Source organism: Camellia sinensis, chromosome 5, assembly GCF_055761805.1.
Source record: "Camellia sinensis isolate YWXY chromosome 5, ASM5576180v1, whole genome shotgun sequence".
Lineage (NCBI taxonomy): Eukaryota > Viridiplantae > Streptophyta > Magnoliopsida > Ericales > Theaceae > Camellia > Camellia sinensis.
In genome coordinates this window covers 30,987,795-31,059,883 of record NC_138965.1, presented here as the reverse complement: position 1 = coordinate 31,059,883, position 72,089 = coordinate 30,987,795, and the positions used below count along the sequence as shown (strand labels likewise).

General features: G+C 34.4%; 3 protein-coding genes and 2 long non-coding RNA genes across 6 annotated transcripts; 3 read left to right on the top strand and 2 right to left on the bottom strand.

The window, feature by feature from the left end:
• The first annotated feature begins 3,110 nt into the window (after positions 1-3,110).
• LOC114263681 (uncharacterized) lies at positions 3,111-7,122 on the top strand. The gene is made up of 5 exons (XM_082868509.1): positions 3,111-3,214; positions 3,311-3,416; positions 6,594-6,664; positions 6,774-6,847; positions 6,949-7,122. The coding sequence occupies exons 1-5, from the start codon at positions 3,191-3,193 to the stop codon at positions 6,986-6,988; spliced, it is 315 nt and encodes a 104-aa protein (XP_082724635.1). The 5' UTR covers positions 3,111-3,190; the 3' UTR covers positions 6,989-7,122.
• A 35,007-nt stretch (positions 7,123-42,129) lies between these two features.
• On the bottom strand, positions 42,130-42,885 carry LOC145790067 (uncharacterized). Its single transcript, XR_014328709.1, has 3 exons — positions 42,861-42,885; positions 42,451-42,763; positions 42,130-42,185 (listed from the first exon to the last, which is right to left on the bottom strand). It is a non-coding gene; the product is annotated as an uncharacterized LOC145790067 (long non-coding RNA).
• A 600-nt stretch (positions 42,886-43,485) lies between these two features.
• LOC114279462 (3beta-hydroxysteroid-dehydrogenase/decarboxylase) lies at positions 43,486-51,342 on the top strand. The gene is given in 15 exon segments (XM_082868508.1): positions 43,486-43,618; positions 44,667-44,802; positions 44,805-44,915; positions 45,511-45,600; positions 45,729-45,862; positions 46,526-46,696; positions 47,180-47,258; positions 47,261-47,301; positions 47,591-47,670; positions 48,492-48,690; positions 49,194-49,299; positions 49,454-49,628; positions 49,877-50,033; positions 50,407-50,473; positions 50,768-51,342. Coding segments are annotated over 14 exon segments (1,674 nt in total). The 5' UTR covers positions 43,486-43,618; positions 44,667-44,684; the 3' UTR covers positions 50,914-51,342.
• Positions 51,343-52,536: 1,194 nt separating this feature from the next.
• LOC145791300 (G-type lectin S-receptor-like serine/threonine-protein kinase SD3-1) lies at positions 52,537-62,094 on the bottom strand. Its single transcript, XM_082871649.1, has 4 exons — positions 61,936-62,094; positions 59,363-60,861; positions 56,961-56,968; positions 52,537-53,527 (listed from the first exon to the last, which is right to left on the bottom strand). The coding sequence occupies exons 1-4, from the start codon at positions 62,092-62,094 to the stop codon at positions 52,788-52,790; spliced, it is 2,406 nt and encodes an 801-aa protein (XP_082727775.1). The 3' UTR covers positions 52,537-52,787.
• Positions 62,095-64,941: 2,847 nt separating this feature from the next.
• Positions 64,942-67,448, top strand: LOC114321712 (uncharacterized). Of its 2 annotated transcripts, XR_014329312.1 has the most exons (4): positions 64,942-66,050; positions 66,279-66,393; positions 66,638-66,841; positions 67,081-67,448. It is a non-coding gene; the product is annotated as an uncharacterized LOC114321712 (long non-coding RNA). The 2 variants fall into 2 exon arrangements; XR_003650394.2 differs by lacking the exon at positions 66,279-66,393 and having other exon boundaries at positions 64,943-66,050; positions 67,081-67,445.
• The last annotated feature ends 4,641 nt before the right edge of the window (positions 67,449-72,089 follow it).

Here is a 72,089-nt window from a genome sequence, read left to right as displayed (position 1 = left end):
CAGAGATAGAGAGAGAAAGAGAGAGAGAGATACACATGGGTTAGGGTTTCAAAGGATTTACAAAGAATCTTCTTTTCAAAATTTTACTCCAAGTAACAATCAACAAACCCTACAAAAAATCTGTTTTGTGTGACTATTTGCTGGTTTGATTGTGATTTTCTAAATTTATTGTATAATATGTTTAGAAAATGACTTGTTTGGTGGTTGAGGTTTTCAAAAAAATTTAAAAAGGGCTTTATTGGTAGGGTTTTTGTTTTACGATGTATGTTTGTTGGCTTGTTGTTACTTTTTTGTTAAGGTTGTTGTCTTATTGTTGGTTTTTTTGGTAGAGTTTGTATTTTGATGCATGACTATGATATTTGTGCATAGAGGTGGGGTTCATAGTGGTCCCCTAACTGTTTGTTATGTAGATCTAGAATAACAAATTAGGGGTTTTTTTTTTTTGATGCAACAATGGCCACAAATTTGGGGTTTTGTTGATTTTGATGCATGACTATGATTTTTGTGGACCTCTAACTGTTTTTTGTGAGACAATATGTCTGTTTAGTGTTAGTTTATTTATTTTATTTTTTTTATGTATTCTTTTTTTCTTTTGTGTGTTGTAATGTTGAGGCACTGATTTGTTTATGTATTATTTTTGTCTTTTGTGTCTTGGATGATTAATTAGGGTGAGGTGATGGCAACAGAGTTTAGTGTTGAGTTACATCATGGAAGTTACTTTACTAAGCCTCCAAATAGAGTGTATAACGAAGGGAAAGTTAATTACTTTCAGTATTTTGATCCAATAGGGTTGGGTTTTTTGATTTTCAGAAGTTGTACTTGAGCCTCGGTTATCCCTCTACTTGCCAACTATATTATAGAGTTCCTGGGGAAATACTGGACATTGGTCTTAGGGAGATGAAGTCAAATAGGGATGTAATTGATATGTTATTCCATTATATGAGTCTGAATGTGGTTGCCTTGTATGTGGAGAAAGGTCATAAGGCACTTCAGGTCTTAGGTCCAAATGGGAAAGTTATAAAAGGGCCACAAATTCCACAAATAGAAGTACAAATAGAATTGGATGAAAAATGGATAAATGGGCCTGAAATGGAAGAAAATGAATGGGGAAATGGGACTAAAATTTAAGAAGAATAGGGAGATGATAAGGAAATGAATGATTGTGATGGTAGTGATAGCGCAGATCCAAAGTGGATAAATGATAAGTTAGACAATAGTGAAGATGAAGATATATTTGCTTATGTTGATAAAGATGTGAGGGTAGAATCAAATATGGGTGTTGAGACAAATGTAAAAAATGAACCAAATGCTTCAGGTTCTAATGAATGGTATTCAGATCAAGATTTTGAGATGCATACTTTGTATGGATCATCAGATGAGAAGGAAATGGATGATAGGTTTGCAGAATTTAATGAGGATGTGGATATGGTAAAACTTGAACTCAAAGTGGGGATGAGATTTAAGAATGCACAAGTTTTTAGGAATGCATTGAAGGAATGGCAAGTGTAACAGGGATATGATTTGAAGTGGGTCAGAAATGAAAATAAGAGGATTACTGAAGTGTGTAAACAAGAGTGTGGGTTTAAAATTCATGTATCCTCAATGCAAAATGAAAGCACATTTCAGATCAAAAGCTTAAAACCACTTCATTCATGTAGTAGGACTTATGGCAACCATCTAGTTACCTCAAGGTATTTATCACAAAAATATCTTGAAAGATTGAGAAATTCTCCTAACATAGAGATCTCAGCCATGCAAAAGGACATTCATAGAGAACTAATGGTTGATGTAAGTAAGAGTCAAGTGTATAGAGCAAAAAGAAAAGCAAAGGAAACAATTGAAAGGGATTTGAGGAAGCAGTATGGTAGACTATGGGATTATTGTGAGACAGTCAAATAGCATAATCCAAACAGTTGTTTAGTGATTAAATTGGACAGACCTATAGTTGATGAAGATGATGATGAAGTAGAAAGGCCTGATAGACAACTTACACCTATTTTAAGAGGTTGTATATCAGACTAGATGCACAGAAACAAGGTTTTATACAAGGTTACAGGCCTGTTGTTGGGTTGGATGGTTGTTTTTTGAAGAGCATATATGGGGGCCAGCTTTTAGCAGCCATTGGTGTTGATGGGAATGACAACATGTTTCCCATTGCCATTGTTGCAGTGGAGGCTGAATGCAAGGATTCATGGGTATGGTTTCTGACCCAATTAGTAGAGGACATAAGAGCTGGCAGTGACATTAGGTGGACATGCATTTCAGATAGACAAAAAGGATCGGTACACACCTTTACACAGATTTTGCCTAATGTTGAACATAGGTATTGCTTGAGGCACTTCTACACCAACTTCAAACAGAAGTTCAGAGGAAAAGAGTTTAAGGAATTGATGTGGAAAGCTGAAAAGGCTGGGACAAAAAGGGAGTTTGATTATCACATGAAGAAGTTAGGGGAATTGGACAAAGAAAACAAGCCAAATAAGTGGTTGATGCAAGAGAATCCTGAAACATAGACCAGGTCTTACTTCAGCACGAGATCCAAGCGTGATATTCGAGTGAATAATCTTAGTGAGTCTTTCAACAAGTACATTTTGCCAACAAGGGATAAACCAATCATCTCAATGATGGAGTGGATTAGGAGGAAATTGATGAACAAAATAAAAGTGAAGAAAAATGGAATGGAAAAACACGGTGGCTCTATTTGTCCAATTGTGTAACAAAAATGAGAGTCAAACAAAGAGGATGCTAGGAATTGCTTTCCTAGCTTTGCATGTGAGTTAAAGTTTGAAGTGGATTGTTATGATACAACTCAACTAGTGGACTTGAGGGCAAGAACATGTGGGTGTAGGGATTTGGATCTAACAGGTATACCTTGTAAATAGGGCTGCAAACGAACCAAGCTGTTCGCGAATAGCCTCGAGCTCGGCTCAATTAGGCGCGGCTCGTGCTCGGTTCAGTTGCTTAATAAACGAGCTCGAGCTAGAAATTTAGGCTCATTTTCTTAACGAGCCGAGCCCGAGCTTGGTAAGGCTCGGCTCGGTTGGGCTCGCAAGCCTAGGTATATATATATATGTGTGTTATGAAATTAGGGTTTCAATCGTCAAATCTTTTTCTCTGGAAGCTGCTGTGGTTTTCTCTCACTCTAAAAAAAACGTTGTTTTCATCCAAGCTTTTCCTGATTCGAATAACTATGAGAGATTGTTCTACAACCTTTGTATGATACTCCTTCTTCCTTATTTTCTTATTTTTCATCTCTATTTCAAGAGATTTGGTCTCATCTCATCTCTCTGCAAACAAATTTTGGGGCTAGGGTCACAACATCGAATCGAACGAACAACTGTGCCGAATATCAATGTTTCTTTGTTTTGGTAAAGATTTGGGACTAGAAGATAAAATTTTCTCTTCAATCCTTTGTGGTAAGTTTTCTATTCCTTACTTTTGTTCTTCAATCTTAGGGTTAGTTTTCTTCTTCTTCTTCTTGAGATTGAACAAACCTCTTTATTTTGAATTTTTTTTTTTTTTTTTTGAGAAATTGGAACACATAAATAAATCTGCAGAATGTGTGCTCTGTTTTTTTTTTTTTAATCCATTTTTTGAATCTTTGGTCTATTTTTTTTTTATACTTTGATGCAATGTTGTTGCTATTTTTTTGCTTACTTTGATGCAATGTTGCTGCTGGGTATGGCACTTATATTGGAAATAATCATCAATTAGTGTACCTTTATATTGCTGCTGGGTATGGCACTTATGGCAATGTTACAGAATTTCATACATGAATTTCCCAGGCACTTATATTGGAAATAAACATCAAGTTTGACTTGTTTCATAGATGTACCTTTCTTTCCTTTATTTTGATTTCAATGTTTCAATGTACCTTTCCTGAGATTGTTCTTCTTCTTCTTCTTTATTTTGAAAGAAAGATTTCAAAATCTGCTGCTGAATTTCTTTGATCCCTTATTCTCTTCCTTCAATAATGGCTTCATTGAAAACACTCTCATTCTCCAACATGACAACCTCCTGCCTATATTAAATCATTCCTCCAGGGACAAATTGTGAATACAAATTCGAAGAGCATTGTGATAAAGTACTTGAAATTAACACAAATAATTATGCTGCAAGGCAGTTTCCTATTTCTAGTCCATTGGATTTAAACTGGTGATTATGTCCTTTGTTCAGTACGGGATTATATGTGATAAAGGGAATAAAAAACCAATATTAATTAATAAGAAAGTCCAAGTGTTGTAAAATAATTATGAATATAAATTGGATAGACAAGCATGTTTAATAAATAATGATAATAATTAGCACAAACCAATCAGTAATTTATAGCAATACAACCATTATAGTAGTCTCCATGTTTAATAAATTCAGTAGCGGCTTCTTCTTTTTCTTCTTGAGATTGTTTTGTTTTTTGAAAGTATCTCATTATTTTGATTTCAATGTACCTTTCTTTCCTTTTATTTTAGTTTTCTTTCCTTTTGTAGCAATATTAATTACATTTTTTAAGCCTCATATTTTGAAATTATTTTCCCCCGCTTCTAGATATGTCAAATAGACAACTTCATCTCACTTCTCCAGAACAAGATTCGTGTACACCAATTTCTTCATTCGAAGAGTCATCCGTTAGTCCACTCATAGATAATTCTATTAATGATGTTGTGAATAATGTTGATGCTGATGTTGAGGTTGATGTTGATGATATGATTGAAATAGAGGACAATGAAAGAGACAATGAAGAAGCTGTAAATGACAAAAACCCATTTGAAAAAAAGTCTAGAAAAGGACATCCCAAGCTTGAAAAGAATTTACTGAAGTAGTCCTTCCAAATGGTACAAAGAAGGCTCAATATCAATATTGCAAAACACAATTTGCAATTCATGCAACTGGTGCTACAACTCAACTTCTGAGGCATTTGAAGAAAAATTGTGTGGCACGTAAACTTGCAAAAAAGAAGCAAAAGGTTTTATCATTTTCTACAATTGGATCTGATAGTGTGACCAATGCTTCTACCTTCACGTATGATCATGCGAAGGTAGGGGAAGCTGCCTCTCACATGATACTTTATCATGAGTATCCTTCTATGAAAATAGAGCATGTTTTGTTTAACAAGTTTATGAGGATCGCTACCTCATATTAGCAAAAGATTAGTCATACAACAGCAAAAAATGACTGTGAATCAACCTATGACATTCAAAAGAAGAAGTTAAAAGCATTGATGAAGAATGTTAATAGAATCAATATCACAATAGATTTGTGGAAGTCGGGGCAAAAAATCCAATATATGGTCATTACGGCTCATTTTGTGGATGATAACTGGCAATTACAAAAGCGTGTCCTCAACTTTTGTAATGTACCACTTCCACACACCGGTGTTATCATTGCTGATGCCCTTCACAAATGTTTAGTTGAATGGGGAATTGAAAACAAGGTGGCTATTATTACAGTTGATAATGCTTCATACAATAACATTGCTTTGAGGGTCTTAAAAGAAAACTTTGCCATGAAGAAGAAATTACCATTAGCCGGAAAAAATTTTCACGTTCGTTGTTGTGCACATATCCTCAATATCATGGTGGAATATGGCCTTAGTGGAATTGGAGATATTGTTGATGGTGTTCGTGAAGGTGTGAAGTATTTGGTTGCATCAAAAGCTCATCTTCTTCAATTTAATGAAATTGTTAAGCAGTTGCAATTACCTTCAAAGAAATTGATTTTGGATTGTCCTACATGATGGAATGGAGCATATATGATGATGGCTACTGCATTGGAGTTTAAATATGTCTTCCCTAAGTACCAAGAGAGGTTTTTGGGTTTTATTTATGTGGCTAGCCTTAAAGATTGGATAAAAGTTGAGAATGAGTGTCAATTTTTGGCAATTTTCAACGAAGCCACAAATATCATTTCTGGAAGTGACTATCTAACTTCTAATTTGTTCCTTACAGAGGTGTGGAGAATAAAATAGATATTGAATGAGCAATTAGTGGATGACAATGAATATATTTGAGCAATGACTTTGAAGATGAAGGTCAAATTTAACAAGTATTGGGGTGAATGCAATTTATTGATGGCTATGGCTACTATTTTAGATCCAAGATACAAAATGATACTTATTGATTTTTGTTTTCTAGAGATCTACCTAGAAGCTGAAGCTACTAGAAACATCTCTATGGTTCGTGAGGCTCTATATGAGCTTTACAATGAGTATGTTTCTATTCACACCTCATCAAATATTGAGAAAAGTTTTTTGCACAACACACGAGGAACTGGTTCAAGTAGTTCTATGCAAGGTGTGGGAAAATATTTTGTAACTGGAAAATCGAAATTTGAATCTTTCATTAGAAAAGCTGACACCATTCAACCTATGAAATCTGACTTGGACATTTATTTAAAATAAGGTGTTTATATTTGTAACGAAGATTTAGATTCCTATTTTGATGCATTAGAGTGGTGGAAAGTGAATAATCTGAAGTTTTGTATATTGTCTAAAATGGTGTGTGATATATTATCGGTTCCTATCACATCAGTAGCTTCAGAGTCTACATTTAGTGCTGGTGCCAGAGTCATTGATCCTTATCGTGCATCATTGTCAACAGAAACTGTCCAAATATTGTTGTGTGGAGTTAATTGGGTACGTGCCTTACATGGACTGAAAAAGACACCGGATGTAAGTATAATCTTTTATCCTATATAATTAAAGTCCATTCTAATAATCAATTTATGTGAAAAGTAGAAGAAAAAATAGATGAAATCAATTTTTTTGCTTCTTTTCATAGGCTGGCGAGCCATCTTTTAAAGAGATTTTACTGCCTCAATGGTTTCTTTCTTGTAATTATGACATCTTAACAAGGTATGTTTAATCTTTATAATTTTTTTCATTAAATGCAAGAGTTATTCATGATAATTATTTTAAGATTTTACACTAATATTAATCTTTATCAAATGAACCAGATTTTTGAGAAGTGTAGTGCAAATGAACCAGATTTTTTGAGCTTTATCAACAAAGTTGAAGGAAACTTTTGGAACTTTTGGAACTTGATTCCAGTGAAGACATCATCAGACAGTTTCAGTTTCTCTTTTTGCTTATTAAGAGAAACTTTAAAGACTCTTGTTCTTTTTTTAAGTAATTTAATTTTATATTTTTGAGTTGGGATATGGAAGTTCTATGTTTTGATTAGTTTGGTTTTAAAGTTTGAATGGTCTATTTGCAGATTGCTATAATAGTTATTGCAATTGAATGGTCTGTTTGCATATTGTGCTGTTTATATTATTGATTTATTGTTGCATTAGGATGTTTTATTTGATTTTCAAGATTGGCAGATTTTTTTGGGCTGTTGTTATTGATTTATTGTTGCATTAGGATGTATCAATTGTTGCATTAGGATGTTTTATTTGATTTTCAAGATTGACAAATTTGTTTGGGCTGTTGTTATTGATTTATTGTTGCATTAGGATGTTTTATTTTTGGCTCTGTTCATAGCTTAATTTGTTTGTGTTCGAGCTCGAGCTCGTTCATTTGTAAACGAGCTATGTCGAGCCGAGCTCGAGCTTTATAAATATTTAGCACTCGAGCTCGAGCCGAGCCCGAACATTATCAAATTCTATCGAGCCGAGCTCGAGCTTCGTAGAACTCGACTTGGCTCGGCTCATTTGCAGCTCTACTTGTAAACATGCCATGAGTTGTACATACCTTACTAGGGAGAAACCTGAAGCTTATGTGCATAATTACTTTAGCAAGGAGACATATTTGAGGACATATTCTTTCATGATAAATCATGTGCCAGGGAAACATGATTGGATTGAGACTAGATATGATGCCATAGCCCTTCCTTACTATAGAAAACCAACAAGGAGGCCTAGAAAAAAGAGGAAGAAAGTTGTTGATGAGGCCAAGAATGTACAGAGGGTGTCAAGGAAGTACAAAACAGTGTAATGTGCAAAGTGTATGGGTTTTGGACACAACAGAAGATCATGCAAATGTCTAATACACAAGAAATCCACAATGTTCAAGATGAGGGGTAGACCAACCACCAGTTCCAGAAAATCTACAAGTCAACCAAGCAAGGTAAATTCATTTCAATTTCAGTAATTTCATTTGATGTATTTCAATTTGAATTGAATTGTTATTGTAGTTCTCAAATGCTTCATCTCAATAAGCTACAAGACACACATCTTCATCCCAACTATCTGCCACTCATGTTGTTTTATCCCAACAAGCTGCTAGTACCCATCCTTCTTCATCCCAACCAGCTGTCATTACTCCATCACAACCAACAATGCCTTGTGGAGCAAGTGCAAGTACAAGTGGATTTGCAGCAGCTGGAATGAATTGAAACAAAATAAGTTTTTTGTAATTAAAATGTTGTTGACTTGTTGGAATGTTATTGAATTGTACTCATAGCACCTGTTCTTTTTGTTTAGGGTTTAGATTGTTATCTTTTGTTGGAACGCACAAGTTTTTGTAATTGATATATTAGAATGTTGTTGACATTAAAACAGGTTTTGTAATTCAATTATTGACATGTTGGTCTTAGGGAGCAGGTTTTGTAAACATATATTGATATATTGATACTTAATGAACATGCTTCACATGTTAGAATATTATACATGTTTTGTAATTGAATTGTTGAACTGTTGGTCTTAGACAGTCAAACAGCATAATCCTTCAAAAATATATTTCATTTATAGAAAAAATAATCTTCAATATTACATATCTTCCTTCATCATATCAGGTTACATAACACTTTTTTTTTTTCTTTTTTTTTTCTTTTTTTTTTGCTTTCATTTGAGAGTACTTGCACTATAGCATAAAAATAGTATCCAGCTTCCTAGTAACATTTTTCGATACAACTTTTCTTTTCTTTTTTTGAGCCTTTTCTATTTCTAACTCCATATGATTTATTGGTTGCATGAGTCTTGGTAGTAGATCAGGTGAGCGGTGTCACAATGGTGGGTTAATCCACTCAAAATATTCACAAGTGGCATGAATCTGAAATTTTTAATAATTAAGTTTAGATTTTTTTCAATATTATATAACATAACAAATAAATAAATTAATTAATTAATTATTAAATATTGAAAGTGATTACCCCATAATTTACACATCCTATAAATCTTCTTCTCATATTTGCATTTGTCCACTCTGTTCTAACTAGAGATCTTTGGCCACAGAAGCATGTACGAGCTAAACTTTGTTCACTATAGTGGGAACCTTGAGAGGATGACATCTATATAATAAGACAAGAGGGATTTTAAAAATGTATCAAAATGTATGTGAGATACATTTTGATCCAATGGTTTAAATTACTCCATCTAAATCTCAATGGTTAGGATGTCTTTGAGCATCAACGGTCCAAAATGTAATGGTCCAAAACTCTCCTCTGTCACAGGTACTCATCTTCTCTCTCTCTCATTTCAATTTTTGAACTCTCTCTCTCTCTCTACCGTGCGACGACCACAGACCAACCACCTCTCCTCATTGTGTCATCCTCTCTCTCTACCATAATGGGTGTTCCGGCTGAGTCACGGCGGAGAAGTCAAGGCCGACGGGAATTGCGATTGACGGCGGAGATCATGGACGCCAGAGATCTACGGCGGAGGACGGTGAAGAGATTTATGGAAGATCTTGGATCTGTTGTGAGCGGTGAGGAGAGAAATGCGATTGATGATGCGATAAGGCATGTGGTTCAGGAGGTCAAGTTATTGGCTAAGAAGGAAGATCGGGAGGGTTTGGATTCATCTATCAACGAGCTTCTTCTTCTTGGAATGCAAAGGTTAATTTCTTGCTTCTTTGTAGATCTGTTTCTCGCTTTTGATTGTTTGAATGTGTGTTTTCTTTTTATTTATTTTACTTCTGTTTGTTAGAAGAAAATTAGGAAAATTAGAAGAATGCCAAAAATTAGCTGTTTCATTCTTCGTTGTTTGGATCAAGAATGCCAAAAAAATTCCATTTGAATGAGTAGAGTGCAATACCACTATGCTGTATATCTTTGTTAATCTTGAAACCGAATTTCATTTTTTTCCCTTCGTTTTCTCAGCAACCAAACAGGGTCGGGAGCTTGCATATAGTCAGTGACAGGGCAGAATAATCAACGTACCTGACATGTGGGTTGATCTTCCAACTTAAATGGATTGATCAAGCATTTTTCTGATTTTTGATTTCTTAAATGGATTTAAATTTAAATTTTTTGAAAGTTTTGGGTCTGAAATGGGTTTCATTTTTCTGGTGAATATTGAAATGGAGACATTGTTCTCTGCTGCATTGTGTATAAATGGGTTTCACTTGATTTTGTATAGTCCAGTGTATATATACATGTATGTATAGTCCAGTGTATAAATGGGTTTCACTTGATTTTGTGGGTTTGAAGAACATGTGGATTTTCCTTATAAAACAGTCACTTGGTATTTCTTCACTGTTATGGGTTTATGATTTTCTTTCCGTTTTGCTCCTTTTTCCCCATTCAATTTAGAAAAAAATTGATTAATAAACATGATACAAAATGGGTTCAGATTATCAAGTAAATTAAGGAATGTTGAAAAAAATTTGATTGTGGAGTGAATTATTTTGTTGTTCCAAATTTTATACCGTTGGGTTTAGTGAATTATTCCCATTCAATGTTTGTTATTTCTCGGCTGATTTGATTTCTGCCATGTGAATGGTCATGAGTTGATTTAGAAATCAAATGGCCTTTGCTTTTTTTTTTTTTTTTTTCACATCTGGTTATGGGTTTATCATGAAATTAATTATTAATGGTTATGGTGTGAATGTTTTTGTGGTGTGATTTTGTTTCTGATTTTTCTGCTGTTATGGGTTTATGATTTTGTTTCCGTTTTGCTCCTTTTTCCCCATTCAATGTAGAAAAAAATTGATTAATAAACATGATACAAAATGGGTTCAGATTATCAAGTAAATAAGGAATGTTGAAAAAACATGGCCTTTGCTTCTTTTTTTTTCACAATTAATTAATAAACATGGCAAATGATACCAAATGGGTTCAGAATCCCAAGTAAATTAAAGAAGGTGTATTGAAAAAATATGTGATTTTGTGGAGTGAAAAAATGTGATTTTGTGGACAGAATATATTATTTCTGTCCATACCTCATCATTTTTTTTCCTTCTGTATTTTGATTTCAGTTTCACAATTTGAAACTACACTGTGAGTCTCATCTCTATGTTCATTTTATCTCATCTCAACTATCTCTCTCAATTACGATTTGTTATTTTGATTTTAAAATTTTCAATACTTATGTTTCTTATGCCTGTAGATTTCTGATTTCTCATATTGAATTGTATTATTAGTTTTAATATTTTTTTAATTGACATCGGTCAAAATATATTGTTTATGTCCATACCTCATCATTTTTTCTCTTCTGTATTTTGATTTCAGTTTCACAATTTGAAACTACAGCATCTGTATGTTTCTTATGCATGTAGATTTCTGGTTTCTCATATTGAATTGTATTATTAGTTTTAATTTTTTTTTTTAATTGATTCAACGACAATCAGTGTTCTGAGGGGCCGTCTGGTAATAGATTTTTTTAGTGATTTTATAAAAACAAACTTCTCTCAACAATCCAAAAGGGAAAACCAGGGGCCTTTTCTCCTGTAAGACCTACAACATTCTTGAAAAATTACAAATCAAGCCTAGATTTTTTGGGTCATTTAGAAGGTAAATTCTTTTAATTTTTTATTTGAACTCTTTTGGATTTAATTTTTTTCTTTTCAACCGAGGTGACTGCTGGATTTTTAAACCTTAATTATCAATCAAACTAAATTTTCCAATAATGACTTCATTTTTTGTGTGCATCTTTTGTGTGCAATGGTTGTGTGCATCTTTTGTAAACAACACCTGTATCAATCATGACTTCATTTTTTCCTGCATCTTTTGTGTGCAATGGTTGATTCACACCGGCAGATTTTTGGCTGATTGTAGAGGTGTTTGTTCAGTGGGAGTTATTACCCATTAGATTTTTTTAAGTCCATTTTCTAATTTATATACATATATATATATAGCTTTCTATTGTCACTTTCCTAACATCAGAATTAGATGAGAGCTATGAAATTGGATCTAAAGTTTGCTCAACATCAAAAGTGGGTGATGTCATTGAATCCAGATTTATTGAATTTGTAATCACAACTGTCTTGATTTATTTGAATTAATTATATGTTATATTTGATTTATATTGTGATTTCATTAATTAAAATAAACTTACAATGCTAAGGACATATTCCCTCAAGCATTTAGAAGTCAATTTAGACTTACATAGTAAATCAATTTTCTGAGGAAGGTAATTTTCCTACGTAAGGATCACTTCTTCACCCATGAAGAACTTAGGTCGAGTCTTAATATCCTATTTCATCTAATATGTGAGGCTATCAAGTAGTAACATATATATCCAGTTTGCCTAATGTTCCTTAATCATAAATTGTTTTCATTTTAATTTTGATTTAGTTTATTGTGTATGATCTTTCCATTTTAATTTTTGTTTGAACCCTTTACGAATTCAAACCCAGTTTATTTGCAATTTGTTCTTCAAGACTCAATCTTTTGTTTGTAAAGGTTTTATCTGATCGGAATTTGGATTTGAATTCATCTGTAATCTATGATTTTGTCAGTGAAAGTGGCGTTCTTGAATTTATTTATTTATTTAATTTTGTTGTTTTGATTATCAATTTGAATCACTTTATAGTTTCTTACATTGGTTTGACATCGATTACTGATTGACACGATTAGGGTTTTGCTACCTTTGTTGAGATATGTTCTTCCATTTTTTTTTTTAAATAGGGAATTGATTTTTGAAGATTTTGTATCTGCTTAGTTTTAGTTAAATGTGAATTGGGATTTCTGAGATGAAAAGTAATTGTGGATTTGTTGAATAATGTGATATGGGTATTGAAATGATATATTTATTGTAAGATCTTTTGCTTATATGCATCCATCTTTGCCCTGCAGCCGATATTTTTTGCAGCTACAAGTTCAAACAGGGGCCTTTGATTCCTCTAGACAATCACAAACCTTTGCCAGTTTTAAAGAGTTGCAAACTCTCTTTGGGTCATTTAGAAGGTAAATTTTTTTTCCCTTCTATCCATAATAGCATCCATTCTATCCAGCAATGTACTCAGGCTCTAAATCTTTTAGTGTTGTGATGTATTTCTATACAAGAACATGAAATGCTCACCTTTTCAAAGCTACTTCCAAGTCCTCCTCTTTATAGTTAAAAGCTTCATCAAACCCAAATTTGTTCTTCAACAGATCAACCTTGGTTGAAAAATAGTAAAAGAAAGAAACAGAAGAAGGAAAAAAAAAAAGAAGAAGAAGAAGAGAGTCAGTGACTATACCTTTTCATTTTTTTTTTTTTTTTTTTTGGCTCTGGATTTTTAAGGTAGTTTAAAAGCAAACTTCTGGTGTTTCTGAATTTGCATTTCCAAGAGTACATAACATAGTTTTGTTTTTGATTAAATAGTATAATCATGTTTAATAGTGTTGCTTTTGATTGCAGTGGTTCCTGTTGTAATTTTTTTTTTTTTCATTTAAATTTCTTTCGATTAAAGGCATTGCAGTTGGTTTCACATTTTGCTTGTGGGTGGATTTGAATAGTTTGAGCTATTTGATTGTTTTATTTATTTATTTATTTATTTTGCAACTGCTCTTCTTAGGGAAGAGGTTGCAGTCCACCTGTTATGTTATGTGATGTTGTGTGTGTGTGTGTGTGTGTGTGTCTTTGCCTAGGAATCTGTTATGTTATGTGATGTGTGTGAGTGTGTGTCTTTGACAGTATGTGATGGTTTCAATGGCTTCTATTGGGAATCAGTTTTTTTTTTTTTTTTTCTTTCTTTCTATGTATGGCAATGGGTTGGCTGCTTCCCTTAAGCAAATTAAATAGATTCAAAAGGTTGGTTTCATATTTTGCTTATGGGTGGATTTCAATAGTTTGAGCTATTTGATTGTTTTATTTATTTATTTATTTATTTATTTATTTTGCAACTGCTGTTCTTAGCATTTTAGTGCACCATGTTATCTCATTAAAGGTATCCTAATTATTTAATAGGATGCTTGGCTTTCATTGGGAATTAAATTGTTCAATCTGTTTTTAGTTTATGATTTTTTTTAAAAAATTTAATATTGTTATTTGTAAGTTACTGAAATAATTTTACTCATTTATACTATTGTTAAATTTACTCATTTCTTATAGCAGGTTTGTTGATGTAGTGTTGATTAAATTTAACAGATTCCTTCAATTTCTTTATGGATAACTGAAAGAGGAGTGTAGAGAAGTTGGGCATAATTGTTTGTGTTTCTTTATGGTTTTGATTTCATTTATATGAATATGAAATAGGTTACTATGAGATGACATAAGTCTTTTTCAATAAAATGAGTTTCTATGATGAGATAGGTCTTTTTTTATGAATGGACTTTCATGTTCAAAAATTGTCACTCGGTATGGTTTGCTTCTTCAAAAACAATGATTGTGCTTAATTGTTATTTACTACCTTCAGCTTGGTTTACTTCTTCATATGTTCATAGAAATGATTTTTCATGCTTTTTGGCACTCACATTTGTGGATTGAAATGTCACATTTATTTGGTTACTAATTGATAGTTGTAAAGAGCATGCATTTGTCTATTCTCTCTCAAATTGGCTCCTCTATAAAAACATGTATATTCAAATTGGTGAATCAAACAGTGGGAGTTGGATCTTATTTTTAACAACAAACAATGGGCAATTTTTAAGGGGTTGATTTTGGATAATGGAGCTTGCTTGCTTATATTTTCTATTCTTCCTTTTGTTTCAGGTACATATGCCTTGGCTTGAAGGAGTGTTTGATTAGCTCATAAAAAGTTGTTGTGATTTTGTTTGCCACAATGGTTGATTAGGTAATTGGTTTGCCTTCCATTGATGGATTTGTCAATAATTGATCTATCTATATTATTATTTGTTTTTCTATTCATTTGTTTACTTTAGTAATGCATACATATGTCTATTTTCACTTCGCCATTGAATGACATAATTCAATTGACCATAATAGTTATATTCAATTCTTCTTAATTCATAACTATTGATTTTTATATTTCTCATATGTATTTTGATGCTATTTTTTATACTACAGTTTCTTTTGATGCAATTATTCTTCATTACAATTTCTTCCGATTTCTCATATGATTTTGATGTGATTTTTCATAGCTATTGGTTTTTTAAAACGAATTTAAGCGAGTGATTTTGTTGTAGGTCATTGATCCATATTGAAAACATTGGGTTACGTTGCTTCTACCGGTGTGTCATTGGTTGGCTCTCTCATGTTAAATTATTTATTTATTTATTTTTCGGTTAGCTAGGATGATTCTTTTGTATCAAAATATTCATTGAGTTTTATTTGAAGGAATTTAAACCTGATAAAGCGAAAGGGTTACCAGTTATGATACTAATTCAATAACATTCTTTTATTGGAAGTTATCCCATTCTAACTTGCTATAGTGTATAGATGTGCCATTTTGACGTGGATAAAAATCTAAAATTTGCTATTTAGACTTTAAGTTTAGCAAATATTTCTAGATTCTTTGCATATGCTACATTCAAATATATAATTCATTTTTTGGACTTTCATTTTGAAATTTGCTATTTGAAATTTATAAATGCTTTCGCTAATTTAATGTGTAGAAGCAATTTCAGTTTCTTATTTGTGAAGTTTTAAGTCGGAGTGATATTACCATTTTGAATTGATTTATTACCATTGAGTTTTATAGCACGTGATACCAAAAAAATTGTTGAAAGTGCCTTCAGGCACGGGTCATCCCTAGCGCTTATCGAAAAATGGCTCTCAAGTACCTTTTCCCCCCCTCTATTTTCTAATGATTGGTTTGGTTTTGTATTCAAAGTTGAAATTTTTGTCTAGGATAGAATTTTTTTTTTTTTGTTATGACATTGCATAGATTAGTGTTGAGAATTATTTAACAATTTTTGAGATTTTCACATTGTAGCTGATTCTGAAACGTTGGCACAGTTTCAAATTTAGTTTTCCCTCTTTTTGGAAAAAGAAGAAACTTTGAAGGACGAATTTACAATACTAACCTGTATCGTTTGACATTGTTTTGGTTTCCAAATGAAGAACAAAGTCGCCTTTTTTATTTATTTATTTATTGGGATAAATAATAAGAGCAAATTTTATTTGGGTCAGTTGGGTTTTTTTGTTTGTTTCCTCGGGTCCTAGATGATGTAAAAACTTGAGATTTGAATTTTTTTTCCCTTACCCTTTTGATAACAACTAAATGGAATCTAGATGGAAAATGAACAGTAACACAACATTAGGGATTTGGTGTCATGGTGGCTGTTCATTGTAGTAACCTTCAATTTGTTGAATCTGTCTGTCTTTGTTCAATGTCTAGATTAAGTTTTGTTTCTAGAAGTCAAAAAAGATTATAGACAAATATAAATGCCCAAGTGATGTTGTGTTCTGTTCAGTTATCTGCTCATAATATCAAGTATCAATTCTGGGTTTTTCAATTCTTTTTGTTGTTGTTGTTGTTGTTGTTGTTGTTGTTGTTGTGTTCCTCAATTTTTATGTAGCTTTCAGCTTAATGTATTGGGCTTTTTGACATAGTGATGGTACAGTTAACAATGATTTAATATTTCTGTTATTTTTCTTGGTTTGTATGACTTCAATTTCTGGTTTTCTGCTTGAAAGCTAGGTAAAAACTGTGCATTGCTGCCAATAAAATAGTGCACACAAGACCCATATTGTTAATGAGCCTTCGCTGGACAATTGTTTTATATCGGCAGTGGGTTTTGTCAAATTCCATCCTTGAACCTGTTTTCATTTGGTAATTTTGCTTATTTATCTCACTGTGTTCGACAGAGTTATGATTCGACAACTCACTTTGAGTCAACAGTCATGGATGTTCTCAATATGTGTACCATGATTACTGGAAAGGTATGAACTAATTTTTTTCATAGCAATGAGTTCCTTGCTCATCAGATTTGTCACCCTTGGTTCAAGTGTTTGTTATGAGCATATTATGTCTTCATTATGCTTTTATCCATCTATTTTGTTATGCTGTTATCCATCTATTTTGTTATGCTGTTATTGTATTTTGATTTGGAGTAATTTATATGTTGGTAAATCATGATTATCGCTTTAAAAAGGTTAAAAACCTCGATAAGGAATTTATTTGATGTTGGTGTTCACTTGGAGTAATTGCTGCCTCCTTTCTTGCTCCTTCTCCGCCTTCGCCGTTCTTCATTGCACCGTCCCCCCCTTTTGTGCCCAAACTGATGGATCTGTCGCATGTGAATCGTTAAATCGGTGTGATTTGGGTTTGATTGGTGTGATTAGGAGGAGGAGGAGGAGAGAGAGACACAGCGTCTGGGTCTGGGTACATGAGTGCTGTTTTTCAACTCTTTGATTTCCATCAGTTTCAGTTTGCATTGCACCAACAAGTACCCCCCTTGTAACGCCCTCAAAATAATAACATTAAACCCATCAAATAAGACATGCATTTACATATAAACTAACCACATTCCTTTATTCAATAGAGTTCCATTACATAAGTATTACATGTTAACATCAAAACAAAATGCCTTACAGGCTTACCGCTTTCCAAGTTAACACTTGGTTACAACAAAAGAGTACTAACTCGTTTACACATAAAGCCCTCGGCTTGAAGTTACAAGTAATACATCAAAAGTAAAACGACAAAACATGTCCGCCTCTAGCCTCCCAAGCTATGTCCTTGGAGGTGGCATGCTTCCTGCACCTGAAAATGATATTCCCATAAAGGGTGAGCCACAGCCCAGTAGAAATACACTAAACCAACCATGAACAATGACTAAAATATTAGCAATTGATAGATGGTCAACACTGATACAATCACATAAATCACAAATTTATGTCATACAACTTATGAGTCTAAGTTACCTTTCATTTTCCATTTTTCAACAGATAAGCATGCTAGCTCTATCGTCATTTCCACAGATATGTACAAAAACTATATCTCACATTCAGATAAGCATAAAAGCTATATCCACATTCTCAACAGATATGTATAACAATAATATCCACAGATAAGCATATAAGCTGTATCCACATTCTACAACAGATATGTATATCAACAATATCCACAGATAAGCATACAAGCTGTATCCACACTTCACAAAGATAAGCATATGAGCTCTATCTTCACTTCTCTAGACAAGCATATGAGCTGTGTCTACGGAGTTCATCCCCTATCTCCTCCCAATACCTATCCGGTTTAGAGGTACATCCCCTATCTTCCCCTAAACCGCGGAGTACATCCCCTATCTCCTCCTCTACACATAACGTATATAAACACATTGGTTCTATATACAATCACACAATACATACAATTAATGTATTCTATCAACCGTCAAGTTCCATGACACATTCCATTGATTAGTTTCCGTTTACCTAATCATCATGCATTGTCTACAACAATCTCGACTATCCTCCACCGATAGCCCAAAGCAGTTATTTCTAAAAACAGAAAATAAATGCACAAATGGATATTCAATCAACATTTCATTTCCTCATTTCTCACCAATTAATTATCCCAATTAATTAAACAATGTAATTAGGCCATTTTCCATAATTACCATTTCAACCCTTAGGTCCCATTTTCATCAATGATTCAACAATCATTCCATTTTTCTATGCCAAACATGCATCTAGGTTTATTATGAATTAAACCCCAACTTTTGTAAAATTACACAAAAGCCCCAAACTTTTACAAAATTACCAAACCAAGCCCAACATCTCAAAATACCAAAATTTAAAGACAAAACCCATAGAGAGGAGTAGGTTATCCCTACCTCAAATTCGGAGTCCCAAAGGAGAAGACGACAAAACCCAACGTGCTCCAAAACCCGTGATTTTCAGATTAAAATGTAGCCCTCGACGATCAACAACTTTTTTGTAAAGGCCAAAGGTGAGCAAATCACTCCTACTAGATCAAAACCTAGAGAGAAGGTAGAGTTCTAGAGTGAGAGGCTCAACAATGGTGTTTTTGGAAAAGTAAGAGAGAGAAGAGAAAGTGAAAAAGTGATTTGAAGAGTCACAAATTCGGGACTTTAACCCAGGTCTCCGCTCGAGCGTAAAACACCCCGCTCGAGTGGCCACTCACAGACTTCCGCTCGAGCGGCCAACCTCCCGCTCGAGCGCAGAATGCACTCGCCCAGCACTTTTGCAGAACCAGGCCTCCGCTCGAGCTCCCAACCCTACGCTCGAGCGTACAACACTGCACAACAATTACTGAATGGGTGTATTCCCCGCTCGAGCGCCAAAACCTACGCTCGAGCGGACAGGCCAAAAATCTGGGCAACTAGTTTTGGTTTCTAAACTCAACCAACCTGAAACAAACTTGCCCAACACATCCCATAACTCGATATACAAGGTACAAAGGATGCAAACACGATAATAAACAACAACCAACATCCACGGACACATGTCCGGATCACTGTACAACAAGGGTAAACCCGGGATCGCTATAACCTCCCCCCCTTAAAGAATTTCGCCCCCGAAATTAAGCACAAGTTTTCAAAAACAAGTTTTTCTCCAATTTAGACAATGTTACACTTGAACATTCAACAATTCGACCCATTACCGGTCATCCCATCCCTTTAACAAGAGACATATCACAATGTGTAAACAACATATGTATTTTCAACATGCATCAACATTATGCACTATCTTTCCAATTTCAACAATATACTTAACACATATAATGTTACATTCAACTTCCATATGAGGCAAGTTCCAAAACATACTTCCAATAATCAAAACATTTTCAATGTTTCACAACTTAAGACATATATAAAAGCTCTTAAGTTCAACAAAAATGTAAAATTTAAATATAAGATTACATATCAACAAACAAGTCCGGATATTTCTCTCGGACTTCCAACTCACGTTCCCAAGTGGCTTCCTCCACTCCGTGATGTTTCCACAAGACTTTCACCAAAGGAATGGTCTTGCCACGCAGGACCTGATCCCGCCTATCCAAGACCCGAACCGGTCTCTCCTCATACGAGGCATCCTCATCTACCTCTAAATCAGTCCAATCCAACACATGTGATGGATCTGGCTCATACTTCCGAAGCATACTCACATGAAACACGTCATGTACCCCGGACAACTGCGGCGGTAAGGCTAACCGATAAGCAACCTCACCAATCCTCTCAAGGATCTCAAAAGGACCAATAAACCGAGGGGATAACTTCTCACTCTTCCCAAACCTCATCAGACCTCGCCTAGGTGATATCTTCAGAAAGACATGATCACCTACCTCAAACGCCAAAGGCCTCCTCCTACGGTCGGCATAACTCTTTTGTCGACTCTAGGCTGTAACAAGCCTCCTACGGATAAGCTCAACTTTCTCCGTCGTCTCCCTAACCAACTCCGGACCCAACAAAGGTGCATCACCCACCTCGGCCCAACACACTGGAGACCTACACGGTCGGCCATACAAGGCCTCAAACGGTGCCATACCGATGCTAGACTGAAAACTGTTGTTATAGGCAAACTCTACCAATGGCAAGTGCCTCTCCCACGTCCCACTGAAGTCCAGGACACAACCCCGAAGCATATCCTCGAGGATCTGGATAGTACGCTCGGACTGTCCGTCAGTCTGAGGATGATAAGCCGTACTAAAAGTCAACTTAGTGCCCAAGGCACTCTGCAAACTCTGCCACAACCTAGCAGTAAAACGAGGATCTCTATCTGAGACGATCGTCACTGGGACCCCGTGCAATCTCACTATGTCCCGAATATACATGTCGGCAAGATGATCTACCGAATCTCTCACGCGCATAGGAATAAAGTGCGCCGACTTAGTCAACCGGTCTACAACCACCCAAATAGCATCACTACCCCGCTGAGTCCTCGGAAGACCTACAACGAAGTCCATAGTGACATGCTCCCACTTCCACTCGGCAATAGGCAAGGGTTGCAACAAACCCGCTGGCCTCTGATGCTCGGCCTTCACCTGCTGGCAAGTAAGGCATTTCGATACGAAAACACCCACATCTCTCTTCATACCCCGCCACCAAAACTGGCGACCCAAATCCTGATACATCTTAGTACCTCCCGGATGCACCGCAAGGCGCGAATGGTGAAACTCTCGGAGTACCTCCTCTCGGCAAGACTCCGGTACAAACAAACGGTCTCGGTATCTCACACTCAGGTCGGGATACACCGTCAAACCCTTCTCAACTTTCCCACTGGAGATCTTCTCTCGGAGGGATTCTACCTCAAGGTCACTTCTCTGTGCCTCTAACACTCTAATCACAAGTGTAGGCTGCGCAACAACAGAAAACAAGGCCGCAGCCTCAACAGATTCGCCCAGTAGCAAATCAAACTCGCCAAGTGCTCCCAACATCTCCCATTCCCGGATGGCTATACAAGCTACATCACCAATGGTCTTCCTACTAAGGGCATCGGCCACAACATTGGCCTTTCCCGGATGATAATGCAACTCAAAATCATAATCCTCGATGAACTCCATCCACCTCCTTTGCCTCAGATTCAAGTCTCTCTGTGTAAACAGATACTTCAAACTCTTATGATCAGAGAATACCTCGAACCTCTCACCATAAAGGTAGTGCCTCCAGATTTTCAAGGCAAAGATCACAGCTGCTAACTCTAGGTCGTGTGTGGGGTAATTCTTCTCGTGTATTTTCAACTGACGTGAGCCATAAGCTACCACTTTCCCCTCTTGCATCAACACACAACCCAAACCCTCTCGTGAGGCATCACAATAAACCGCATAACCCAACCCTCTCTCCGGAATAATCAACACCAGAGCGGTGGTCAATCTAACTTTCAGCTCTTGGAACGACTTTTCACAAGTCTCACTCCACACAAACTTGACTCCCTTCCGAGTCAGTCTAGTCAACGGTGACGCTAACCTGGAGAAATCTTTCACAAACCGACGGTAATACCCAGCTAATCCCAAAAAACTGCGGATCTCAAACACACTCTTAGGCTGTGCCCAATCTTGCACTGCCTCAACCTTGGATGTATCAACAGACACCCCTTCCCCGGATACCACGTGGCCTAAGAATTTGACTTCCCCCAGCCAGAACTCACACTTCCCAAACTTGGCATACAGCCTATGGGCTCTAAGTAACTCAAGCACCACTCTCAAGTGTGCCTCGTGCTCCTCCTCAGAAGACGAATAGATAAGGATGTCGTCCACGAAGACAACCACAAATCGGTCTAAGAACTCCCGGAAAATCCGGTTCATCAAGTCCATAAAGACTGCCGGTGCATTGGTAAGCCCGAATGGCATCACCAGAAACTCGTAATGGCCGTACCGCGTACGGAATGCCGTCTTAGGAATGTCTTCCTCCCTGACCCTCAACTGATGGTAACCCAATCTCAAGTCTATCTTAGAGAAACAACGGGAACCCTTCAACTGGTCAAACAAATCATCTATACGGGGCATAGGATACTTATTCTTAACCATAGCCCGATTCAACTTCCGATAGTCTATACACAATCTCAAGGCACCATCTTTCTTTTTAACAAAGAGTGCCGGTGCTCCCCACGGTGAAACACTAGGGCGTACAAAGCCCTTATCGAGCAATTCCTGGAGCTGAACTTTCAACTCAACCAACTCTGCTGGAGCAAAACGGTAAGGTGCCATAGAAATCGGCGCCGTACCAGGAACTAAATCAATAGAGAACTCTATCTCTCGGTGAGGTGGCAAACTAACAAGATCTTCGGGAAAAACATCCGAATACTCACAAACCACCCTCGGCAACACAACTTGGGTCTCACCACTCTCACCACTCTCAAAGCTGGCAAGTAGACTACTAAGCTCACTTCGCCCTCGCGAGTCATACCCCGGTGGTAAAACACTACCAACCCGGTCTCCCAAGAAATGGAACCACTCCCCGCTCAAGGTACATAATGTAACCCTCTGGCGGTAGCAATCAATAACAGCCCGGTATGACGATAGCCAGTCCATACCCAAAATAACATCAAAACCCTTCATGGGCATGACAACAAACGGAAAAGGAAGCCTATAATCGGCGACCTCAATATCACATCCTCTAACACCCTGTTTCAGGATCAACTCACCGCCCAAAGGCGATACCACACAAATAGGAGATGCTAATTGTGCTAACTCCAATTCCAAAACCGATGCAAATGCAGCAGATACAAAAGAATGAGATGCACCCGTGTCTATCAACACATTAGCAACCGAGTTGCAAAACAGAAAAGTACCTCTCACTACAGATGGAGCTGGTACTAAATCCTGCGCGGTAACAGCATACACGCGCCCCGTAGGCCCCTGGTCTACCTGCGCACCTCTCGGAGCAAAAGACTGCTGCACAGACTGGGATGACGAAACTCCCGGATTGGCCCTCGAGGCCTGCACAGATTGAGCTGGCTAAAAACCATGCGTCTGCCTAGAATCAGACGCTCCCGAAGTGGCACTCAACTGTGGGCAAAACCTCTTCAGGTGCCCAGGCTGTCCACACTGATAACAAGTCAAGAGCTGCCCCCTGCCTAAACTCTGACTCTGCGGTCTAGCTGAAGAAGACGCAGCTTTCTGACCCCCACCCTTCTGCGGGCAAACTGAAACCTTGTGACCCAGCTGGCCACACCTGTAACAAGTGAATTCCCCCTGACTGCCTCTCCCCGAGCCTACACTCGGCACTGGAAAGGTCGATCTAGAGACTGCACCCTGAGACTGCTGAGGGTTATAACCCCTCTGCCTCCTACCATCACTCTGACTATCCTGGCTCCTCTTGGAGCCTCTCTGACCCTCATCCTCCTCCTGCATCATAAGCTCCATATGAGCTGCAGCATCTACCAGGTGTCTATACTCTCGGATGTAAGACCCACCAACTCTCAACTTGAGGCCCCGCCTCAACTTCCGCTCAAACTCGTAGCAACGGCGTTCCTCAGACGCCACCAGTTCCGGTGCAAACCTGGACAGACTGGTAAAAGTAGCCTCAAACTCGGCCACTGACAAGCCCTGCTGATTAAGCCGGCTAAACTGATCTCTCAGCTTCTCCCTAGCTACTGTAGACAAAAACCTCTCCTGAAAAGCATTTATAAACGCCTCCCAAGTACCACCAACACGAGCCTTCTCGTACTTCCACCATTGACCCGCATCTCCCTTCAGCCGCATCTCCCTTCAGCTGGAAGGATGCCAAGGTCACTTTCAGTGCTCCGTCCTCAATGCCAAGCATCTCGAACGTCTTACTCATCTGTTCTAACCACTCATCAGCCTTCAGTGGCTCCTTCGGATCCCCGATAAACTCATCCGGATTAGACCGGAAGAACTCCCTCTTCAAGAAAGAAGGCCCTGCCTCAGCTGCCTGATTCCCAGCTCTAAGAATACCCAAAGCTCCTGCTATCTCTCTGGCCAAGGCACCCATAGCCTGCTGACCCACTGGCTCGGCCACATTGGCCTGACCAACCCCCTCCTGTACTGCCGGAATCTCACCCGGTAACGGCGCTTCCTGCCTCGCAGGTCTACCACGCCTAGCACCTCTTCCTCGTCCTGACATCCTAATAAAGGCAACACAGAACGTTAGCACATTCATAAGTGTGCCGAAACTAAACACTCACGTCCTAATGCATGGACAACTGTAATTCACTCCACGTAAGCACATAAACACATAAGCACTTACGAATTTCATTTCCGGATAATGATAGTCCCGAGGCGTTACTAGAGTTCCGGTTAGAAACAGCATTGATCAAGTGCGTTTCCAACAAGACTCCCAGAAACTCAAGGATCCAATCAACATCCTAGAAATTAAATCCCATACCCACATAGTCACATAAGCATGTTATCAATTAAGCACATAGCATATGATACTACATCTAAGTCTCTATCAAGCGAGACAAACCCATTGTGATACTAATCACTTCCCACGTACCCAAAGTGTTCGAACCCGGTACGCTCTGATACCAAGTTGTAACGCCCTCAAAATAATAACATTAAACCCATCAAATAAGACATGCATTTACATATAGAACCAATGTGTTTATATACGTTATGTGTAGAGGAGGAGATAGGGGATGTACTCCGCGGTTTAGGGGAAGATAGGGGATGTACCTCTAAACCGGATAGGTATTGGGAGGAGATAGGGGATGAACTCCGTAGACACAGCTCATATGCTTGTCTAGAGAAGTGAAGATAGAGCTCATATGCTTATCTTTGTGAAGTGTGGATACAGCTTGTATGCTTATCTGTGGATATTGTTGATATACATATCTGTTGTAGAATGTGGATACAGCTTATATGCTTATCTGTGGATATTGTTGTTATACATATCTGTTGAGAATGTGGATATAGCTTTTATGCTTATCTGAATGTGAGATATAGTTTTTGTACATATCTGTGGAAATGACGATAGAGCTAGCATGCTTATCTGTTGAAAAATGGAAAATGAAAGGTAACTTAGACTCATAAGTTGTATGACATAAATTTGTGATTTATGTGATTGTATCAGTGTTGACCATCTATCAATTGCTAATATTTTAGTCATTGTTCATGGTTGGTTTAGTGTATTTCTACTGGGCTGTGGCTCACCCTTTATGGGAATATCATTTTCAGGTGCAGGAAGCATGCCACCTCCAAGGACATAGCTTGGGAGGCTAGAGGCGGACATGTTTTGTCGTTTTACTTTTGATGTATTACTTGTAACTTCAAGCCGAGGGCTTTATGTGTAAACGAGTTAGTACTCTTTTGTTGTAACCAAGTGTTAACTTGGAAAGCTGTAAGCCTGTAAGGAATTTTGTTTTGATGTTAACATGTAATACTTATGTAATGGAACTCTATTGAATAAAGGAATGTGGTTAGTTTATATGTAAATGCATGTCTTATTTGATGGGTTTAATGTTATTATTTTGAGGGCGTTACAACCCCCTTTTAACCCTGATCTTGACGCTTTTCTTCCTAAAGAACCCACTCTCCTCGAAGGTAAGTCTCTCTCTCTCTCTCTCTCTCTCTCTCTCTCTCTCTCTCTCTCAGAGCAAGAAAAATAAGATTTGAGTTATGGGTATTGTGCAAATGCAGGGGTAGAGGCACCAAGGAACAGCTTGGAGATGGATCAGGATGAGCATTTCAAGAAAGCTGCTTCATTTCCATCAACAATGAAAGAGGAAGAAACTTTAAATATTCCAGTAACATATTTGTTGTTGTGTGTTAGTTACTATCATTTCTCTTTTTCAAAATTTTTATAATATGTATTTTTATAATATGTATTTTTATTGTTGTATGTATTTTTTAAAAATAAAAAAGTTATTTTCATAAAGTAGGTAATGATGATGGTAATAATGATATGATATGATGTATATAGGGGCCAAAATTTTTATAACATGTTTTACTTTTCATTTATGAACTAAAAATGTGTTTTCCAGCCTAGATCTGCCCAAAGAGGGAAAAAAAAAGGGGCCAAAAAGAGTGAATTTTACAACGATGTCTCTGAAGAGCTGATAATCAATATCCTTTCTGCAAGTAATAAATCATCAGGGGTCGTAACCTACAGATCATAAAAGACTTCGAATATTAGTTCATAAATGAAAAGTAAAACATGGTCATGTTCAAGACAATGAGAAAAAAAATGAATCTGAGTCTAAATTGCATGTATGAATCCATAAGCTAACAGTTTTGTGTTCAATTATTAAATAGTCCACCTTTCCCCTCAAGATCATAGAGCAAATTTCACTTCCTTGACATTGGTGTAAGATCCTTCAGTTATGTATACGGGATGTTTTAGGTGCTCCACAATAGATACATCATCAGTGACTTCAAGGCCTTCCCTGCAGATACACTTGAATATCAATCTTTTTATTACAAATAAATAATTAGAAATTTGATAAACTTTAGAACAAGTATCGTAATTGGATGGCAATTCTCAGCTCATTGCTTGGGTGCACTAGGAAGGTCTTAACAATATCTTTACAGTAAAAGCAATATTTACAATAATATACACTTACGATTCACATATTCTTACTGTTAATGTTTTTCATTACAATATATAATGCCTAGAAAGACCTGGAGGACATTTCATGTCCAAGTTTGACATTAAATTTTTAGGTTCCTGTAGGCTGCCTAGAAAAACATGGAAAACATATTCATCCCAATCACACGTAATAAAAATTCAATATCAAGCTTGGGCATGCACATTCAGTTTCACCAGTCATGATTTATTTTCATTTTATAGTGTTAGGTTTGATTTGTTTGGAACTGTAGAGTATAGTCTGTTAAATATATTTTTATAACTGCATTTTAATCTTAATATTATTTACACCGTGCCTTTAGGCACGGGCATACGCTAGTAATATTATAAAGGGTAATTACATTTTACCCACGTGGTTAAATGCCTTTTCACATTACCACTAATGTTTATAAATATACTTATAAACACCTTGCAGTTTTGACTAAAGTGTAAAAGTGACAGGAATCGGTAGAGTTAATAGCGTGTGTGGAACACACGCTAGAGAAGCGTGTCCTCGCTGGTTTTAAGTGTTTTGGCGCCAAAATAGAAATATGAAATGACCAATTTGCCTCCAATTTGGCCAGCCATTTGCTTATAGAAACATGACGCAACCAAACAGGTTTTTCTAGCCAAAAAAAATTCCAAACCCACTTTTTCCAACCAAAAAATTTCTAAGACCACTTCCATTATTAAAGACTAGCGTATGCCCGTGCCTAAAGGCACAGTGTAAATAATATTAAGATTAAAATGCAATTATAAAAATATATTTAACAGACTATACTCTACAATTCCAAACAAATCAAACCTAACACTATAAAATGAAAATAAATCATGACTGGTGAAACTGAATGTGCATGCCCAAGCTTGATATTGAATTTTTATTACGTGTGATTGGGATGAATATGTTTTCCATGTTTTTCTAGGCAGCCTACAGGAACCTAAAAATTTAATGTCAAACTTGGACATGAAATGTCCTCCAGGTCTTTCTAGGCATTATATATTGTAATGAAAAACATTAACAGTAAGAATATGTGAATCGTAAGTGTATATTATTGTAAATATTGCTTTTACTGTAAAGATATTGTTAAGACCTTCCTAGTGCACCCAAGCAATGAGCTGAGAATTGCCATCCAATTACGATACTTGTTCTAAAGTTTATCAAATTTCTAATTATTTATTTGTAATAAAAAGATTGATATTCAAGTGTATCTGCATGGAAGGCCTTGAAGTCACTGATGATGTATCTATTGTGGAGCACCTAAAACATCCCGTATACATAACTGAAGGATCTTACACCAATGTCAAGGAAGTGAAATTTGCTCTATGATCTTGAGGGGAAAGGTGGACTATTTAATAATTGAACACAGAACTGTTAGCTTATGGATTCATACATGCAATTTAGACTCAGATTCATTTTTTTCTCATTGTCTTGAACATGACCATGTTTTACTTTTCATTTATGAACTAATATTCGAAGTCTTTTATGATCTGTAGGTTACGACCCCTGATGATTTATTACTTGCAGAAAGGATATTGATTATCAGCTCTTCAGAGACATCGTTGTAAAATTCACTCTTTTTGGCCCCTTTTTTTTTTCCCTCTTTGGGCAGATCTAGGCTGGAAAACACATTTTTAGTTCATAAATGAAAAAGTAAAACATGTTATAAAAATTTTGGCCCCTATATACATCATATCATATCATTATTACCATCATCATTACCTACTTTATGAAAATAACTTTTTTATTTTTAAAAAATACATACAACAATAAAAATACATATTATAAAAATTTTGAAAAAGAGAAATGATAGTAACTAACACACAACAACAAATATGTTACTGGAATATTTAAAGTTTCTTCCTCTTTCATTGTTGATGGAAATGAAGCAGCTTCCTTGAAATGCTCATCCTGATCCATCTCCAAGCTGTTCCTTGGTGCCTCTACCCCTGCATTTGCACAATACCCATAACTCAAATCTTATTTTTCTTGCTCTGAGAGAGAGAGAGAGAGAGAGAGAGAGAGAGAGAGAGAGAGACTTACCTTCGAGGAGAGTGGGTTCTTTAGGAAGAAAAGCGTCAAGATCAGGGTTAAAAGGGGGGTACTTGTTGGTGCAATGCAAACTGAAACTGATGGAAATCAAAGAGTTGAAAAACAGCACTCATGTACCCAGACCCAGACGCTGTGTCTCTCTCTCCTCCTCCTCCTCCTAATCACACCAATCAAACCCAAATCACACCGATTTGACGATTCACATGCGACAGATCCATCAGTTTGGGCACAGAAGGGGGGGACGGTGCAATAAAGAACGGCGAAGGCGGAGAAGGAGCAAGAAAGGAGGCAGCAATTACTCCAAGTGAACACCAACATCAAATAAATTCCTTATCGAGGTTTTTAACCTTTTTAAAGCGATAATCATGATTTACCAACATATAAATTACTCCAAATCAAAATACAATAACAGCATAACAAAATAGATGGATAAAAGCATAATGAAGACATAATATGCTCATAACAAACACTTGAACCAAGGGTGACAAATCTGATGAGCAAGGAACTCATTGCTATGAAAAAAATTAGTTCATACCTTTCCAGTAATCATGGTACACATATTGAGAACATCCATGACTGTTGACTCAAAGTGAGTTGTCGAATCATAACTCTGTCGAACACAGTGAGATAAATAAGCAAAATTACCAAATGAAAACAGGTTCAAGGATGGAATTTGACAAAACCCACCGCCGATATAAAACAATTGTCCAGCGAAGGCTCATTAACAATATGGGTCTTGTGTGCACTATTTTATTGGCAGCAATGCACAGTTTTTACCTAGCTTTCAAGCAGAAAACCAGAAATTGAAGTCATACAAACCAAGAAAAATAATAGAAATATTAAATCATTGTTAACTGTACCATCACTATGTCAAAAAGCCCAATACATTAAGCTGAAAGCTACATAAAAATTGAGGAACACAACAACAACAACAACAACAACAACAACAACAACAAAAAGAATTGAAAAACCCAGAATTGATACTTGATATTATGAGCAGATAACTGAACAGAACACAACATCACTTGGGCATTTATATTTGTCTATAATCTTTTTTGACTTCTAGAAACAAAACTTAATCTAGACATTGAACAAAGACAGACAGATTCAACAAATTGAAGGTTACTACAATGAACAGCCACCATGACACCAAATCCCTAATGTTGTGTTACTGTTCATTTTCCATCTAGATTCCATTTAGTTGTTATCAAAAGGGTAAGGGAAAAAAAATTCAAATCTCAAGTTTTTACATCATCTAGGACCCGAGGAAACAAACAAAAAAACCCAACTGACCCAAATAAAATTTGCTCTTATTATTTATCCCAATAAATAAATAAATAAAAAAGGCGACTTTGTTCTTCATTTGGAAACCAAAACAATGTCAAACGATACAGGTTAGTATTGTAAATTCGTCCTTCAAAGTTTCTTCTTTTTCCAAAAAGAGGGAAAACTAAATTTGAAACTGTGCCAACGTTTCAGAATCAGCTACAATGTGAAAATCTCAAAAATTGTTAAATAATTCTCAACACTGATCTATGCAATGTCATAACAAAAAAAAAAATTCTATCCTAGACAAAAATTTCAACTTTGAATACAAAACCAAACCAATCATTAGAAAATAGAGGGGGGGAAAAGGTACTTGAGAGCCATTTTTCGATAAGCGCTAGGGATGACCCGTGCCTGAAGGCACTTTCAACAATTTTTTTGGTATCACGTGCTATAAAACTCAATGGTAATAAATCAATTCAAAATGGTAATATCACTCCGACTTAAAACTTCACAAATAAGAAACTGAAATTGCTTCTACACATTAAATTAGCGAAAGCATTTATAAATTTCAAATAGCAAATTTCAAAATGAAAGTCCAAAAAATGAATTATATATTTGAATGTAGCATATGCAAAGAATCTAGAAATATTTGCTAAACTTAAAGTCTAAATAGCAAATTTTAGATTTTTATCCACGTCAAAATGGCACATCTATACACTATAGCAAGTTAGAATGGGATAACTTCCAATAAAAGAATGTTATTGAATTAGTATCATAACTGGTAACCCTTTCGCTTTATCAGGTTTAAATTCCTTCAAATAAAACTCAATGAACATTTTGATACAAAAGAATCATCCTAGCTAACCGAAAAATAAATAAATAAATAATTTAACATGAGAGAGCCAACCAATGACACACCGGTAGAAGCAACGTAACCCAATGTTTTCAATATGGATCAATGACCTACAACAAAATCACTCGCTTAAATTCGTTTTAAAAAACCAATAGCTATGAAAAATCACATCAAAATCATATGAGAAATCGGAAGAAATTGTAATGAAGAATAATTGCATCAAAAGAAACTGTAGTATAAAAAATAGCATCAAAATACATATGAGAAATATGAAAATCAATAGTTATGAATTAAGAAGAATTGAATATAACTATTATGGTCAATTGAATTATGTCATTCAATGGCGAAGTGAAAATAGACATATGTATGCATTACTAAAGTAAACAAATGAATAGAAAAACAAATAATAATATAGATAGATCAATTATTGACAAATCCATCAATGGAAGGCAAACCAATTACCTAATCAACCATTGTGGCAAACAAAATCACAACAACTTTTTATGAGCTAATCAAACACTCCTTCAAGCCAAGGCATATGTACCTGAAACAAAAGGAAGAATAGAAAATATAAGCAAGCAAGCTCCATTATCCAAAATCAACCCCTTAAAAATTGCCCATTGTTTGTTGTTAAAAATAAGATCCAACTCCCACTGTTTGATTCACCAATTTGAATATACATGTTTTTATAGAGGAGCCAATTTGAGAGAGAATAGACAAATGCATGCTCTTTACAACTATCAATTAGTAACCAAATAAATGTGACATTTCAATCCACAAATGTGAGTGCCAAAAAGCATGAAAAATCATTTCTATGAACATATGAAGAAGTAAACCAAGCTGAAGGTAGTAAATAGCAATTAAGCACAATCATTGTTTTTGAAGAAGCAAACCATACCGAGTGACAATTTTTGAACATGAAAGTCCATTCATAAAAAAAGACCTATCTCATCATAGAAACTCATTTTATTGAAAAAGACTTATGTCATCTCATAGTAACCTATTTCATATTCATATAAATGAAATCAAAACCATAAAGAAACACAAACAATTATGCCCAACTTCTCTACACTCCTCTTTCAGTTATCCATAAAGAAATTGAAGGAATCTGTTAAATTTAATCAACACTACATCAACAAACCTGCTATAAGAAATGAGTAAATTTAACAATAGTATAAATGAGTAAAATTATTTCAGTAACTTACAAATAACAATATTAAATTTTTTAAAAAAAATCATAAACTAAAAACAGATTGAACAATTTAATTCCCAATGAAAGCCAAGCATCCTATTAAATAATTAGGATACCTTTAATGAGATAACATGGTGCACTAAAATGCTAAGAACAGCAGTTGCAAAATAAATAAATAAATAAATAAATAAATAAAACAATCAAATAGCTCAAACTATTGAAATCCACCCATAAGCAAAATATGAAACCAACCTTTTGAATCTATTTAATTTGCTTAAGGGAAGCAGCCAACCCATTGCCATACATAGAAAGAAAGAAAAAAAAAAAAAAAACTGATTCCCAATAGAAGCCATTGAAACCATCACATACTGTCAAAGACACACACTCACACACATCACATAACATAACAGATTCCTAGGCAAAGACACACACACACACACACACACACACACAACATCACATAACATAACAGGTGGACTGCAACCTCTTCCCTAAGAAGAGCAGTTGCAAAATAAATAAATAAATAAATAAAACAATCAAATAGCTCAAACTATTCAAATCCACCCACAAGCAAAATGTGAAACCAACTGCAATGCCTTTAATCGAAAGAAATTTAAATGAAAAAAAAAAAAAAATTACAACAGGAACCACTGCAATCAAAAGCAACACTATTAAACATGATTATACTATTTAATCAAAAACAAAACTATGTTATGTACTCTTGGAAATGCAAATTCAGAAACACCAGAAGTTTGCTTTTAAACTACCTTAAAAATCCAGAGCCAAAAAAAAAAAAAAAAAAATGAAAAGGTATAGTCACTGACTCTCTTCTTCTTCTTCTTCTTTTTTTTTTCTTCTTCTGTTTCTTTCTTTTACTATTTTTCAACCAAGGTTGATCTGTTGAAGAACAAATTTGGGTTTGATGAAGCTTTTAACTATAAAGAGGAGGACTTGGAAGTAGCTTTGAAAAGGTGAGCATTTCATGTTCTTGTATAGAAATACATCACAACACTAAAAGATTTAGAGCCTGAGTACATTGCTGGATAGAATGGATGCTATTATGGATAGAAGGGAAAAAAAATTTACCTTCTAAATGACCCAAAGAGAGGTTGCAACTGTTGGATAAAATAGTATCAAACTATAAGGAAAATATAATGTAAAATTATATAAATGCTTTTTGGGCAAAACCAAAAACTCAAATATATCAACATAATAACGTGATAAAACTTACAGTGCGTAAACAGATAAAACCTGATCGAGTCGAGTGTGTGACACTCTTTCCTTAAGACAGATTCGTCCTCCCACCGGTGCTTAGGATTCAATGGACGTCTATCTCCCAGGATACAACGATCAATGTCTTGCACTAGCAGCACTACTATTGCAAGCCTAGCGAACTTTGCTATGCATGAACTCTCTTTATAGGAAAATTAGACTCAGGCAATATGAAGAATAAATGCAAAGTGAAGAAGAATGGCAATTCCCCATACTAAATGAAGTGGGGGAGATGGAATATAAAGACATCTATGTGACTCTTTAGAAAGGTTGTGATCCTTTAAAAGGACACACCCTTTCATCTCAAGAGACACAATCATTGGAGTAAATTTAAATTCAAATTTTCCAACAATCCCCCACATGAATGAAATTTACGGAAAGGACATGCAACAACATGCAGACAAAGAGAGAGTACATTATGGAAATATCCTGCATTGGGATAGGTAGCTTTCGGCTTTGAACCTTCCCTAGTAAAAGCCTATCGGACTTACTAGCTAATCAGTGGACGTGATGCCTTGAACTGTTCAGCCGTTTGTGTAAGCCAAGACAATAGAATTCACACAGAATATCTTCAAACATAGCTTAGTTCTCACGGTTGTGCCCATTTTGGCCTTGGGCAAGTCCTGGTGTTTCTTGAGTGCTTTAGAGAATTTAGCCTTATCAAATCTCATAGAAGCGGCCCCTTCACACTCATATAGGTGATCCTTATTTCGAGTCTCTTAAATACTCTTCTTGAAAGATACCCCTCTAGGATTTCCAAGATATAAGTAATCATTAAAAGCATAGCTTACCCTAAGTTCCCTGCATACAACACATGTTGCAGATATCACTCTCATCATAGGAATGGATAGGAGTTAGACTCCTTTAGTGATTTCTGGCGAGCCACACATAACTTAGTTGTCCCTTTGAACTCCAGTCATCTAAGTAGGGTTACCATTATGATGACTCTGATATAATAGGCTTTAATCACATTCCCCTCGATAAACTTTCCCTCATTTTCTTTTTGGTCAAACTTTTTGTTTAGCGGCCGCTATTTTTCCGTTTGACCTTCTCAGTTAGATATCATTGAGTTGTTAGTGAATCCATTATATTATCATTAGACAATATTCACAACTAAAAGCAAATGTCATACGTTGTCAAGTCTTTGATTACATTGAGACTTATCGTTACTCTATGTTACTCCCATTTAAATAATAAACATAGAGTTGTTCCTTCAGAGTTAATGAAACCATTGTTTGTTTTTACTCCAACTTTGTCCTATATAAAGAATTGAGATTCTTTGTGGACCTATTATCGGAACCGTTACTTTGGTAAAATCCTCCAAGCACCCCCACATTTTAAGCATTCTAAGGAAACTTAATTCCTCTTGTTGATGTATAATTATACAAAATATTAATACACCCCCACAATTCTGAGATAAATCAGAATATATCATTAATTGACGTGCTTGAACTAAATAACATGATGTAAACTATTTTGTGAATATAATCACAATACTAATTTGTCTAAAAACAATTAGACTTCATAACTTGCTTTTGCAGTACAAAGAAAAAACCACTAAACCCGGTTGTGGCCACAACACTTTGTCAAATAACATTTCTTTAGCTATGATTAATTTCTTTTTGTTTACTGCAACCCTTAATTCCAATCTCAACATGGAATATAAATATCACTGAATAAATACATTTACATCTTATTTGTCTTATCCAGTATTGGTGACTACGTCAACAATTACCAAAGTGTCTTTCACCCATGAAATATTTTAACTTATAATATTTCATTATAGAGTTATCAGTCACCACACCAATTTTAGTCTTTATTCCAAAGAATAATTAGAATTCCTCTTATGTAAAAACACATAAGTTCACATTTTTATCAATACTTTGATAAATAATTAACATCCATTTATAATATATCAATACTTTGATAAATAATTGACATCCATTTATAATACACCGCATACCAAATTGATATTAATGACATCATAAATTGATTGTCAACTCTACAACATATATAGACATGGAATCTCTACAACATATGTAGACATGGAAACTCTCTTCCCCACATTTGTGATAATACATAAATTAGCACAAACAATATGATTCATTCCCAGACAAGTGACACAGTCACAAAAAATAACTCATAAAATATATATATATATATATATATATGGGACAAAAATGGAATTATCTCTTTTAATTCAAAAGATAAATTCCCACAGTAAGAACATGATACAAGGTTAACCAAATCTACTACACAAGGGAAATAAAGATTGAAGACATCCTATCTCACAAAATTTAAAGTTACTTGAAAAATAACTTTCAATTAATTATTAAAAAATAATAATCAACACAAAAGATGTCTCAAACTACTTCCAATTAAATTGTGATTGTATTTGTTTTGAATCACAGATTGACCAATCAATATAGAATTTCCATTCAAATACAAATTACATAAATTAGAAATTCTAATTTATTTATTCAGAAAATTTACCCAAGTATATAACATATACTCTATATTTTCTCAATTTTCAAGAATTTACAAACCAAAAATTATACCAGATTTTAGTAATTAAAATCATATCTTGATTTTAAAAACACATTTCCACAAAATAGTTGTCAAATATTTGTGTCTTTCCTTAAAAGGAACTTGAGATACCCACTTATAAACAAAAATACATAATTGAAATTCTAACAATTATAAAATCAATAATGCCTATAAATGACATCTCTTCATCATATCCATACATGAACATTAATCAAATCAACAGTTCCTCATCAATTTGTAATTTCTGAATAACACAATCTGTTTTTTTTTTTCTTTTTTTTTTAAAATAAAACAAAACCAAAAAGTCATATATGGATGGAAATTGAATACAGAATAAACATTTTCTAGAAAACATAACCAAAGATTGAAGGGAAATCTGTCTTTAACAAATTCTATACGACCAACATACGGCGAACAGAACCAAACGGAATTACAACGAAACGTTGAACGAGACGTTATACACAACGGCAATCACAACACTTACAATTTGCCTTTAATTCCCTCACCTCACCAATCATAAACATGATAGATATAACAAATTACATATATATATATATATATACACATGCATAGAAACATTTTTGCAATTAATTATTTAAAATGGAATTGCAGCAAACAAATTACCAACTTAAAGCAACCACATATAACTACTACTAATGATAATGTATCATTGAAGTCATTTTATTTCTATCAGTGCACTGAGTGCCTCCTATGCCCACTCTTTCATAGGTTTATTATAGATGGTGCATGGATTTAAAAAAAATAAAAAACCAATTTTTTTTTATTTTTTTGTTAAAAAAAAAAAAACCAGTTTTAAATAAACTTTTTCAGCATAGTTTATATAAACAAAACAAGTTTTGGATAAACAGAAAAACTGTTATACAGATTGATCTTATTTAACCAAAAAACCAACTTTCTAATAAATAAACTAAATAAAAATAAATAAAAACTTCTATATATAAAAGGTTTTCTACATAGATCATTATTGCCATACCCACTTGGCTCAATTCCTTGACTGCACATTCGGGAAAACAAACTAACTGCATCTGGTATAAACCCACTAGAACATACCCAGACACATGGTGTTTCAAAAAACTCCATTCCTTTCAGGCATTCGATCAAACAAGTACTGGGCAGGTTTGTTTTCCAAACTTGCAATACATGTTGATCAAAGTATTATAAAAAGTGCATAAATGGTCAAACCCTTTAACCAATCGGCCTCTCTCTCTCTCCCTGACAGCGATACCGCTCCACCAACGGCGCTCGGCCACACCGCTCTAGAAGAGATTAGATGTTTAAAAATGGAAGAGGACAAAAAAGAAGTCAAGTCATTCAAAGATTTGGGTAAAGAAACAAAAGAAATTTGAAACAAAAAACTCCAAATCCTCTTCCAAAAAGACCTTCGAAGCCTTAAAAAACAAACACCCAACTGACCCTGGAACTTCCAATACTGCAATAAAGATATCTACATACAAGCAATAGACACAAAAAAAAAACCCAGTTCGTGGCATTAATCTTGAAAGCTCTGCTTGGCTACTGAGAACCAATTGATATTATATCAGAACAAAAAACAATTCTTCAAGATTTCCAACGTTGTGATTCAATCACACACTTAGTCCCTCATTTTCTTCGGAACTCGAGTTTTTCCAGTTTTTCCCTCTCTGAATACCATGCTCGAGGCGGTAAAGTTCCCAAAAGGCATTGCCGACCTGAATACCGACCTGACCGATGTGGATCGAAACGCACTCTCTCATTTTTTTATTTGAGTTTTAAGAGAAACCCAAATATATAAGAATTGATTGAGAGAGACGAAGAAGAAAGAGATAGAAATATGGAAGCGTTTATGAAGACGCCCCAAATTCAAAACCTGAGTAAATCTAAATTCAAATTTTCAGAGATGAAATTACTGTGTATTTAACCAAAAATTGAAATTTGCAAACCCATATTTTGATATACATAGATTCATATCAATTCTTAAGATTCACCCCAAATATATATGATTCTCCAATTACAACTATGGGATAAATACATACAAAACCGTATATATAGATGTGACTTTCATACATTTGCGATTGTACAAAATACATGTATAAGAACTAAAACCAGAACTGTTCGAGTTTCGATACAAAATCAAAATAGTTCGAAAATCGACGTAGCAAACAAATAACATGAAATAAAGTGAATTATTTATTCAGATAGAAATTGAGCAAATAAGATTTGTCAAGGAACATAAACAATTTCTATCTTTAACAGGTTCTCATAACAAAGTACTATAAGAGTTTTATCAAAAACAGAAACTACAACCAGAACAATGTTCTGTTGTTCATAAACACCGTTTCAAAAAATTCCAAATCTGTATGAAAGTAGTTACTAAAGCAACCAACCAAAAATAAATTGATTTCTAGTAGATTCAAACTACTTATAAGTTATAATCGGAACAGTTTTAACAATGATAAATCTGTTTAACAACAGTTTTTCTACACAAAGCAATATTTGCCAAAAAATTATATACGAATCTGTCTTAAGATTGTTGGATAAAATAGTGTCAAACTATAAGGAAAATATAATGTAAAATTATATAAATGCTTTTTGGGCAAAACCAAAAACTCAAATATATCAATATAATAACGTGATAAAACTTACAGTGCGTAAACAGATAAAACCTGATCGAGTCGAGTGTGTGACACTCTTTCCTTAAGACAGATTCGTCCTCCCACCGGTGCTTAGGATTCAATGGACGTCTATCTCCCAGGATACAACGATCAATGTCTTGCACTAGCAGCACTACTATTGCAAGCCTAGCGAACTTTGCTATGCATGAACTCTCTTTATAGGAAAATTAGACTCAGGCAATATGAAGAATAAATGCAAAGTGAAGAAGAATGGCAATTCCCCATACTAAATGAAGTGGGGGAGATGGAATATAAAGACATCTATGTGACTCTTTAGAAAGGTTGTGATCCTTTAAAAGGACACACCCTTTCATCTCAAGAGACACAATCATTGGAGTAAATTTAAATTCAAATTTTCCAACAGCAACTCTTTAAAACTGGCAAAGGTTTGTGATTGTCTAGAGGAATCAAAGGCCCCTGTTTGAACTTGTAGCTGCAAAAAATATCGGCTGCAGGGCAAAGATGGATGCATATAAGCAAAAGATCTTACAATAAATATATCATTTCAATACCCATATCACATTATTCAACAAATCCACAATTACTTTTCATCTCAGAAATCCCAATTCACATTTAACTAAAACTAAGCAGATACAAAATCTTCAAAAATCAATTCCCTATTTAAAAAAAAAATGGAAGAACATATCTCAACAAAGGTAGCAAAACCCTAATCGTGTCAATCAGTAATCGATGTCAAACCAATGTAAGAAACTATAAAGTGATTCAAATTGATAATCAAAACAACAAAATTAAATAAATAAATAAATTCAAGAACGCCACTTTCACTGACAAAATCATAGATTGCAGATGAATTCAAATCCAAATTCCGATCAGATAAAACCTTTACAAACAAAAGATTGAATCTTGAAGAACAAATTGCAAATAAACTGGGTTTGAATTCGTAAAGGGTTCAAACAAAAATTAAAATGGAAAGATCATACACAATAAACTAAATCAAAATTAAAATGAAAACAATTTATGATTAAGGAACATTAGGAAAACTGGATATATATGTTACTACTTGATAGCCTCACATATTAGATGAAATAGGATATTAAGACTCGACCTAAGTTCTTCATGGGTGAAGAAGTGATCCTTACGTAGGAAAATTACCTTCCTCAGAAAATTGATTTACTATGTAAGTCTAAATTGACTTCTAAATGCTTGAGGGAATATGTCCTTAGCATTGTAAGTTTATTTTAATTAATGCAATCACAATATAAATCAAATATAACATATAATTAATTCAAATAAATCAAGACAGTTGTGATTACAAATTCAATAAATCTGGATTCAATGACATCACCCACTTTTGATGTTGAGCAAACTTTAGATCCAATTTCATAGCTCTCATCTAATTCTGATGTTAGGAAAGTGACAATAGAAAGCTATATATATATGTATATAAATTAGAAAATGGACTTAAAAATCTAATGGGTAACAACTCCCACTGAACAAACACCTCTACAATCAGCCAAAAATCTGCCGGTGTGAATCAACCATTGCACACAAAAGATGCAGGAAAAAATGAAGTCATGATTGATACAGGTGTTGTTTACAAAAGATGCACACAACCATTGCACACAAAAGATGCACACAAAAAATGAAGTCATTATTGGAAAATTTAGTTTGATTGATAATTAAGGTTTAAAAATCCAGCAGTCACCTCGGTTGAAAAGAAAAAAATTAAATCCAAAAGAGTTCAAATAAAAAAATTAAAAGAATTTACCTTCTAAATGACCCAAAAAATCTAGGCTTGATTTGTAATTTTTCAAGAATGTTGTAGGTCTTACAGGAGAAAAGGCCCCTGGTTTTCCCTTTTGGATTGTTGAGAGAAGTTTGTTTTTATAAAATCACTAAAAAAATCTATTACCAGACGGCCCCTCAGAACACTGATTGTCGTTGAATCAATTAAAAAAAAAATAAAACTAATAATACAATTCAATATGAGAAACCAGAAATCTACAGGCATAAGAAACATACAGATGCTGTAGTTTCAAATTGTGAAACTGAAATCAAAATACAGAAGAGAAAAAATGATGAGGTATGGACATAAACAATATATTTTGACCGATGTCAATTAAAAAAATATTAAAACTAATAATACAATTCAATATGAGAAATCAGAAATCTACAGGCATAAGAAACATAAGTATTGAAAATTTTAAAATCAAAATAACAAATCGTAATTGAGAGAGATAGTTGAGATGAGATAAAATGAACATAGAGATGAGACTCACAGTATAGTTTCAAATTGTGAAACTGAAATCAAAATACAAAAGGAAAAAAAATGATGAGGTATGGACAGAAATAATATATTTTGTCCACAAAATCACATTTTTTCACTCCACAAAATCACATATTTTTTCAATACACCTTCTTTAATTTACTTGGGATTCTGAACCCATTTGGTATCATTTGCCATGTTTATTAATTAATTGTGAAAAAAAAAAGAAGCAAAGGCCATGTTTTTTCAACATTCCTTATTTACTTGATAATCTAAACCCATTTTGTATCATGTTTATTAATCAATTTTTTTCTACATTGAATGGGGAAAAAGGAGCAAAACGGAAACAAAATCATAAACCCATAACAGCAGAAAAATCAGAAACAAAATCACACCACAAAAACATTCACACCATAACCATTAATAATTAATTTCATGATAAACCCATAACCAGATGTGAAAAAAAAAAAAAAAAAAAGCAAAGGCCATTTGATTTCTAAATCAACTCATGACCATTCACATGGCAGAAATCAAATCAGCCGAGAAATAACAAACATTGAATGGGAATAATTCACTAAACCCAACGGTATAAAATTTGGAACAACAAAATAATTCACTCCACAATCAAATTTTTTTCAACATTCCTTAATTTACTTGATAATCTGAACCCATTTTGTATCATGTTTATTAATCAATTTTTTTCTAAATTGAATGGGGAAAAAGGAGCAAAACGGAAAGAAAATCATAAACCCATAACAGTGAAGAAATACCAAGTGACTGTTTTATAAGGAAAATCCACATGTTCTTCAAACCCACAAAATCAAGTGAAACCCATTTATACACTGGACTATACATACATGTATATATACACTGGACTATACAAAATCAAGTGAAACCCATTTATACACAATGCAGCAGAGAACAATGTCTCCATTTCAATATTCACCAGAAAAATGAAACCCATTTCAGACCCAAAACTTTCAAAAAATTTAAATTTAAATCCATTTAAGAAATCAAAAATCAGAAAAATGCTTGATCAATCCATTTAAGTTAGAAGATCAACCCACATGTCAGGTACGTTGATTATTCTGCCCTGTCACTGACTATATGCAAGCTCCCGACCCTGTTTGGTTGCTGAGAAAACGAAGGGAAAAAAATGAAATTCGGTTTCAAGATTAACAAAGATATACAGCATAGTGGTATTGCACTCTACTCATTCAAATGGAATTTTTTTGGCATTCTTGATCCAAACAACGAAGAATGAAACAGCTAATTTTTTGGCATTCTTCTAATTTTCCTAATTTTCTTCTAACAAACAGAAGTAAAATAAATAAAAAGAAAACACACATTCAAACAATCAAAAGCGAGAAACAGATCTACAAAGAAGCAAGAAATTAACCTTTGCATTCCAAGAAGAAGAAGCTCGTTGATAGATGAATCCAAACCCTCCCGATCTTCCTTCTTAGCCAATAACTTGACCTCCTGAACCACATGCCTTATCGCATCATCAATCGCATTTCTCTCCTCACCGCTCACAACAGATCCAAGATCTTCCATAAATCTCTTCACCGTCCTCCGCCGTAGATCTCCGGCGTCCATGATCTCCGCCGTCAATCGCAATTCCCGTCGGCCTTGACTTCTCCGCCGTGACTCAGCCGGAACACCCATTATGGTAGAGAGAGAGGATGACACAATGAGGAGAGGTGGTTGGTCTGTGGTCGTCGCACGGTAGAGAGACAGAGTTCAAAAATTGAAATGAGAGAGAGAGAAGATGAGTACCTGTGACAGATGAGAGTTTTGGACCATTACATTTTGGACCGTTGATGCTCAAAGACATCCTAACCATTGAGATTTAGATGGAGTAATTTAAACCATTGGATCAAAATGTATCTCACATACATTTTTGATACATTTTTAAAATCCCTCTTGTCTTATTTTATAGATCAATCGCATTTCTCTCCTCACCGCTCACAACAGATCCAAGATCTTCCATAAATCTCTTCACCGTCCTCCGCCGTAGATCTCCGGCGTCCATGATCTCCGCCGTCAATCGCAATTCCCGTCGGCCTTGACTTCTCCGCCGTGACTCAGCCGGAACACCCATTATGGTAGAGAGAGAGGATGACACAATGAGGAGAGGTGGTTGGTCTGTGGTCGTCGCACGGTAGAGAGACAGAGTTCAAAAATTGAAATGAGAGAGAGAAGATGAGTACCTGTGACAGATGAGAGTTTTGGACCATTACATTTTGGACCGTTGATGCTCAAAGACATCCTAACCATTGAGATTTAGATGGAGTAATTTAAACCATTGGATCAAAATGTATCTCACATACATTTTTGATACATTTTTAAAATCCCTCTTGTCTTATTATATAGATTATAAAGGACCTTAAAAAAAAAAAATTTATTCATAATTATTTTTGTTAATTAATTAATGGATTTGATTAACAACAACCTCTCTCTGTCGTTTCCAGATCTTTAGAATCAATTGGATCATCCATTGAGGCCGAAGCAGAATCAAAAGAAAAAGAAAAAGAAAAAGAATCATATATAAAATCAAGCTAAAGGTAAGAAATCGATAAACCCTGGTTTGTTTACATCTAAATTTACAATTTTTCCCTAACATCTCGATTACATTACCTTCATTGCTCTAGATTTTGGTTATCCACAACTGGGTTTTCATTACTCCATTTATTATGGCTGTTCAATTCAGCTGAAATTTGATATATACGTGTGTGTACATGTAAGTCCAGCTTTGCTTGTATTTATATTCCAATTTTTATTCACCCAAAAAAATTCCAATTTTCCCCAAATATCTATGAAAAGCTACTTCAATTGCCATGCATTTAGGTTCTTCAAAGCTGTGTTCACAATGGTTTAGTGAGGAATTGATATGTATGTACATTATGTTATGAATCCGTATAAACACTGGTTTGTTTACTTCTAAATCTACAATTTTCTCTAACATCTTGCATAGATTACCTTCATTGCTCTAGATTTTGATCATTCCCAACTGGGTTTGCATTACTCCATTTGTTATGGTTGTTCAATTCAGCTGAAATTTGATATATGTGTTTGTACATTGTAAACCCAGTTTTGCTTGTATTTATATTCCAATTTTCCCCAAATATCTATGAAAAGCTATTTCAATTGCTATGCATTTAGGTTCTTTGCAGCTGTGTTCTCAATGGTTTGTCAGCTCATTTGAAGTTTGATCTAGTGAGGAATTGATATTTATGTATATTATGTATATGTATAAACCCAGGTTTGCTTCCATCTGCGTTTACAACTTTTCCCAAATTCTTGAATACATTACTGACAGTGCTCTAGATTTAGATTGTTCACAACTGGGATTTCATTACTGTTCATCAATTTAACTCAAATTTGATATATGAAGGAGTTGATATATATATATGTGTGTGTGTGCGCGCACACGCGCGCATGAAAACCCAGTTTTGTTTGTATCTATATCTTCAATTTTCTCCAAATTTCTATGAAAAAACTACTTCAATTGCTCTGTATTTAGGTTCTTCACAGCCATGTCTATAATGGTTTGTTAGTTCATTTGAAGTTCAATATAGTGAGGAATTGATATGTATGAATGTATGTATATAGGGCCTACAAAAATAAGAGATGGGAGGGGAGGAGAGATGGTGTGTGGTGACTGGGGGAAGAGGCTTTGCCGCCAGGCATTTGGTGGAAATGCTCATTCGATATGACATGGTTTTGGTTCGTATTGCTGACTTAGGCCCTCTATCAAACTAGACCCCGCCGAGGAGAAGGGAATCCTTGGCGAAGCTATACAGTCAGGTCATGCTCAATACGTATCGGTTGATCTTCGGGACAAGTCCCAAGTACTTGAAGGTCACACCCATTCCATCTATTTGTATATTTTCATCGAGGTTGTTTCACTTCTTTGCTAATACACTTTCCATCCATTGTAGATAACAAGTTTCACTGTTTCAGATAGTTAGGAAGTAAGTTTTAAGATGATTGAAACTTGAAAGTTAAGAGCATCTGCATTAGGCTCAACGAATTTTGTGCCAAATTATAAGTGGAAAACTACTTTTCTATTTTATGTTACTACCTTTTTAAATACGCCATCCATTAAACTCTCTATTCTAGCTTTATTTTATTAAGAAATTATTTTATTATCCATTATCTCAATGAACACTACCACCCCCCCCCCCCCCAAAAAAAAAAAAAAAAAAAAAAAAAAAAAAAATCGAAATAGTGAGGCCCAAGCTATCAAAAAATGATTAAATATGGCAAGTAAAACATGAAAACATTGCTCCATCAGCCTCGACACGAAGCAATGTTTTCATGCTTTACTTGCTATAATTAGCCAAAAAGTTAATTTGTTGATTGAGACTAATGTGGATGCTCGCGAGTGATTTCTAATGGGTTAGGCTAAATTTCATTTATTGACTACATCTCACTTACCATCTGTGTTCTGAAGCTTGCCAAGGAGCTGAGGTTGTTTTCCATATGGCTGCCCCGGATTCATCCATTAACAACTACGAACTCCATCATTCCGTTAATGTCAAAGGTAAAAATGTAGCTCAAGGGGACTGTATCAGCAGTTAAATCTTTTGTGTACATTAGAAATTCTCTCTCCTCTGTTCCGTGCTATTGCGTGTATATACTTGGAAGTTTTATTCTGATCATGACCTGCAGGAACAAAGAATGTAATTGGTGCTTGTGTTGACCTCAAAGTTAAGCGACTTATATATACCAGCTCTCCTAGTGTTGTCTTTGATGGAGTTCATGGAATAATTAATGGGGATGAGTCGTTGCCATATCCAGCTAAGGTATTGCCTATACCAGATGACTTTCATCAAAATTTTATGTTTCAAATCAAGAATCAAGATCAATTGTGATTACCAGCTGCAGAAAAACTTACATTATATTATATTTTCCTCCTCCTTTCTTGCTTTTCTTTTTGTTTATTTAAGAATCAAGAATCAAGAATCAAAATTTCCTTTTGTAATTGCTCGAAATAGAACTATGAGTGCATTTGTACATTGTTATATGACTTTCTTCACAATTTGAGATTTAGTCAATTTCTAATTTTTCCAAAGAGCAAGCCGTACTTGCTTCTTTTTTCTTTTTTTTTTTATTTATATATAAAGACAAGAAAAAAAGATTTACTTGTTGGTCATCCGATTCTGCTCATATGAAGGTGCTAGTCAGCGGGCCCTTACCTTCTTGAACCTATTTTTATTCCATTATTTTTGTTTCTCCATTTTCATTTTGTCTATTTTATCCATTACCAAGCACTCTTGCATGTATACATGTAAAACAGAGAGAAAAAAATTTTTTTAAGCCAGTCCATTTGACAAGCCTCCTTTATGATCATCTCTATACCGCTGCAGTCTACTAACTTTTCCTTTTTCTTTTGCCTGTTCTTCTGTTTTCTGTACTTATTATCAGTTCATTTGTATTAAAAATATTTGTGTCTGCAACTCTTCCAGCACAATGATACATATTCTGCCACTAAAGCTGAAGGAGAGGCGCTGGTCATCAAGTCAAATGGTAGTAATGGGCTTCTAACATGCTGCATCCGTCCTAGCAGCATTTTCGGTCCTGGTGATAAATTACTTGTTCCATCATTGGTATCTGCTGCGAGGGCAGGGAAATCAAAGGTAACCAAGTTTTTTGTCAATTTAATTTCTCAGGTTGTGACCGCCTTACACTTTGATTTTATAATGTTCTAGAAATTCATGTGTTTCATTCAATATCAAGTTGGTGGATAGCTAGGTTCTTAATCATTTGAATCTATATAATTAATAAATGACATAATGTATGTGTTCTTGCACGTAGGGCATGGAAAATTGAGTATTTGTGCTGCATACATTCTCTCTTTCTGTAAAACACTAAACCAGTTACTAACTGAAAATATTTGTATTTCATATGTTTTTGTGATCTTACATTTCAATTTTTATTGGTATTGTTCTTTGTACACTCTTGAATTCTAACATTTATTTTACCACTAGTTTGGTAGTCGTACCACCTCCAAAGGAGAGGTGCATAATTATGTGTGCATAGATATCTAACTTACGGGAAAAAAAAGAAAAGAAAAGAAAAGAATTTAACATTGTTTTCTTTGTTTTATTTAAAATGAGCAGTTTCTTAGTGGTAATGGCAAGAACATGTACGATTTCACTTATGTTGAAAATGTGGCACATGCCCATATATGTGCTGAACGAGTGCATCGGAGGCGACAGTTGCTGAGAGAGCTGCAGGGGAGGTAATATTTAAATTCATTTTTTATGTTCTGCTACAGGTGGAAATTATTTAGTTACTGAACCAAATTTTAGCTGTGCCAATGGTTAATTCTCTCTCTCTCTCTCTCTCTCTCTCTCTCTCTCTCTCTCTGTATATATATATATATATAAGTAGGGCAATTTATTAATAATAAAAAGGAACATGGCATAGTCAAGCTTTGTTATGTAATTTGCTCATAAGTTGGGCAATGACATTTTCTGAATTTGAAGGGCTTTAATTGACAAATTTACAATATCATGTTGGTTTTGCAGGCATATTTTGTAACTAATATGGAGCCAATCAAGTTTTGGGAGCTTGTCTCACTTGTTCTTGAAGGTCTTGGCTATGAAAGGTACTCATCTTCTTGAAGGTCCTAAACTAATTATAGAACCAGTGTAGGCAGCTTTGTCCCAAGTTTTCTAAGTTGTCCTACATTAGAAGAAGGTAGGAGAAGATCCTAGAAGTCACTCTTACGTTTGCTTGGGATCAGACCGAGGGTGGGGTTTACATCACATAATTTCAAGGAGCTGTCTGAAAGCTTTTGAAAACTCTGTAAGATGATATCTATTGAATTTGAAAAATAAGTACATATCAGTGTGTTTGGTTTCAGCTTTCTGAACTCAGTTTTTTGAAAATTAAGTTTTTTGTTTTTTGATTTTTGTTTTTCGTATTTTTTTGTTTTTAGTGAATATTTTTTTTAATTTTAAGCAATTTTTTTACTTTTTTAAATGTACTTTACTTAGATGTATCTAAATAGCGAATTATTTATGAAAAAATATTTTAAAAAATTAATAAATACACAAAAATAAGAAAAATATACTGAATTTTCGTAATTTTTATTGTATTTAGTGAATTTTTTAAGGATTTTTTTTCACAAATATTATACTTTCTAGGTGTATTTATGTTAGGTGTGTTTAAAAATTAAAAAAATTCAGTGAAAACAAAAAAAATACGGAAAACGAAAAAGTAGAATTTTTTGAAAAGTGAATTTTGAAAACTGGAAACAAACAGAGTGTATAGGATTTAGGGCAACTCCTACTCAAATTAATTGTCACCTTAAACTTAGAAACTTAGACTTTGCTCAATGAGATGACAGCATGACTTAAAACTAATACCAATCAACACCTGTGTAGCCGTTGTTTGAGTTTATATCTGATTTCATATAGTTTGCAGGCCAAGAATTAAGATTCCAGTCTTTGTAATAATGCCAATTGCACGTCTGGTGGAGTGGACATATAAGCTGTTAGCCCCATATGGCATGAAAGTTCCACAGTTCACACCATCAAGAGTCAGACTTCTGTCTTGCAGCAGAACATTTAACTGTTCAAAAGCAAACGACCGACTTGGCTACACACCCATTGTACCATTTCAGGTCTCTCCTTATCCAATGAAATAAGTACATTTACATTTGATTTTCCTAATGTGAAATTATGGAATATACTAAAGACTTCTAGGAATGATTTAATTCTAGTTCCTTTGCTTTTAGGGGCTTGAACTTTAGCAAAGTTCTCCATATAGGTTGTATCATTTTTTTTTTCTTTCTGAATTTGCAGTGCTGCACTTATTTTCTTCAGAGTCACATTAATCTGAACCTCCAAGCGATGATGAACTGTTAATTTCGCCATTGCATAACAATATATATTGATAGTGGATGGCAAATGTTCCCATGTTCAAATGCCCATGGAAGTGCTCTCAATATTAATAGAATCTTTGTTTAGTTCATTATTTTTGCCACAATGTACTTCTAAATGGACAACATCGATGTGTATGCACATCAGAGAAAGTCAGAGTCTAAATATACGTGGTGCATTTCTACCTTTTATTATGATTCAAATTCGTATGTGACTTGCTGTGTTAATCCTTCATTTTCTATAGGACGGTCTTAGAAGGACAATTGAATCGTACTCGCACTTGAGGGCTGAATGTCAACCTAAAAAGGATGGTCCATCAAAAGCTTTCAAATATCTTGGAAGAGGAAGAGGTAAGAGTGTTAATTATTTTCTTCTCAATACCATATTTATGCTTGCATTTGTTGTGTCTTAAATTTGTTTACAATGAGGACTTAATGTGCATATGAAATTATTTAACTGTGATTGTGTTAATAGTAGCCTGTTTGCTGCTGCTTCATGTTGCAGTTGCCGACATACTTCTGTGGAGGAATAAGAAGGAGACACTCACCACAGTGTTCATTCTTGTTTCAATTTACTTCAACTTCATAGCATCGGGATACACCATCATCACTATGGTTTCAAAGCTTCTCTTGGTGGCATTTGTTTTTCTGTTCATCCATAGCATCTTACCTAAGAAAATGTATGCATGCTATTCTCTTTGAACTTCGTTATACCGATGTTTCTAGTTTGCTCAAGCTCAAATTATTAATCCCATAAGCATATAACATATTATTGTTCATTTGGGTTTTATTCTATGGCTATCTAATGCAAAAATAGTTCTCCAATTGCATAACTCTGAACACAATTTATGGTTCTGTAGAGGTTTGATATAAAGCATTTCCAAGAAAGCTAACTTTCATATCTAAATGAATTTTCTATTTATTGCAGATTGGGATATACAATTGAGAAAATTCCTGTATCAAAATTCTATTTCTCGCAAGAGATGTCAAATGAAGTTGCTCTTTCAATGGCCTCTTCGTGGAATTCTGCAGTAAATGGTTTAATATCTCTTAGCAAAGGGAATGACTGGACTCTATTCCTCAAGGTATTTATCACAGTAGCATTTCTTGTCCTTTATCATCGGTTTGATAGAAACATAGGACATTATTCAAAGAAAATAAATATTAGGATTAACATCACGCTTCCGCAACTATTCTTTTGGTTGCATGGAATTATGACCACTGCTAAAACAAAAATGTATGAATAAATACATAGATTAAGTTCATCCCCATCCCTTTTCCCTTCTTGGAATTAAAAAAAGAACAATTGTTGCATAGAGTTGTGTCCTGACTCTCTGACCTACAGTTAGCGAAATTGTACCATTACAAAATTGTCAAGTTAATCCTTTAGGTTGCTGTACTATTTTTATTTTTATTTTTATTTTTTGTGTGCATTATTTAAAATCTGCTGATGAACAGGTGGTTCTGTCTCTATCGATTCTCAGCTTCCTTGGTGCCATTTCACTCCAAAATTTGTTTGTTATAGGTTTGTTCTCTATCGCTCTCCTTTCCAGGCCTGTTTGGAAAAGTCTTGGTTACCTATATAAATTCAGAAACACTTTCACATTTCATTTCAATTCAATTCCAAGTCACTTCAGAACCTGAGCAGCAGAACAGAAAAATCAACCTTAGCATCTTTGATGATGCTATCGCTCTCCTTTTTAAAAAATTATTTTAATCTTTCGTCATATAGCATCTTTGATGATAATTGCAAAGAGACCTCAATTTTTGGGATTTGATTGCAGCTTTGACCGGAGTATTTTCTTTCTTATTATTGCAGGACTTCCCGTTGTCTTTGTTGCTTTCTTTGTGCATGAGAAAAAAGAGGAAGAAATAGATGGTTTGATTTATCGAATTATTTCGTACGGATGCAAATTGAAATCCGATACAGCCAGAAAATTCTTTAACTCGAAGAAGATTCAGTGATAGTGGATAGATATTTGACATCTTTTTGCCGAATTGACATTGGAATTCCATTTTTCATTGCTTGGGCCCTTCTAACTGGTTTTCGGATGATTTGAAATGAGAGCATTGGCAACTCGGTATTTGCTGGTGTCCAAGCTGGTGCAATGTAGTGATGAAGATCCTTGGAACATTTTTGTGCTGATCCAATGCTCATAGAAGTTGCCAGTGTTTTGGCATGTACTTTCTGTTTTCTGTTTGTCTCCTGTTTTTTTGTTTTTTAACCCTAGTTTGGTGTTTGTTGTATCAGATATACTAAAAAATGTCTTCTAAAAAGTTAAATTGGTTTGATTTGTGCTTTGTGGGAAGCTCTTTGATTTGTGACTCCTCATTGGGCCAACACAATTTTAAACCAAATTTTGAGTTTTGATTGATAGCTGATCTTTTTGAATATTTTTCTTGGTGCAAGCTAATTTTGGGCTGGGTCAAGAAGCCCAACTTGATTTTTATTTCAAATAATTAAGCTTTGGGCGTCTCTCTGGTCCGGGTATGGACAGGAAGTGTGGACTGGAGAGGTCCAATCTGGCCCTTAGGCTCATGAATATTTGAACCGTTTATCTTACTGGGCTTAATCGGTTGATCATCTAAATTGATTCGACTAGCATAATTACATAATTTTATCATATATGTTATAAAAAAATGAATTATTTATTTTTAAAGGCAAATTGTGATAGTCGTCCTTATAATTTGGTCTTTATTTCATTTTAGCTCTTACAATTTTAATTGATTGGATATTGACTTAAATTTATAATTTTATTTCAATTTGATTTAATTGATTATAACTTTTAAGATTTTTTAATGAAAAATATGCATATAAGTGACATGTTATATAATTTTTTTTAAAGTAAAATTATAAATTTAATAAATTTAGTTAATTAATCTCAATTAATTCAACAATTATTTTTCGTTAAAAACACTAACGGCATTATCAAATGGACTAAATTAGTATAAATTTTAAAATTAAGAATCAAAATTGAACTAATTGAAAATAAAAAGATCAAAATGATACAAGGAGCAAACTATAGAGATGTAATTTGCCCTATTTTTAAAATTATATTGGTCATCTTTTTTTTCTTTTCTTTTCTTCTTTTTTTTTTTAAAAAAAAAAAATCAAATATTATGACATTATGTAGCCACAGTTATCATGGCTTTTCAATATCCCACTCAAAACACCCCTCTCTCTCTCTCTCTCTCTCTCTCTCTCTCTCTCTCTCTCTCTCTCTCTCTCTCTCTCTCTCTCTCTCTCTCTCTCTCTCTCTCTCTCTCACACACACACACACAAACTATACACATCACTTCTTACACCACAACACAGAGATGCACATACTCACAAAGGGTACCCTCCATGCCATGAGCAAGGATCCTCTTTTTGGTTCTTCCGGTATTCGATTAACTTGATTTTTTACAGATATGATATACATGACAAATCCTAAAATGTGAACAGTTTAGATCATCGAAATTGGGCCCAATGACCCACCAAGTAAGGAGCCAAGGAGAGGATCCTTGCTCCCATCCCCCCCCCCCCCAAAGAACCCAAAAAAACAATTTAAGCAAGAAATTAAAGTTGGTGAAATATAAGGCATCATATATGGGCAATGGTATGGTACACACCCTCAATCTTGTATTCAAATACCAACATCAAAAGATTCAATCACTTCCCAAAAACAAAAATCTATATTACATCTACCAAATGTGACAAGCTTTCAAGATGGGGCCAAAATTCATAGCCATTGCTACATGACTTCAAGCTGTTCCCACCGTGCAGTTAGCTCCGCTATACAAAGAGAGAGTGAGAAAATGAGATAAAAGGAAATAAATCTCCATACCTTCTTTGTGTTCTAAAGCTCTGGTCCAGATTCTGATAACTCTTCTTCCTCCTCTCGGGGCCTCCGGCAAATGAAAGGAGGTGGTGGGGGATCAACAGTCAAAGTTCCTTCTAAAACCTTAATAACCTCCCCTATGGAAGGCCTTGTTTGCCCATCAATTTGCAAACACCAAAAAGCAATTCTCAGTGCTCGCTCCAACTCTTCCAAATCCTTCATGCCTTCTATTCTTCCATCGACTATACTCTCCGCCTCTCCTTTTACCCACTTCTCATAAGCCCAATAGCAAACATTGTCAGCTTCTCGACACCCACTCACCAATTCCACCACCATCTTGCCAAAATCTTTCACATCCTCATCTGCTGCTCCACCATTGTCAAATGCCAACCCAAATTCACTCACCTTGGCGTCGAAGTTTTCATCCAAAACCACGTTTTCACATTTTAGATTTCCATGACTTACAAACTCCCTGCACTGTGTGTGCAAGTATGAAATGGCCCTCGCCACAGTTACACAGATCTCCATTCTCTTTCTCCATGTCAGCCTCTTGCACGCCTTACAGTTTTCTATGCATTGTCTGAGTGAGCCATTCTTGGCAAACTCGTACACCAAAAATCTATGATTCGACTCACAACAGTAGCCCTCCAGCTTTACAAGGCTTTTGTGATAAATAGTTCCTATTTTTGAAACAATGCAACGGAACATCCTTTCTTCAATGCCCGCTTTCAGTTCTTTGACTGCAACGAGCTGGTTATCTGAAAAATCTAGAAATCCCCTAGATGTTGATTTGTGATTATGTATCAATTTTAAGCAGAATATAACAATCACAATCAAACAATCAAACAATCAAGACAAAGAGACACAGTGATTTAACGTGGAAAAAACCACAATTGGACACCTCCAACTGTGATCAAAAAACCACGGGCAACAGCCACAAGAACAATCCACTAAGAAGAATTAAAGGAATTACACAGGTATACTCTCAATTACCTAGCGAATCCACAACGCCTAATTGAACCAACCTCTATGTGCCTCTTCCAACCCCATCTTCACCACGGAATTGTCTTTCTGATGAGCCACTCCGGATTCCACCAAAGCTTCAGGCTCGAATTCCTCAGAATCCACAACTGAAGAATAACTCTCTCTTTTGTGTATAACAAACAAACCTTTGATGTACTCTCTTTAGATCATGAGCTGAATACTCAATAAAAACATCAAAGAAAACTCCCAAAGTATCCCCAGATATAAACCCTAGAAACCAAAAAGAAGATCTGGAGAAGTTATCCCAAAAATCTGACCCAATACGCGAATTTATAGAATCTGTCCCGCGATCTCCGCTCGAGCTCAACACAGCCCGCTCGAGCGGACTGACCAAAAACTGCGTGCGAATAAACTGAGATGCGCTCGAGCGTAGGAGAATCCGCTCGAGCGTAAAATCACACCTTCCAGTATTTTTACAGGCGACTGCAGAGATGCTGAGAGCTTCCAATCCCCGCTCGAGCGTCCCTTTCCCCGCTCGAGCGGGAAAGCCAAAAATGGAAAAACTGGAAAAAAAATAACATGATCGGACATGCAACTTTGAATGCATTTATGCATTTTGCTTCGGGGGCGCTGCCCCTCGACCCCGCCGTGGCGCTGCCCCGGACCCGCCAAGGGGCGCTGCCCCCTCGACCCCCGCGAGCTGACCGGGCAGCTCGATCCCCGTCATAATCAGCGAAGTGGCAATCTTGAAAGCTTTATCATCACAAATTTCTCTGAAATGCTTGATTCGGGTTGGATTCGCATCTAACAACTCATAGCCTCACTGAAATAAAAATGCGAATAAAATTACAACTCAAAGGAGTTTTGTCAAACGGGATTGCCAAGAAATAAAACCTAACAATCTCCCCCTTTGGCAATGCCGTGACAAAACACACCTAACAAATAAAATCCTAAACACCCCAACCCATTACAGCCAACAAAAGCCAACTTCTTTTTTCAAGGTCTTGATCTGCAAAATAGTTATTAGTGCCACAATCTCCAAAACAACTATTAGTCCCACAATAGTATATGAAAAAGCAATAGACATATGACACGATTATCTTGAAACATGAGATGGAAAACATGAATAGATGAAAACTAAGACTCATGAACAACAACTCTCAAACAACAAAAGCAAGATCATAAACCCCACAAGCAATGATATGACGATGTAAAAACCATGAACATACAAGAAGGGCAAATAGTGTATAGCAACATGCAAAACATATAGCCAATCTCCCTTATCAGACATAACAAAGTGTTCATGCTAAACAACTCTTGCAATGAAAAACCAAACTCACTTACACACCCAAATCAAGATGAACCAAACTCCCCCTCACTAAAAGCAACCACAAACACTGAAAAACAGTGAACAAGAAGAGAATGATAAAAATAATATGGTGGAGCAAGTAAGGAATTTCAGATTAGTACCTTAAAACACATAAGATTATCCAAGAAGCACCATTACAAGAAAACACAATGTGCACAGTCTGTAGAAGATTCCTCATGCAAGAAAGTGATGCATTATGTGAAAAGCATAGATCCCATGATAAAAAGTGTGTGTGTGACGCTTGGAGTTCGACAAACACTAGATTCAATCCTAGTAGTGATATGAAAGCTGGACCTCCGACAAGAGAATCTTAAGCACGACAAAGGAAAGTCAAACCACTAGGAATCAAGGGGTATTTGGTGAGTAAAGGCGGAGGCTCCCCCTCAATCAATGAATCTTTTTTTCTTTTTTTTTCTTTTTTTTTTCTTTCTTTTGCACATTTTTTTCTTTCTTTTGTATATTTTGTCTTCTTCTCTTTCTTTTTCTTTTTCTTTTGCACAATCATTGGTGGCTGACACGCTCAAGAGTATGGAAACCGAACCAGAGAAGCATGGATATAATAATGATGGCCTGGTTGGTGACTCTGAGGTAGCCTTTTCCTCATGGCTGGACTGCAAAGAATAGAGGGGAAAGCCATGGAGGTGCAAAAAAGATGGTAGGTGGTTAAGAGACTCAACATCACCCATGATATGCTAGTATAGGTCAATTCCTTTAGAAACACAAAAGATCAATGACAGAAGTCCATAGAAAAAAAATAATCACTAGGGCGGAAGACTCCAGAATTTGCTAATCCAAGAATGTGTACAGAATGAGACATACTAATCAAAAAACACACACTCCAAAATGAGTAATGATCACAGAAAGCACACACATATTAACATGTAATGGATTTTCTCATCAATTCCAATATGTACCAAGGACCACTCAAAAATTTCAAGCTTGCAAAACTATACTAAGAAAATCTTTTTGGAATTTTTCTTTTTTTTTTTTTTTTCAATTTTTTTCTTAACCAAAGCAAGACAAAAAACAAACAAGCACACATTAAAAGACCCGAAAAAAAAAACACACAAAAACCTATAAACTAAAACGACCAAACAAATTAACACAAGTCAACTTTTCTCACCCAAATCTTTTTGGTCTTGACAAAATCAGGTCTAGCGGTCTTGGTAAGTGTCGTGGTGTAGTGAACACCCGCATGAATCTTGGTATTCCGCCTAGACATGTAAATCGAATTTCTACCCTTTTGAGGCACTCTCCCATGCAACTTATAACAATAAGGGCGAATATGACCATGCATACCACAATGATGACAAATAAAAACAGGGTGTACCTTCTTTTCTTTTACCTTACCAACTCTAAGGAGTTTGAGAAGTCTTTCATCTTGTTGAATCTTTTGTCCTCCCTTTCCTTGAGTTCTTGTATCATAAGATGAGGAAGCAATCTGTTTTTGCTCTTTCTTACCACCAAAGCCAATGCCACTCTTGTCACAACTCATTTGTTGAGACCCAATGATATCCTCCAAAGTCTTTGATCCTTTGTTCCAAAGACCAATGGTAGCCATAGCACACTTGAGCTCTTCCTCTTTCTTGACCATTAGTTCTTCCAAAGCAACTTGTGACATCTCGAGAGATTCAATCTTTTCTTCATACATGACATGGGTTTGCAGTAACTCATTCCTCTCCGTCTCACAAGTCAACAGTTTTGCACAAAGAACTTGTTGATCATCAGCTGCCTTGATGGCATTAATCCTGGCCTCGGAAATTTCTTCCTTAAGTTTGACATTCTCACTTTCACATGCTTTGAGTTTCTTTGTGAGTTTGTCATTCAATTTGAATAACTTAAGAGACTCCTTATACAACTTTTCATAAGCTTGCTCAAGCTCTTCATGATCGCTCTCCAAGGATTCATCATCAGTGATATTCTCAACTGACCTCTTTGGAGAATCTGTTTGTCCTTCAGCTTCAGAAGCCGCCATGAAAGCAAGAAATTGTTTATGACCCTCTTCGCCTTGACCTTCATTGTCACTTTCATCTTCATCAGATTCAGATTCATCATCCCAAGTGATGGCAAGGGCTTTCTTCTTCTTCAAACGAGTGGGGCATTCTTGAGCAAAATGGCCAAATCCTTGGCACTCATAGCATTGGAGTCTTTCAAAGTTTCCTTGTATCTTTCCTTTCTCCTTCTTGGCTATAGAATTAATTTTGAGTTTATCTTTGCCTTTAGATTTATGAGAATGAGTAGATTCCAAAAGATTAGGATTCTTTTTCAAAAAAGATTTTTTAAATTGTTTAACAAAAGCAGCCATAATCTTGGAATCTATATCACAATCCTCATCAGAATTCTCTCTAACTTTATGAGCACTACTAAAAGCAATATCTTTTTGTTTCTGTTTGAAATTCCTGTGTGCCTCATAAGTTTGGAGATTTCCAACCAACTGATCCAGCTTGAGGTTGTCAACATCTTGAGCCTCCTCAATAGCCGTAACTTTTGGTTGGAACCGATCGGGCAAGGATCTCAAAATTTTTCCCACAACTTTGGATTTTGGAATTTTTTCACCTAAATTGAAGCTGGAATTTACAATGTCACTCAACTTCGCATAAAATTCATCAAAGGTCTCACTATCTTTCATTGAAAGGTTTTCGAAACTAGATGTGAGCCTTTGAAGTTTTGAGCGTTTAACAGAAGGAGTGCCCTCATGAATAGTTTGTAAGATATCCCAAGCCTCTTTTGCGACTTCACAATTACAAATACGACTAAATTCTTCAGGTGTGACAGCGCAAAAGAGAGAATTGATAGCTTTACTATTCCAGCTACTATTTTGGTAATCAGTTGTGTCCCACTGATCAATTGGTTTGGGGATTGTAACTCCATCAACAGTAATTGTTGGTTCAGTCCACCCATTCATGACGGATTGCCAAACTTTTTCATCAATAGATTTTAAAAAAGATCTCATCCGAGCTTTCCAAAAAGGATAATTGGATCCGTCAAGTAGGGGTGGTCGAACCATAGAATTTCCTTCACGAATTGTATCCATTATCACAAATCAAACAAGATCTCGTTCTAAAAGAAAATATTTTTTTAAAAAAAAATAGAACGACCTGCTCTGATACCAATTGAAAAATCTAGAAATCCCCTAGATGTTGATTTGTGATTATGTATCAATTTTAAGCAGAATATAACAATCCCAATCAAACAATCAAACAATCAAGACAAAGAGACACAGTGATTTAACGTGGAAAAAACCACAATTGGACACCTCCAACTGTGATCAAAAAACCACGGGCAACAGCCACAAGAACAATCCACTAAGAAGAATTAAAGGAATTACACAGGTATACTCTCAATTACCTAGCGAATCCACAACGCCTAATTGAACCAACCTCTATGTGCCTCTTCCAACCCCATCTTCACCACGGAATTGTCTTTCTGATGAGCCACTCCGGATTCCACCAAAGCTTCAGGCTCGAATTCCTCAGAATCCACAACTGAAGAATAACTCTCTCTTTTGTGTATAACAAACAAACCTTTGATGTACTCTCTTTAGATCATGAGCTGAATACTCAATAAAAACATCAAAGAAAACTCCCAAAGTATCCCCAGATATAAACCCTAGAAACCAAAAAGAAGATCTGGAGAAGTTATCCCAAAAATCTGACCCAATACGCGAATTTATAGAATCTGTCCCGCGATCTCCGCTCGAGCTCAACACAGCCCGCTCGAGCGGACTGACCAAAAACTGCGTGCGAATAAACTGAGATGCGCTCGAGCGTAGGAGAATCCGCTCGAGCGTAAAATCACACCTTCCAGTATTTTTACAGGCGACTGCAGAGATGCTGAGAGCTTCCAATCCCCGCTCGAGCGTCCCTTTCCCCGCTCGAGCGGGAAAGCCAAAAATGGAAAAACTGGAAAAAAAATAACATGATCGGACATGCAACTTTGAATGCATTTATGCATTTTGCTTCGGGGGCGCTGCCCCTCGACCCCGCCGTGGCGCTGCCCCGGACCCGCCAAGGGGCGCTGCCCCCTCGACCCCCGCGAGCTGACCGGGCAGCTCGATCCCCGTCATAATCAGCGAAGTGGCAATCTTGAAAGCTTTATCATCACAAATTTCTCTGAAATGCTTGATTCGGGTTGGATTCGCATCTAACAACTCATAGCCTCACTGAAATAAAAATGCGAATAAAATTACAACTCAAAGGAGTTTTGTCAAACGGGATTGCCAAGAAATAAAACCTAACACATGCCTTCGAATATATTTGGCCCAATTCGGTGCTTGAAATTCCCCGTAAGGTCTTTGATTTCAGCATAGGATAATGTGATCAAACCGTTTGAGTTAGGGCCCGTGTAAGCTAAAGCAGCTTTCGTCCTGATATACTTCCTTCGCTTGTAGATGCAGAATCCAATTCCAAGTTGAAATAGAAAAAACACGACAATTGTGCACGAAGCCACTCCAATTAGACAAGGAATGCAATTCGGTGAAGTATCATGTACAGGGGATATGGGTAAAGCAGCAATTGGATCGGAGCACTTCTTAACGAAAGATATTGAACTTAAAGATGGGTCTGATTGACCAGTGATGTACTGAGTTTTTGTGATTTGGCATTGTGCAGTCCCATCATTCACGAAGGTCACAGAAGTGCAAAGCGGGTCTTTTTCACACAAACTCTTGCATTGTTGCAAACTAGTTTGCGCAATTGTTTCGTTTGGTGGGTAAATTCCATATAGGAAGGTGTGATTGTATCTAGTCATTATGAAACCGGATTTACAGTCCTGTCCATATGGAACCAAACATTTTGAGTTAGACTCGGTTGTTGATGAAAACGGGCATTTGCATACAGGGAAGCTTGATGCATTGAAGACGCATATGCCAGAGAGGCCACACGTTGCAAAAACTTTACACTGATTCTCAACAGCTTGCCAAACCGGTCTCCATGACCTAAGAACATCGAGCCATGAGTATAGCCGAAGATTTCCATCAACATCTAGCCTAAGAAACCGGAGTTTCACATTTGAATCATTGTGATCTTCTCCAAACACAGACCAAACAAGTTTGGATCTTTGGTCAAGAGGCTGCAAGATTCCATCAGAGTTGAGAATGGCTCGGAGAATTGATTGAGAATGGATTCCATTTCCACTGGTCCAGTAGACAACATGACTTTCCCACCGGAGTTGCAAATGACCTGAAATGTCCATACGAAGACTGTAGTAACTCGACATGGAATTCCTGCTAGCAGCTCGAAGTGATTGGGAAATAGATAAATTCTGACCCGGGAGGATCGTGTCTGTTGGGGTGTCGAAGCTTTGCCAAACGATATCTTGCTTTCTGTTGAGAAGAATGAGATTGCCACTGTCAAGAAGAACTGCTGAAGCAACCGATGAATTGGTAGTTTTGCTTGTCCAAACAACGAATCCCCTGGTGGAATCAAACAAAACTAGTTCTCCATTTTGGGTCAGCTGGAAGTAAGACTTGTCGCCCACTGTAAGGTCAGCTCCGGCAACCCAAACCACAGTTTGTTGACCAATTGGGATAGAGTTTGAATTGAAATGGATCCCAATACTGTACTGATCCGAATGATTAAAGAATCCAATTGCAAAATTCCCATTGGAGGAGGACCAATGATTGTTTTCTACTACTGAAAGTTTTGAACCCAAGGGAATTTGAGAGACAACAGCTGAACAAAGCAAGAACCCGACAAAAATCAAGAGTATTCTCTCTTGGACAAACACATTCGAATATGCCTAGAGATGCAGATTAAGAGACGTAAGAGTAGGAGCAGCCTCTAGTATCTGCATTGTTGACAGTGGATAGCAGAGTTATTGAATCTTGGTTTTCCAGAAACAAATAGATCAAAACAGGCAGCTAGTTTAACAACTCTTGATGCTTTTCAAGACCAAGCAATTCTAAAGAAGATTGTGAACAAAAGCAACAAGAAATCAAAGACAACGACAAGTCTAGTGCCGATAAATTTTCACTGGCTATTGAAGTAATTGAGCCACATTTTCACAATTTCTAACCAATACCAGTTGAAAATCTACTAGTCTGTAAGGTTTTAAGAGAAGCTTACAAAAAAATTCAACATGATCAACATGAAGAACATATAAATATACATATGATAATGTGTGAATAATTGAAAATGTAGAACAATTAATGCAGAGTTTGATACCTGAAAAGACTTTCAAAGCCCTATAAATTCAAGAAGCCACCAAGTACCTACAAGAAATTAAGCATGTGAGCAAACAAGAAATGGATGAATGACAATTGAATCAGGAAGCATATTGACCTAAACAATTCAAAACTGGACCATCAGAAACTAACTGTAAAGCAATAAAAACTTGTAATTAATCTAGAAAACAAACATATTGTATGCATTGATTGGGTTTTGAATTGAAACTTTGGGCAGAAAAGGGGCCCAATTTAGGGGTTTTTTATTTATTTATTTATTATTATTATTATTATTTAGCATATACATAATGCAAACACTTTCAGAGCTCAAAAGTGAGACTGATAGCAATAACTTACAGCAAGACAAAGATTAAAGGGCCAAAACCCAAAAAGCCATTATAGCGTATTTATACATATACACACAATTAAGTATGTAGATAAGGACTATATATATAGAAATTGATAGAATGCATTGAAACCCTGCTGAAGTAGTCCTAGCAAGTTAAAGAGGAGAGTGAAAGTGAAACCCTAGAATGAAAAGGTAAATTTGATGCACTAAACAAGGTACATTTTGAGATCAATCAAGTGACACTAAATTACTTGAAAAGCTGAGCTGTGTAGTGATAATATTAAAAAGGGTTTGGACTCACCACCAAGACAAGAGCATGAGTTGAACCCATTTGCAAAAATGGAGTCAATGTCGCCGGAGAAGCTGACGGAGAGTCGCCGGATAGAAGAGAGAGAAAGTCCAAGTCTGAGCGACTGTGTGTAAAGAAATGGGGCTTTTCCCAAACTAAGCTCTTTTGCATCCTAGTTTCGACAGAATTTTCAAACTAAGCTAAAGTGTTGTTACAAATCGTATTTTCACTGTTTGGAGTTCAAAATTTGATGAATAGTGAAAGCGCTATTGTAAAATACGTTTTTAATTAATAAATTGTTATTTTAAATCGCATTTTTAATATAAAATTTTTTTTAAAGAAAACGCTATTTGAAATAGCGCTTTTACTGTGCATATAATTTATTTTATTTTTTTTCAAAAAACGTTATTTCAAATAACGTTTCTACTGTTGAAACATAAACCAAAACCAACCCACCCTCTGACATACGCACACACCCACACACACCCAACCCACACTAAGCATTGAAATAATATAATTTTTATATATAATTTTTATAATTTTCATAAATATAAATTATTTTTAGGTTATGGATGGTTTGATTTATAACACGTATGTAAGGGTAAAAATTTTTATAATCAAAAATAATTTTTACAATTTTTATAATCAAAAATAATTTATAAATTACCAAAAATAATTTATAATACGTATGTATTATAAAAATTGTTATAATAATTTATAATACGTATGTATTTACTTTAAATAAATTATATATAATATGTATGTATTATATATATAATTTTTATATATTTACTTTAAATAAATTATTAATAAATATATAATAATTATTTTATAAAATAAATTATTAATAAAAATTATTGATTGTAAAATAAATTGATTACTTTATAAAATAAATTGATTATAATTTTTATTAATAATTATTTATTATATATTTTTAAATAATTTATAAAGATTATAATCAATTTATAAATAATTTCTGCAATTTTTATAATCAATTTTTACGTACGTATGGCAATAATTTTTATAAATTATTTAAACCATACATATGTAAGAGTAAAAAATTTTAGGTTATAGATGGTTTGATTTATCATTTATCAAAATTTTTACCCTTAAGCCATACGTATGTAAATGTGAAGATGGGTTTACTGTAAATGTAAATGTGAAGATACGTATTAAATTATTTACATATGTATTAATTATAAATTTTTATAAATTATTTTTGAATAATACATACGTATTATAAAATATGAAGATGGGTTTACTGTAAAAAATTTTAAATAAAAAATGTAAAGATATAAATAATACATACGTATTATAAATTATTATAAAAAATTTTATAATACATACGTGTTATAAAATTTTATTAATAATTTATTTTATAAAATAATTATTATATATTTATTAATAATTTATTTAAAGTATATATATAATACATACGTATCAAAAATAATTTATTTAAAGTAAATATATAAAAATTATATATATAATACATACGTATTATATATAATTTATTTAAAGTAAATACATATGTATTGTAAATTATTATAAAAAAATTTATAATACATACGTATTATAAATTATTTTTGGTAATTTATAAATTATTTTTGATTATAAAAATTGTAAAAATTATTTTTGATTATAAAAATTTTTACCCTTACATACGTGTTATAAATCAAACCATCCATAACCTAAAAATGATTTATATTTACGAAAATTATAAAAATTGTATAATTTATTATTATAAATTATTATTATATATAAAAATTATATTATTTCAATGCTTCAGAGTGTGGGTTGGGTGTGTGTGGGTGTGTGCGTATGTCAGAGGGTGGGTTGGTTTTGGTTTATGTGTCAACAGTAGAAACGTTATTTGAAATAACGTTTTCTAAAAAAAAAAAAAATTATATACACAGTGAAAGCGCTATTTCAAATAGCGTTTTCTTTAGAAAAAAAATTTTATGTTAAAAGCGCGATTTGAAACAGCGATTTATTAATTAAAAGCGCGTTTTACAATAGCGCTTTCACTATTCATCAAAATTTTGGGCTCCAAACAGTGAAAGCGCGATTTGTAATAGCGCTTTAACCTAGTTTGAGAAATCCGTCCAAACTAGACCTAACTTGAAAAATAAGATGCAAAAGGGGCTTAATATGGGAAAAGCCCCAAAGAAATGAGCCACATGCCTCTGTTTATAGATTAAAGGAAAAAGACAAGAAAAAATGTTTTAGTTTTGGATTTTTAAAAATAATTTTTGAATTTTCAGTTGTATATTGGCCATGTTTATTAGAATTTTTTAAGTTAAAAATTAATAATTAAAAAATAGAACGAAAAAAAATTCCTTAGTTCTATATAATTAAATCTTTTAAAAATTAGTTTAATAAATTATAAGGAAGAATAGTACAAAGCATACTCCTAATTTAAAATAAATTATAATAAGTTAGTTTACTGGAATTTTAAAATATTGTATTCAATTTTTTTACTTTTTAACTTAAGTTAGAGATTGTTTGAATGATTTATATAAGTATATTTTTTATCTTTTTACGAAAAGATATATAAAAATATTGAAAAACATCAGTGTGTTTAGTTTTAATTTTCTAAAAATTGAGTTTTTTATTTTTCATATTTTTTGTTTTTAGTGAATATTTTCAAAATTTTAATCAATTTTTTTTTATTTTTTTAGATGCATCTTACTTAGATGTATCTAAATAGTAAAATATTTATGAAAAAATATTTTTAAAAATTAATAAATACACAAAAATATGAAAAATATGCTGAATTTTTGTATTTTTTGTTATATTTTTAGTATTTAGTGACTTTTTAAAAAAAATTATAAATATTATACTTTTTAAGTGTATAAAAAATTTTAAAAATTACTTCAAATATTTAAAAAATTCATTGAAAATAAATAAATAAATAAATAAATAATAGAATTTTTTAAAAAGGATTTGTTTTTGAAAATCAACACTAAACAAGCTAATATAACTCTAAAAAGATAAAATATATATATATATATATATATATCTATATAATAAGGGAAAAGGGTTTTTGAAAATGTCTAATTTATGTTAGAGATACATTTTGATCCAATGGTCCATATCAACCTGGGTATATATCAATGACTCAGATCAATGTATTTCCCGCCCAAATATTTCTCTCCCTCACCCTTCCACCTATCCACGTCTCCTCCCTATTTCCTCTTTATCTCTCTCTCTCTCTGTTCTCACCCATTCTCCTCTCATTCCCTCTTTATCTCTATCTCCCTCTCTGTTCTTCTTCTTTCCTACCCTCCCTCTGCCGCTGCTCTCCAGTCTTCTGCCTCTCGAACTCGGCTGTATCTGTCCCGACGCTGCTCCCAAGGTAAGATTTTTACCTCTCCCTTCTCTCTCTGTTTGTGTTTGCCTCTCCAGTCCTCGAAAACTTATTCTGTCTCTCCAATCTTCTCTGTCGGGCTGTGAACAGGTTATTTTATGGTTTTGTTTTAGGGCTATTTTCTGTTATTTAGGGCTATTTTCCATTGTTTATTTTGGGTTTGTAATCCTCTCTGTCAGGTGAACAGGTTATTTTAGGGTTTTCTTTTAGAGCTATTTCCATTGTTTATTCTGGGTTTGTAATCCTAACATTCAGGCTGTGAACATGTTAATTTTTGATTTTGAAATCAAAAATTACGAAGAGGTGTTTTTTAGTAATGTTAGGTAAATTATTGTGTTTTGATTGCATTGAGTATATACGATTACACTATTTTTGGAAATCCATTGATACAGAGAGGGAAATCCATTGAAATCCATTTTTGGAAATCCATTGAAATCCATTAATCTTGGTTTATGCTTATAAAGTGTAAATAATGAGAGGGACTAAGGTGTTTTAGTGTGGAAATCCATTTAATATATGAGGTGGAAATTATATGAGGTGGACTAAGGTGTTTAATTATAAGGTGGAAATCCATTTATGCTTATAAGGTGTAAATAATGGGATTAATCTACTGTGTTTGCTCTGTTGTCTGAGGAGGGAATTGCCAAGGGAATTCATAGAGTAACTGCTGTTACAACACTGTGCTTCTAAGGCCTTGGAACTAGCATTGTCACTTGAAGTAAATGAGGCATCAAAAACAAAAGGAAGCTCGCTGGAACAGGTTGTCACTTCTTTTTATTATTTTTACCAGATTCAGATACAATGTCTCTTCCTGTGAATTAATAAATGATAAACTGAACTGCTTTTTCAAATTCATTATTCATGTTTGAGTTATGTTTTCTTCTTCCTGAAGCAAGGGTGTTGCTTAATTCATTATTCATGTGTGACCCTGCCTTCCTCCACCAGCTTTTCTACCATTTTTAACTTGCATTAATCTCTTTTTTGCCAGGTCTAAAATAGTTCTGCACCTGGATTTTGACTTCTTATTGTTTATAAGCTTGGTCGACTGTTGAAGGGATTGTGGTGGGAGGGATGGTACTTTGAAATGTAAATAGAATTTGTTTGTAAGTGTGGATTGTGAAGTACAAAGTTTCACTTTTAAGTATATGATTCATTGAATGTTGGTCATTTGCATGCGCCATATGTTGACAAATGTGATTTTTGATTCATGATTTTAACTAAATATGCAACTGCTCCCTAAACTTCTACTTCAGCCTAATTTTATTTTTTGGTTAGCTATTTCCTAAAATACATCTTTTTTTTGTTGTTGGGAGTGCTTTTTCATTTAGTAGATCCTGAATCGTGCAGGCACTAAAGCAGCTACCTCAAGGAAAGATCGAATTAGCCACAAAATTTGGTATTGCCAAAATTGAACCTACCCAAATTGTGGTGAAAAGCACCCCTGAATATGTTCGCTCCTGTTGCGAGGCGAGCCTGAGGTGCCTTGGTGTGGACTACATTGATCTCTACTATGTACACCGGATTGACACATCAGTACCTATAGAGGAAACCGTATGTGTCTTGGTTCTTCTTTCCGATAAAGTTTACTGGTTTACTGGTTTATTGGTTTATTTTTCTTTTAAAGTTTACTGGTTTACCTATAGAGGAAACCGTACCTAAAGTTTACTGGTTTATTCTTCTTTTAAAAAAACAGGGAGGTATTATTGGAGTTTGAATAATTTTTTTATTAGTATTATTTGTAATTTTTTGTGTATGTGATGTTTGAATGAAATTTTCTTCTTGAATGGCAGATGGGGGAACTTAAGAAGTTGGTGGAAGAGGGTAAAATAAAGTTCATTGGATTATCTGAAGCAAACCCAAACACAATAAGGAGGGCACATGCCCCCTACGGGCCCTACCTTTCTACTCAACCATATCAGCATTCTTCTGTTGATTACTTGTAAGGACGTTTCTAAGCAATTGGTGTTATGATCCTGCTTGCATGCCTTAAATACATTTCCCATCATTGGTTTGAAAATTTTGCTATTTATTCACTATATATATAAATTCACTATTAAATAAATGATTAAATTCACTATATATATAAATTAAGTTAACAACCTTATTTAAGAGCTCCATTTTGATCATCATACTTAGGGGAAACAACTGCACAGGGTAAATGTGGAAAAAAAAATTACAAATTAGTGTTAAAATTTATAAATTTTAATAATAATGATTTTATAGTTTGTTTTTAAGTTACTATGAATTTTAAATTTCTCTTTGATCTACCTCGAATGGGTTTCATTTTGAAATGTGTTTTGATTTCTCAAAGGTTTTATTGTGTTTGAATTTGTGTTTCTAAGATTTGGGTTTGGATTTGTGATTTTTAATGTGTTGTAATGTTTATTAACTGGGTTATGACTCCCATTCGAAGCTCAACCTTGAACAGCAATGGAATTCAAATAGGAAGAGAGAGACGTAGAGGAAAAAGAGGGACAGAGCTATCTGCTCAAAAAAGAACAAAAACAAAAAGAAGTAGAAGAAGAAAAGAAAAAGTAGCTTTAGTTAAATAATTGCACAGAATTGTTTAAAGAATAATGCTACAGGATTGTTATTGTTTAAATAATTGTGTTTATATTAACAATTTATTTATTTTTATTAAAAAATAAAAAAATGTCGAGTAGTTTTGGTTTTTCAGATACTTAACATATATTTGTGAGAAGCCAGATAAATCAGTAGTTTGAAAGTGTTAAAATCTGAAGGTGTTAGAATCTATTACCAGAAAAACCAGTAGTTTGAAGGTGTTAAAATCTGAAGGTGTTAGAATCTGAAGGTGTTAAAATCTGGAGTTTAAATTGAGATCTGTTAAAAAAAATGGAGAATTTAAATTTGTATGAAAATTAAGTATAAATTGAGTTTATGAGTCATGTTTATATAGAAAATGCTTTTTTTTGTGTGTGTAGATAAATTTGAACTCAAAATTTAAATTAGGTTTAAATTGGGTTACCTTAAAAAAATGATCACAAAAGTGAATTTTGAGAAAGAGAAGAAATAATGGGAGTGGTGATTTGTTCAAAAAGTGAAAAGAAGAGTTTTTTTATTAATAGAATTTTGACTTCAAATTCTTATAATAAATTATATTTTTTAATTTTTATTTTAATTTTATTGGGGTGTATTTATGTTTGGTTATTTTTACAAAATTCATTTCAAAATCAATAAATTTGATAAATTACATTTTAAATCAATACTTTTAAATTTAATTATATTTTAATCTTATAATTAATTCAGACACGGATATACATTTTTAAACCTCCAAACCAACCCTGGGGACTTGCCTGGTTAGAATCTATTACCAGATGAATTAGTTGTTTGAAGGTGTTAAAATCTGAAGGTGTTTGAATCTATTATTAGATAAATCGGTAGTTTGAAGGTGTTAAAATTTGAAGGTGTTAGAATATATTGATAGAAGTTGAACTTTTTGAGCACTTTCAAGTTGTTGTAAGCTTTAAAGACTCTGGAAATTAGTTCATCAAAACGAAAACCATGCGGATGGAATGTGATTGGCTGAATGGAAAAAGCAAGCCAATAGAGAGTGAAGTCTAAAATAAATAAAAAAAATTTAAAAAAAAAGAAAAATAAAAAGAAAGATCTTTGGGTGACCCACCACCAATTAGGAAGAGGTCAGAAAATTCCACGACTTTTGAGAAATCAAAATATTGTATTTATTATTATTTTTATTTTTAAAATCTTAATTTATTTAGCTTTTATTGTTTGTTGGACAAACTACTAAATTGAAATTTTAAACAACATGATAATTATTTATTTGGTAGTATTATATATATCAATGGGTATAAACAATAGAATAATTATTTGTTTGCCGACAGTGGGAGTATTTCGGTGCTTCTCTGTGAGCTGCATCACCGAAGTTTTAAGTTATTTTGTTGTTACTTTATTTGAGTTTTATAAAACTTATGATACAAGTAAAATTGTTACAATTTTTTAAAAAGAATAGTATTTCTTTATATTTTTTCAATATTTTTGTCAAAAAAATTACAGAATTCATAATAAATTTTAATATAATACGTATTAATTACAACTGTATTTTAATCATAACATTATTTATACCGTACCTTCAGGCACGGGCATACGCTAGTATACTTATATAGGAACGTGTCTAGATATAACGGATAATTAATTAAATAAAACATTTTATACATTACATATAGTCAACTTTATTGACAACATTTTTGGAATGTCTGGAGGAACCTAGGTCAGCACCTAGCCCATTCATTTGCCACAATTTGCGCCATTGACCAAAAAAATGTTGGAAAAAATTAGTGATAAATCTAATTTAGAGAGTGTTTAAGGCATTAGGTTCAATATATATTTTTTTATTAATGAGAAGTTTACGCTTTGTGAAATAATTTGGTCAGAAGTTTTATAAGACATTTTGTTTTTAATTTTACCCCTTGATTTTTTTTATTTATTTGATTTTTTGTTGACTATCTATTCAAATTTTTTACCTATCTGCTCAACTTTATATCTATCTGTTTAAATTTTTTCTGTTTAATTTTTTTACCCTATCTGTTTAAATTTTTACTATCTGTTGAATTTTTACACATCTATTTTTTCTCTATCTGTTGAAATTCTCATGTTTAACTTATTTTAATAGATCATATACACAATTCAAAAACTTATCTGCTCAATTTTTTTCTATTTGCAAAAAATATCTGTTAATGAATCCACTATCTATTTGAGTCATTTTATCTCTCCACTATCTGTTGACCCATTACAAATCTCATCAACAACATTCATCACAACAGCAACAATCAAACGGCAGTGATCTCTTAACCATCATATCTATGTTGTTTCAGATCTTTATTGTTCGGCTTCAACAGATCTAAGGTAAGGAGTTCTTCTTTTTCTTTGCAACTCAAACGGCGAGACTAAATTAATTTTTGTTATTGTAGATGATGTTTTCCACAAATTATCAACGAATCAATGAACAAGTTATAGATATAGACAAAGACATATATATATATATATATATATAAATTGCAAAACTTTTTGAAATAGAAAAAAACTTCAGAAGGTTTGGGAATTTTTCAAAAAAAAAAAAAACAAAACACTACAACAAAAACATACTTTAGTGGCACTACACTAGTGGCATATTTTTAGAAAATGTCACAAAATATGATATTTAGTGGCACGTTTTTTAAAAATGCCACAAAACGACAAACATAAAAGGCTCTAGTGACATTTCAATGAACAAGTGTCACAAAACTACAACAAAAACATACTTTAGTGGCACTACACTAGTGGCATATTTTTAGAAAATGACACAAAAATGATATTTAGTGGCACGTTTTTGAAAAATGCCACAAAACGACAAACATAAAAGGCTTTAATGACATTTCAATGAATAAGTGTCACAACACTACAACAAAAAACATATTTTAGTGACACCATACCAATGGCATGTTCTTAAAAAATGTCACAAAAAGAATATTTGGTGGCATTTTTTAGAAAAATGTCATAGAGCCAAAAACATACAAGGCTCTAGTGGCATTTCAATTAAAAAAAAAAGTGTCACTTCACTACAAAAAAAAATGTCACTACAAAAACTTTTTATGAATATTTGCAATGGCATTTTTTAAAAAATGTCAAGACACTAGATAGGTGTAAATTACTTTTTATGGCACTTAGGTGAAAAGTGTCATAAACAAATATTTTATAGCATTTTGAGAAATGCCACTAAGCCAAAAACTTTCCAAGCTTACAATGACATTTTTGAAAAAATAAAAAAATGCCAATATATTTTCTAAATTTTTAAAATGCAGTAAATGATTAAAAATAAATGAATTAAACTCAATATACACTACAGGAAAAAGTATATTCGGCGACTAAATTTCCTGACCAAAAAAATTTGGTCGCTGAAAGTATTGCTTTCAGCGACCAAAACAGCATTAGTTGCCAAAAGTAAAACTTTTTGGCGACTAAACAATTTTAGTAAAAGTCTACAATTGGCGACTAAAACTAAGTTTGATCGCTGATTATATGGGTTTTAGTGACTAAAAAATTTTTAGTAGCCCAAAGTAAAGCTTTTTGGCGACTAAAAAAATTTAGTAGCCAAAAGTCTATAATTGGCGACTAAAAATAAGTTTGGTCGCTGATTCTATGGGTTTTACTGACTAAAAAAATTTTAGTAGCCAAAAGTAAAGCTTTTTGGTGCCAAAAAAAATTTAGAGCCAAAAGTCTACAATTGGCGACTAAAAAATAAGTTTAGTCACCAAAAGTGGTCATTTTTAGCGCGGGAGAACTAAAATCCTAAGGCGGGAATAAAATTTTTTGGTAACCAAAATTTTGGAAGCTGAAAGTGCATCTTCGGCGACCAAATTCGATTTTGGTCGACAAAAGTTAAGGTTTTTAGCAACTAAAAAACAATTAGTAGCCAAAAGTATAGAATTGGCGACAAAAAAATATTTTTAGTCGCCAAAAGTGGTCTTTTTTTTATTTTGGTAGTAAATAGTTTATTTTACATAAATTATGTTCAATAAAATAATTATGTTTATACATATACTTTTATATTAATATGAATGTATGTACTATATAAATAATATATGTTACATATATAATCATGTGGTGCTATAGAGGTGTAGTGGGAAGAGTGTGGTGTATAAGGTTTATGGTACGGAAGGTTGGCGGTTCGAGTCTCTGCAAGAGCGGATCAAATTGTTCTACAACGAATTATCGTCATGAATGGCATTTGATAGCGTCACGAATAGTGCCTACCATGACATTAAAGTGTCACTGAAAGATT

What these genes read in the sequence shown, in the direction of transcription:
- LOC114263681 (XM_082868509.1), top strand. Translation starts at nt 3,191, where the DNA reads ATGAGAGATTGTTCTACAACCTTT. An exon ending in GAGATTGTTCTACAACCTTT is followed by an intron (nt 3,215 to 3,310) that starts GTATGATACTCC and finishes TTTTGGGGCTAG; the next exon opens with GGTCACAACATCGAATCGAA. An exon ending in TTTCTCTTCAATCCTTTGTG is followed by an intron (nt 3,417 to 6,593) that starts GTAAGTTTTCTA and finishes CATTGTCAACAG; the next exon opens with AAACTGTCCAAATATTGTTG.
- LOC145791300 (XM_082871649.1), bottom strand. Translation starts at nt 62,094, where the DNA reads ATGCAAAAGAGCTTAGTTTGGGAAAAGCCCCATTTCTTTACACACAGT. An exon ending in CTCATGCTCTTGTCTTGGTG is followed by an intron (nt 60,862 to 61,935) that starts GTGAGTCCAAAC and finishes CTGCATCTCTAG; the next exon opens with GCATATTCGAATGTGTTTGT.